Source organism: Pleurodeles waltl, chromosome 9 (genome assembly GCF_031143425.1).
Source record: "Pleurodeles waltl isolate 20211129_DDA chromosome 9, aPleWal1.hap1.20221129, whole genome shotgun sequence".
Lineage (NCBI taxonomy): Eukaryota > Metazoa > Chordata > Amphibia > Caudata > Salamandridae > Pleurodeles > Pleurodeles waltl.
This window is the reverse complement of record NC_090448.1, coordinates 1,035,357,528-1,035,429,616: the sequence shown is the minus strand read 5'-3', so window position 1 is coordinate 1,035,429,616 and position 72,089 is coordinate 1,035,357,528.

Genomic DNA, 72,089 nt, shown 5'->3' with positions numbered 1-72,089 from the left:
CCCCTTGACTCTAGAACAGCTTCAGGCAATAGGTTTATCCTTGAGGTGGTGGACCATGCCACTAGGTACCCTGAAGCAATCCCCTTAAGGATCACTACAGCTCCTGCAGAGGCAAAGGCCCTCCTCGGAACCTTTTCCAGAGTGGGATTCCCTAAGGAAGTGGTGTCAGGCAGAGGTAGTAACTTCATGTCTGCATACCTCAAAGCAATGTGGAAGGAGTGTGGTGTAACATACAAGTTCACTACTCCTTATCATCCACAAACAAATGGTCTGGTTGGGAGGTTTAATAAAACTCTCAAAGGTATGATAATGGGACTCCCTGAAAAACTCAGATGGAGATGGGATGTCCTGTTACCTTGCCTCCTTTTTGCTTACAGGGAGGTACCCCAAAAAAGGAGTGGGCTTTAGCCCCTTTCAACCCCTCTTTGGGCACCATGTGGGAGGTCCCCTTGCTCTTGTTAAGGAGGGTTGGGAACAACCTTTAAAAGTTCCTAAACAGGACATTGTGGATTATGTCCTTGGCCTAAGATCAAGAATGGCTGAGTACATGAAAAAGGCCAGTAAAAACCTTCAGGCCATCCAGGAGCTGCAAAAGCAATGGCATGACCAGAAGACTGTCCTGACCTCGTACCACCCAGGACAGAAGGTGTGGGTATTGGAGCCTGTGGCCCCAAGAGCGCTCCAGGACAAATGGAGTGGACCCCATCTAATTGTTGAGAAAAAGGGTGAGGTTAGCTACTTGGTAGACCTGGGCACTGCCAGGAGTCCCCTTAGGGTGCTCCATGTCAACCGCCTAAAACACCACTATGACAGGGCTGATCTCACCCTGCTCATAGCAACTGATGAGGGACAGGAATAAGAGAGTGACCCTCTCCCTGATCTCTTCTCCACCACTGAAACTGATGGCTTAATGGAGGGAGTAGTACTGGCAGATTGTCTTACTGCTGAGCAGAAAGATAACTGTGTAAATCTTTTGAGTCAGTTTTCTGAACTCTTCTAACTGATACCAGGAACCACTACTTGGTGTGAGCATACAATCAATACTGGAGACAGTGTACCTGTCAAAAGTAAGATTTATAGGCAGCCTGACCATGTCAAGGACTGCATTAAACAAGAGGTTCAGAAAATGTTAGACTAAGGAGTGATTGAGCCTTCTGAAAGCCCATGGGCTAGCCCAGTGGTGCTTGTCCCAAAACCTCACAGTAAGGATGGTAAAAGAGAGCTGAGGTTTTGTGTATACTATAGAGGACTCAACCAAGTAACCAAGACAGATGCTCACCCTATACCCAGGGTCGATGAGCTGAGTATCTAAGCACTATTGATTTAACTGCAAGGTATTGGCAGATTAAGTTATCAGAAGATGCATAACCTAAAACTGCATTCTCAACCATTGGAGGGCACTATCAATTCATGGTGATGCCCTTTGGTCTGAAGAATGCACCTGCCACTCTTCAAAGGTTGGTGAACAAAGTCCTCCAAGGTTTGGAAGCCTTTAGTGCAGCATATCTGGATGATATAGCTGTCTTTAGCTCCACCTGGGATGACCACTTGGTCCACCTCTAGAATGTTCTGGAGGCTCTGCAAAAAGCAGGCCTTACTATCAAGTCTTCAAAGTGCCAGATAGGGCAGGGGAAAGTGGTTTCTCTGGGATACCTGGTAGGTGGGGAACAGATTCAGACACTACATGGGAAAATCCAAACCATTTTGGATTGGACATCCGCTACCACACACACCCAGGAGAGATCATTCTTGGGCCTCACTGGGTACTACAGGAGGTTCATTAAGAACTAGGGCTCTATTGTAGCCCCTCTTAATTATCTCACATCCAAGAAAATGCCTAAAAAGGTTTTATGGACAGCCAGCTGTCAAAAAACATTTGAGGAACTCAAACAGGCCATCTGCTCTGCACCTGTTCTAAAAAGCCCTAACTACTCCAAGACATTCATAGTGAAAACTGGTGCTTCAAAGGTAGGGCTTGGGGCAGTTCTCTCACAACTTAATACAGAGGGCCAGGATGAACCAGTAGCTTTTATAAGCACAAGGCTGACCCCCAGAGAAAAGCATTGGTTAGCCATAGAGAGAAAGGCCTTTCTTGTGGTCTGGGCCCAAAAGAAGCTGAGAGGATACCTATTTGGTATTCACTTCTTTGTTCAGACAGACCACAAACCTCTCTTATGGTTAAAACAGGTGAAAGGAGAACACCCCAAATTATTGAGGTAGTCCATTTCTATATAATGGAAAATAGACCTGGGAGTAACCACTACAATACAGATGGACTCTCCAGATATTTTCACTTAGACAATGAAGACCCATTTGGGCAAGATTAGCCTTCTTGCCCTTTGTTTGGGGGTGGGGGGGTGTAGAAAAGTACCACCTTTTTTGGCATGGTTAGCCTCTTTCTCTGCCTGGTGTCAGTGTGTTTGACTGTGTTCACTAGCATCCTGCTAACCAGGACCCCAGTGATTATGCTCTCTCTCCCAAAACTCTGTATTTATCTCACAATTGGTATATTGGTGCCCCCATGTAAACCCCTAGTATATGGTACCTAGGTACAAAGAGCATTGGGGTTCCAGGGAATCCCTATTGGCTGCAGCTGTTATTCTGCTACCCTTAGGGAGCCCATGCAAAGGGTTCTGCAGGCCTGCCATTTCAGTCTGCGTGAATTGGGTGCATGCACCCATTTTTACTATAGGTCACTGTACCAGGTCACTATAAGTCACCCCTATGGTAGGCCCTCTCAGCCCAGGGGACAGGTTGCATGTACCTGTGTGTGAGGGCACCTTTGCATTAGCAGAGGGACTCCACAAACTCCAGACCCACTCTCCAAGACTTTGTGAGTGCGGAGAGGCCATTTTATGCATGTACTGGACATAGGTCACTACCTATGTCCAGCTATGTCCATCTACATAATGGTAACTCCAAACCTAGCCATGTTTGGTATCAAGCATGTTGGAATCATGCCCCAATACTTTTGCAAGTATTGGTGGTATGATTCCATGCACTCTGGAGTCTTTTTAGAGGACCCCCAGCATTGGAAATAGGTGTTACATCACTTGGGACAGGTATCCTCCACAAGCCACTGGTGTGCGTTGAAGGGCACATTCAGTGCATAAACCAGTCGACACTGGTTTAGGGTCCTCCAGTCCCTGCTCTGGTAGCAAACTGGACAACTCCCCTGTCCTTCACCACCCCAGGGGTGGTGCCCAGAGCTCAACCAGAGTGTCCCTGGGTTCTGCCATCTTGAATCCAAGGTTGGCAGGGTACTCTGGGAGCATCTGAGTGGCCTGGCCTGGCAAGTGAATGTCAGAGCCCCCTCCTGCTAGGTGGTCACCCAGCTTCGGGTCCAATGCCCCTTTCAGGGCTATTTAGGGTCTCTCCTTTGGGTGGTTCCTCAGATTCGGTTTGCAAGATTCAAGCAGGATTCCTCTGCATTCCTTACTTCAACTTCTGACCAAATAACTGCATCTGGACTCTACAGGACCCGATAATCTGCAACAAAGTCAAATACTTTGTCTGCAACATTGTTTCTCCGGCTCCTTCCAGCTTTTGCAACAATTCCCTGGTCATGCATCCTCTCAAGACAGCCTGTCTTCAGTCTGCACAGAAAAAAAGAAGGAATCTCCATTGGAATTAGGAAGTCACTCCCCTGCATCTGAAGGCACCAACAGCAAAGAAGTCTGGCTGCATGGATCATCTCTCCTGCTGAGCTGCATGAATCCTGCAACATGGGTGGTATTTGGAAGTGGTCCAGTCGGTCCTCTCTACCAACTGTCCAACTTGGGTGAGCCCTAGCCTACCCATGCAGGACAGTTCCCCCATGCATTGTGTCCTTTGCAGCTGCCCTGGCTTGCTGGCACTTCTTCCAAGGGGTCTTCACTCTTCTTGTAGCTCCAGCCCCCAGCACTCCTTACTGTGACACACAGCTCCCTGGTTGAATCTCCCGCGGCGTGAGAATTCTACTCGTAGAGCTGCGTGGGCTCCATTTGCACCTTCTGTGTCCCCATCCTGTGGGAATCCTGTGTGTGCTGCCTGTGCTTCAGTGGGCTCTCTGTGATGCTGAGGGTTTCCTCTGAATCCCTCTCCTGGGTTGAGTCTTCTTGGGCCTTGCTGATCCCCGCAGCACCACTTTCCACCAACCACGCATTTTGCCTGTGCCAAGGCTTGTTGGTGGAATCCAGAAACGCAAACCCGACTGCAATCTTCCTTCCAGCGGGAGACATCACCTGCATCTTCTAGGAACTTGTGTCCGAATCCAGGGCTGCAGTGCTGACTTTCTTCCTGCACCGACGACCAACTCATGCAATCGTCAGCTTGGTGGGTAGGGGTTCCTGCCCCTGCAGGACTCTGCTGTGTCTTCTGGTCCCCTCTTTCCACAGGTCTTCCTCTTCAGGAATCCACCATTGGTTTCTTCCAGTCATTTCTGGGTTTTGCAATCTTCTTCTTTTCTCCTACATGGGTATTCTGGGGAAAGATTCATAATTTACTCCTGTTTTCCTGGTTGCTGAGGGTGTTGTGGTACATACCTTTGTGCTTTCCCAGTACCCCCAGTGACCCTCTACACACTCCACTTACCTAGGTGGGGTGACACTCTCGCATTCTATTTTTTCAGTATATGGTTTGTGCTCCCCATGGGTCCACTATTATGTATTGTGTTTTACACTATTTGGACTGTTTTCTGACTATTCTTATGCCTATTTCTGACAACTAGTGTATTACTTACCTCCTAAGGGAGTATTGCCTCTATAGTAATGTTGGTGTTGTCTTACCACAATAAAGTACCTTTACTTTTGTAACACTGAGGGGCATATTTATACTCCGTTTGCGCCGGATTTGCGTCGTTATTTTTTACGCAAATTCGACGCAAAACTAACTCCATATTTATACTCTGGCGTTAGACGCGTCTAGCGCCAAAGTCCATGGAGTTTGCGTCACTTTTTAGCGTGGACACCTACTTTGCGTTAATGATATGCAAGGTAGGCGTTCCCGTCTAAAAAATTGACTCCGAGGCATGTGCGCCGTATTTACACTCCCGGGCAAAAATCACACCCGGGAGTGGGCGGATCTCAAAAAATGACATCCAGCCGCTTTTGCGTCGTTTTTTAGCGCCTGGTCAGGGCAGGCGTTAAGGGACCTCTGGGCTCGGAAGGAGACCAGAGGTGCCCTCCCATGCCCCCAGGGACCCCCCCTGTCACCCTCACCCACCCCAGGAGGACGGCTAAGGATGGAGGGACCCATCCCAGGGAACATAAGGTAAGTTCAGGTAAGTAATTATTATTTTTTTTTTTTGTGGCATAGGGGGGCCTGATTTGTGCCCCCCTACATGCCACTATGCCCAATGACCATTCCCAGGGGACAGAAGTCCCCTGGGCATGGCCATTGGGCAATGGGGCATGACTCCTGTCTTTGCTAAGACAGGAGTCATTTCAATGGGGTTTGGGAGTCGAAAAAAATGTCGCAAATCGGGTTGAGGCGATAATTTTGCCTCAGCCTGACTTGCCCCATTTTTTGGCGCCCAAGCTCCATATTCCCCTACGCCGGCGCTGCCTGGTGTACGTCATTTTTTTTTACGCACACCAGGCAGCACCGCCGGCTGACGCCGGCTAATGTCATTGAATAAATACGGCGCCCGCATGGTGCTTCAGAATGGCGTTAGCCGGCGTTAGATTTTTTGACGCACAACTGCGTTGGCGCAGTTGTGCATCGAAAAGTATAAATATGGCCCTGAGTGTATTCTTTGTGTGAGTGCTGTATGACTACATTGGTATTGCATGAGCTTTGCATGTCTCCTCGATAAGATTTGGCTGCTCATCCACAGCTACCTCTGGGGAGCCTGGTTTCTAGACACCGCCTACATTTCACTAATAGGGGATATCTGGACGTGGTATAGGGTTTAAGTACCTTAGGCACCCACCACTCACCAGGTCAGCTTCCTACACTGCACACATGAGACCTCATGACAAGTCTGGTGGTCCTATGACCACCTAACTTGCAGTGGTGCTCAAACCACCATCAACTGCAGCGGTCCAACAGGCACATTGGGACCATGGTGTAAGCACCACAGTCCGAAGGCTTGGCACTGCCAGGTTGCCGCCAGCCTATGGGCTGGCAGAGCCACTGGCCTTGATCCTCCAGGCCAGCATTGCAATGAGGGCTGCCCTCCAGATCTCCAGATTATTATCACTCTTTCCCAGTACCCTTTGCATGCAGTGCATCCACCATGCAAAGGCTGGTGGTAATGGGGTGTGGGGTGTCCCTGGGTGCCCTGGCACTGCCCATGCACTTAGCATGGGCAGTGCAGAGGCCCCCAAAAGCAGCCCAATTTATAGGCAGTGATAAGCACATCCCAACATTGGTGCAGGCTATATTACAAGCCAGGGTCAATGTTGTGATGAGTTTCGCACAGAGCTGGTATCCTGTGGCATGGTCTCCACCCACTGTCCCAGGCGAAATCTTTTAATGCCTACCATGGAAAGAAGACCGCACTGGCGGTCTTTCCAAAACAGGACTTTGGTGGGCAGCCTCCACCAGGGAATTTCATAATGGGCACCATTATGTTCACAGACATGCACCATGTGTTGTATTTGTTCAATTGTTTGCCCTGTCCTGTGTGTGTAATCTGGCGGTGTCTAGGTTGTTGTGGGTTCACCCTCTATGTGTTGTGTTTCACGGGTTGTGAGCTTCAGAGCAGATTTTTCTCTTGTGGCACAGTTCAGGTCAGCATATGTGTAGCTCAACACTGCACCAGGTTAGTTATGCAGGGAAGTGCCATGTTTACTGGGATACGGGACATCCCTGCAATCCCCCTGCAGATGCACTGATTTGTTCTTCCTGCACAGAGACATGCAATGTTGCTGAATGATGTAGGAGTGGCTGCCTTGAGGGGTTGAATTGTTTCTGTGCAGGGTCGTGTCCCTTTTTGCACATATACAAGTCATGTTAGCTAAGGTGGCATTTCAATTTGTGCCGCAAGATGTGACACACATATGTGCTGTCAATGCTACAAGAAGGTAGGGGAGCATTTTTGTGAGATACACCACCCTGAGCCCACTCAATGGTATTGACTCCCATCCTAGTCTCAAATGTATAAGTTATGTAGGTACAGGAAGTGTGACATAATGCAAGGAATGTTGTGATGGCACAGCCTCAGGCACAGTATATACACATCCCTTCCAGCCAATGTTCTGCATATTTACGTGGTGGAGTATAGCCCTGGTGATTAGTGTATATCCATATCGTGTATACGTTGGGGGAATGGCACAACCAAGGCATGTGTACATGTGTTGCTTGTATGGGAATGAAGCATTTGGATTCAGGGCACATGTGCCCCCATGCTCTCCTTCAGCAGGCATTGAGTGTGTCCCATCTACCTCCCCCTTCTGCCATATGTAAGATTCACATTATTTCCCCTATGCAACTTACACTGCATGTGTGGTGGTGGTTGGTAGTCTGCGCTGTCCTGTCCTTGGATTCCTGTGACCAGCTCTTCCTGGATGACCGCTGCAACCATCTCCTCCAGCTCATCCAGGTCCTACTGTGGCGCAGGGCTTTCACCTCCAGTCTGCAGTGCTACCTTTCTGTTGTTGGCCGATTTCTCTTTAGTTCTATGCTTGCAATCATGTCAGCACTTCTTGCACTTAGTGACAGTTTGCTTCACCTCTGCCACGCAGTTGGTTTTGTCCACTATTTGCTGCCATATGGCCTCTCTCTTACCAATTGGCAATTTGGAGGTGATGAAGAGCTGGTGTTGGTGCTCTGTCACCTCTCTGACAAGGATGTTGTTCTCCTCCTCACTGAAGCAACATGCGCTTTTTCTTCTCCTTCTCGAGGAACTTCTGTGGATCCTCCTGGCTGGTGCTTGGTGATTGAGGTCACCCTGGGGTCTCTCCTGGCCTGATTCTTCCATTTTCAGTTGCACTTACACCTATTCCTGCATGTGCATTTAAATTTGGCTCTAACGCGGGCCAAAAATGACAGTAACCCTTTTGAGACATATTTACATGCCACAAATCGGTTTGGCGCCACTTTTGCAGCATCAATATCATTTTTCTTTACGTCAAGGCGCAATGGTTAAATTCAATTTTTCACGCTCACCATTCCTTTGCACCGGCTTGCCCCATTCCATTAATTTGGCTGCCAGCTTGAGCTCAGGAATGGCGCTAGCAGGTGCTAAGATTTTTTATGCAAAACTGCATTAGCACAGTTTTGCGTCAAAAAGTATAAATATGCCCCTAAATTGCCACTGAGGTATTCACATAACTATAATGTCACTTTAAACCTATCTATCTATCTATCTATCTATCTATCTATCTATCTATCTATCTATCTATCTATCTATCTATCTATCTATCTATCTATCTATCTATCTATCCACCAATTTCTCTGGGCGGATTATTTGCACTCTGGTGGATCATCAGCACCTGGGCAATTATGCACACTTGGAGCAAACAATTCAACCTCGGGAAGATAATCTGACCTCGAGTCGTAGGAGTTAATTTTTCATACTGGTACACCTTTGTCATTGCCTACCATCTCCCTACCCAGCTCCATCTGATAATCCATAGCTCAACAGCCAATCCCAGTATTGCTGCACACATAAAAACAGAGCTGCCACAAACAAATCCTTTCATACCTTTCAACATGTTGCTGAATGTCTTTATTGGTTTGGACCTTGCCATGCGACAGCAGGATTTGAGGAGTAGGAGGAGAGGACAGAGGATTTTCAGACAAAGAATAAACCTCTTTGCGATTTCCAGCCAAGATGTCATTGCCAGGTACTATTTCCTCCTGATGTCATCTTGGAGATGGCTTGTGAGTGGGAGCAGGATCTTGACTTTGTTATCTGCCATTCTCATGCCATCCTAGTCTATATCAAAGTCCTAGCAGCTCTTAATTGTTTTTCTACAGAGTCATTCCAGAGGATCTCTGGTGACCTTGTGGGCATCTCTCAGGCAACCCAATCCCAATGCTTGCATCAGGATCTAAGATGTATCAATAAGAGAGTCCATGTCCACATACAAGTGTCCCATACACTGGCCAGAAGGCAAAGGAAAGCTAGGGATTTCTACCTCATGTCTCACTTCCCACGTGTGCTGGGTGCTATTGATTGCAATCATTTGCCCTTGGGCCCCTTCACCACAATGCACACATCTTCTGCAACAGACATCATTAGCACTCTATCAACACGCAGGGTGTCTGTGATGCCAGTGGTAGCTTTTTGATGTGCATGCGGTGTTCCTATTGCACAAAGAGAGAGATGAGAAATGAATCCTTCACATGTCCTCCCAACATCAAAACTGTATACACAAAGGTGTGGAGGAAATTAGATCACTCAAACACTTTGGTTGTGATCCTGTCAATGCTCAAGGTCTCATTTTGAGACTGTTGTGTTGATACTTGTGAAGTGGATTCTTACTTTTGGAATAGGTGGTCTTATACACTTAATAATGTCATGCTTCATTATAGACCACCTATCCACATCCTCGAAGGACAGGGCCACCAGGGGGAACTCAACCACACGGTAAATTACACCCAGAGGGAGTTCTCAGATAAAGTTTTCTGGATAATAATGGGATCCAGTTAAATTTAAAACTACCTAGCTGGCAACCAGTGTGATACACCTTTCATAGTGGTGTCTGGCGTTAAGGTTAAAAAAGATACGTCAACCATACCCGTGAGATCAATGACTTAAAACAAAGCCAACATGTTTTTGCCCTCACAAAGAGCCTTGCCATGTATGGCACATTCTTCAGGGTTAAGGATACCTAAACATACATGTGCTGTTCTACCACACTAGTGGAAAATAATATTTTATATTCACACACTCAAGGCCTACAAGAGTGACAATAGATGATTATGGATACCCTAAATTATAGGGATGGAGGCCTAAAGTCTGGGGCAGGGATGTCACACATTCATCAAAGGGTGCATCGTGTTTGAGCACCTACTCCATCCAGGCTAGTGGCTGGGAGCAGGATGGAATAGGTGCTTAAACATGATGCGCCCTTTGAGCACCTACTCCATCCAGACTAGTGGCTGGGAGCAGGATGGAGTAGGTGCTTAAACATGATGCGCCCTTTGATGAATGTGTGACTACAGGAGGCTTGAGGCCCTTGAAGCAGTTTTTATTGTGTGTAATGGAGAATGCCTCAGACATTGAGGTTTAATGTATCCCTATGAGGATGTGTCACTGCCTCATGTTAACTTAACAGGTTCTTTGCGAGATATATGATATGGAGTGGTTGCACTGTGGGTAATGGTACATCTTGGCCCATCACAGGTACAAAATCACACTACCCTGCAGCATGCAGTGAATAAACTCTATTGGCCATATTCTAGAACATGCCCCAGGTGCGCAACGGGAATGTGCTCCTGCTCTGCCCCAGGGCACTCCTGTACTACAGAAATGGCCACAGACACTTGTGATGCCCTTTCTGTAATCCAGATATCACTGGTATACATATAATATGCTGGCACTATCACCAGCGGAAGTTCACTCATTAGCATGTGGTGCATAGCCCCATGAAAAAGAGGGAATCCTTTGCCACTGTGCCCCAGGAAGTGCACTGGAGAGGAGAAAGCTGGTCCTATGGACCCTCCCAGACATACCCTTGCAGGCAGGTGTAGTCACTCACTGCACCTGCCTGCAAGGGCATCTTTAATCCCCCTCAAATGTGCATGCCGGTTGGTGCCTGCACAGTGCTACATAGAGCAGTTGCTTCAAGATAGCTTTGTTTCACACGTGACTGTGCTGCCTCCAGGGCAGCTTGAGTTTGCAGCTGCTCTGGGGCAGTGCATTCAATGCAATAGGTGGATTTTCTCTGTTTTGTTCATGGCACACCTTTTTTTAAGCTCCACCGTGGCACAAACAGAGAAAGTGTGTCCAATGTCTAATAATTGTGTGCAGCAGCACACATCTGTTCCTCTGGGCCAACAGAATGCAGAGACTACCTATCAAGCACCCCTTCAATTAGTATGTTCAAATCCGTTTAACAGAATGTGTGGGTGCCTTGTCCCCAGGTCCCTCAGCCACGTTGGATGAGGTGGGTACACCAGTGCAGCAGGATGGAGAGGATCCAGCTTGGAGGTGAGGCTGACTACAAATGACAATAAAATGGATGTCTGCCCCTCCATGTATTAAAGGGAGTTGAGAGTGCTCTTCCCTATTGATGAAGGACGAAATCCAAAAACACATATATGGGCCTGATTCGCAATGGGCCCCTGAACTTGGAATTCTCATTGCGGAGAATCAACCCGAGTGCAATAATTGAGGAGCCTCTACCACTAGTGCTGAGTCCATTTGCAGGGCCAGACTGACCATAGCGGGCATCATTATTTTCCCCAGGAGGCTGGAGGGGTGCTGGACAGTTTTGTTACTGGGGGCTGGTTCTGAAATGGTACTTCAATATCAACCCCCAGTAGCAAATACAGCAATCCTGCATAATCTACTCACTCGTGAATCAAGCTTTATGTGTCAAGGGATAAAGAGCACTACTTGCCCCAACCTTACTGAAACACTCAGTCGACTTTGCTGTAAGTGCCATATATTGACTGCATCTACCATAATGCAAAGGGGCAAATTGTGCTGGGTATGACGTAGTGTGTACCTATACACTCTTCCCTTCCTGAAATGTACTTCCTGCCCTTCTTTCACATGTTTTCATCTTGCACTTCTTAGACCTTGTTTTCCCTCCTGAGTGCAGACTATCCACCCCGAATGCGGAGTCTGAACCTGAGGTGTGGCGAGTACGCCTGAAATACGTATAATCCACACTTGGGGCAGGGATTCTGAATATGGGCCGGAACCCAATGTTATCTGCCACGAAATGACACAGATGAATTACAAGGGAGGAAGTTCATGACAGGAAGTTGCAGTCGTCCATTTATAGTCATTCTGAGTTATCCCCACTGCCACATAAGAGCTTCTGCCATCCTGCTGCTTTGTTTTAACAAAATGCCCCCAGCATGGCTGAGGGATCTGGTGAGAGGTCACCTTCCTTCAATGAAGCTAAATTGGACATTTTTGGTGGCGGTGTTTGAAAATTATCGAGAAGACAAGCTGAGCAATGCAGCATGTGCCCCATTCTGGACCAACACTGTGCAGAGCTGCAGTGCAGTGGAAGTGTGCCACCGTCAGGCCATGACAAGCTGCAAGCACTGGGAGGACCTGAAATGTTGGGGCCATCTCAAGGTCCAGAAATTACTGGAACAGTCCTCCCAGCCCCACATGCACAGGCCCTGCCTTACTGTACTGTAAGGAAGGGTCCTAAGGGTAGCCTAGCTGACCCTTTATGCTCAGCTAGAGGAGTTTGAGCAACAGAGACCTGGTAACTGAATGGCCTGCATTATGTGTCTGGTAGTACGATGTGAGCGATGATAGAGCTGTACCATCATGTGTCTCATGTCACTGTTCACATAATAAGAGCAATTGCTGCAGTAGTCATAAGGCCAATGCCTCATTGAAGCACATTGGACGCACTAACCAGAGTGCATCCTGAGAATTGTAGTGTTCTGAACACTACTGGGGAAATGAGCATCACACTTGCATTTGAATGGATAAATGCAATGCCAAAACAGTGACTGGTGAACCAAGGGACTTGTAACTGCTATGTACAATGGCAAAGGAATGGGCCAGGCAATGTCCAGTATGGGGACAAGAAGCTTTTGTGTGTGGGATGCTGCATCTTGCATGCCTTTGTGTGTCTCTCATTTCTCCTTTCATGTAATCTGAGCAATTGCTGCAGTAGTCGTAAGGCCAATGCCTCATTGGAGCACATTGGATGCACTAACTAGAGTGAATTCTGTGAGTTGTAGTGTTATGAACACTACCTGGTGAATGAGCCTCATACTTGCATTTGAATGAATAAATGCAATGCCAACACCATGACTGGTGAACCAGGGGCCTTATAACTGCTGTACGCAAGGGCAAAGGAATGGTCCAGGCAATGTCCAGTATGGGGACAAGAAGCTGTGTGTGGGATTCTGCATCTTGCATGCCTTTGTGTGTCTCTCATTTCTCCTTTCATGTAATCTGAGCAATTGCTGCAGTAGTCGTAAGGCCAATGCCTCATTGGAGCACATTGGATGCACTAACTAGAGAGAATTCTGTGAACTGTAGTGTTCTGAAAACTACTGGGAAAATGAGCCTCACACTTGCATTTGAATGAATAAATGCTATGCGAGCACCATGACTGATGAGCCAAGGGCCTTACAACTGATGTGTGCAATAACAAAGGAAAGGGCCATATAATGTCCAGTGTGGGGACAATACGTTTTTGGGTGTGGGATACTATGGCCCTCATTCCAAGTTTGGCGGGCGGCGGTTGCCGCCCGCCAAACTTGAACCGCCAATTGGCCGCGCCAAGGGAGCGCCCGCCGGCCCAGCGGGAAAGGGCCTGCAACACAGAAGCCGGCTCCGAATGGAGCCGGCGGTGTTGCAGGTGTGCGACGGGTGCAGTTGCACCCGTCGCGCTTTTCACTGTCTGCTAAGCAGACAGTGAAAAGCATACTGGGGCCCTGTTAGGGGGCCCCTGCACTGCCCATGCCAGTGGCATGGGCAGTGCAGGGGCCCCCAGGGGCCCCAGGACACCCGTTCCTGCCATGCTGTTTCTGGCGGTGAAAACCGCCAGAAACAGGCTGGCGGGAAGGGGGTCGGAATCCCCATGGCGGCACTGCTTGCAGTGCCACCATGGAGGATTCTCCCAGCCGGGGCTAATCCGGCGGGAAAACGCCGGACCCGGTTTACCGACCGCGGCTTTACAGCCGCGGTCGGAATGGGCACTGAAGCACCGCCAGCCTGTTGGCGGTGCTTCCGTTGCCCGCGGCCCTGGCGGTCTTTGACCGCCAGGGTCGGAATGAGGGCCTATATCTTGCATGTTTTCTGTGTGAGTGTTATCAGTGTAAAACGTTATTCCATGTGCCTTGGAGTAAAGGCTGACTTTGGGCTACTTGTCTCACACAAAATGGCACCAACATTACCAAGGGGGACCAAAGACACACATATTCCCAACAGTGGCTCGTATGTCTTATATAATGTCTAGCTAGTTGTACTAACTATGCACATGTGCCAAATAGTCTGCAGCCCCAGCAAGCAGTCTCGACATACCAAATGTGGCGCTTGCCATCTGGATTGTCTGATAGTGTTGGGGATACTGCAATACATAGATTCACAACTTGGCAAAGGTCATATCCAAGGTCTGGTTCGTATATGTACACCCAATCCAGCATTTGTGTGCAATCAGACCATGCTACATATCAGATGACATTTGATAGTCAGTGTAAGACTATCAAGACTGCACATTACAGGATGATCATAGATACATGCTTAGGTGTGGACATATCCATCCAGACTGTGTCCCATCTCCACAGACTGACATTGGAAGATGATTATGTAGTAGGGACAGGAAACACTGGGCCCAATTCACAAAGGTAAACTTAGATGTTGGATCTACTTTTAGAACAAACATCTATGTTAAGTTTTGCGAATTGAGCCCAATGACTGCAATCATGCTGAAGGTGAGGGTTGGTCACTACAGAAGTGTATACTTCCCACAGTTGTGACAGATGTTAATGTATGAGTTATGTCAGGACATCACAGTGATAGTACACATACATTTTAGCTCCAAGTCACATCCAATTGGTTAGCGAGATCAAAGGAGAACAAAATCAGCACTTGCTTCATGCACTTATGTGCTTTGTGATGAATTGTACAATTACATAATGTTCTTACTTCTATTGTAGTGGTCCGGGTTGGGGAGAGAGATGACCATGGGCAGAGTAGGGCATACTCGGGATTTGGCGGACACAGTTTCTTTCATCCACTGAAGAGGAGGAGGAGGAGGAGGGAGCTGGTACTTCCTCAGGCAGGGGTAGTGCACCCAGCGAAACAGATGCTACAACATCTACTACGGACAGGGTGGAGGCTGAGGACACTGTAGAGGAGGCACTGAACAGGACACCTCTGGTTAGGGGGAGGATTTTGACTCTCCCCCTGGCACACAAGAATAAGTCACAGCTGATGTGTCCCCGGAGCAGACCCAATTATCACCTGGGCCTGCCACCAACACCTCTCCACCTTTTGAGGCCTTCAGTCCATTGGGGCACACAGCTGCACCCCCTACCACTAGTCCCCTCCAAGTGCCTGCACAGTTGACCTGAGGAGCATCCCCATCCCCAACACCCTACGCCCCTCATGTGCGACCCAAACCACTCCTTGTATTGCCACCCCTGTGGATGCTTCCCAGGAAGTGAGGGTGGCATCTACAGAGGAAACAGATATGTCTTCTTGGATCCTAATGTCGAACCATGATGAACTATGTAGGTTCCGAGAGGAACATGCTCGAGACATGGACACTCTCAATGCCAGCGTTACTTCTGTTGGTGCAGCCATGTTGTCTGCCCTATTTCAGTCCATCCCATACAACACTCCATGTGTCTCCCTGTAAATCTACTCACATTGTTTCCCCTCGAACCCTCCATACCCCTTGTACTCCTAATGTGTCACAGTCCTGTGGGGTGTCTGGTCCTACACCAGCCAGCCAGGAGGAGGCCACACAGGCAGAGGATCTAATTGTCATTCAGAAGGAGGATGACTAGGATGACAAGTGACAGGACTATGTTTGGATATTGGACATCTTTTTATCCTTTGTATATAGACTGATTTCTCACACGTTTAATTTATTTTGTCCAATCCCATACAAGTCCCCTGCCCATTCTGCATGAAGACAAATATTTAATTTCCTTTCTCCCTTCCCAATGGACACTTATTTAATGGCATTATTTACTATGATTTATAATAAAAAATGTGTTAATCAAAACTCACTGTCTTGTGCAGTTCGTTCTATTTACTGGAATCAAAGTATGGAAGTAAAGGGCTGGAGTGTTTTAGCTATGCTTTCAATATGATCCCTTTGTACACTGATGGTTCTACTAATAAACATGTCTTACCCACGTTTAAGAACACATATATTGCCACAACCACATTAAGCTATCGACCATCCTCAACTATTACTCAACTCAATTTAAATGTGGAATGTCTTTTATTTACAATGGTTTGTGAAAACATATATTACAGTGCTCAGGAGGATCTGTCTTGTGACTTTTTTATTGTGGTGGTGAGGATCACTGTGAGTATGTGCATTTCCTGGGGTCCTGAGGTGCAGGTGGGTGTGGTCCTCTCCCTATACAGGTGGGGGAGGTGACTGGACAGGAAGTGGTGATGCCTGTACCGGTGGGGCAGTACCTGGACAAGGAGTAGGGGTGCCTGTACAGGTGAGAAAGGTGCCTGAGCAGCAGGTGGTGGTACCTGTACAGGTGGGGTAGGGAGGTGCCTGGACAGGTGGTAGTGATGCCTGTACAGGTGGGGGTGGTGCCTGGACAGGTGGTGGTGATGCCTGTACAGGTGGAGGAGGTGCCTGGACAGGGGGTAGTGGTGCCTGTAAGGTGGGGGAGCTGCCTGGACAGGGGGTGGTGGTGATGGTGTTTGACAGGTGGAGGAGCCTCTTGGACAGGGGGTGGTGGTGCCTGTGCGGGGGGCATGACTGTGCATTGGAGGGCATGTGCAAGGGGAGTGGTGCCTATGAATATTAGAGGGGGCCTGTGCAGGTGTTTTAGCAAGGAGCTGGGTGTGACATGGTGCAGGTAGATGTGTTGGCTCCCCTTCATGTGTTGGCTGTGAAGGCTGATTTGGTATAATTTGGAGTATGACCTCCATCATCTTCATAGCCAATGCATGGTGTCTTGAACTCCCTTCCATCTGTATGGCCATGATGTCATTTAACCTCTTTCCCATGTCTTGCGAAAACATATCCATCTTCTCCAATACCAGGGTCATTCTGTGGATAAACTGTGGGAGTTGTTGCATGACCTGTAGTGAGTCTGACATGTCAGAGTAGCCCCTCTGGCACAAATGTCCTGCCTCATGTCAGACTGCTGAAGAAATCCTCCTCCCACTCTCCAACATGAACTTCTGCCAGCCCTCTCCACCTGGGATGTCCTCGGATGCAACCTTCAAGTCCACCAGCGGGGGGATGGTGGCAGGTGGGAGGTTGTGAGGAGGAGATTTGTGCCTCAGGGCTACTTGGTCCTCACCAGGGCTGCCATGTCTGTCAGATAATATTAAAGAGAAGGCCAGGGAGGTACGGTCAGGATATGAGTGTGTAGGGGAAGCAACATGTCTGACATGGAAGTAAGGGCTGTGAATAGGTGAAGGTTGTGTTGAGGTATGTGAGGAATGGGCAATCCTGGGGCAATCCTTGGTGGTGGAGTATGAGGCACTATGCTTACCAGAGTAGGTCTAGCCTTAGATGGTCTGCTGTGTGGGCCTACAATAGTGGGCAGGGGATCGGCATCTACAACCATTAGAAAAGTGTCTAATCTTCATCCTTCTCTACTTCACTTCCTCGTTGTGTGCATTTCTGGCAGCGACAAGGCAGCTTGAAAGAGGAATAGGTTCTCCCCTTAGATTGCCCATCGCCCACCACTGGTGGATGGTCTTTCTTCCTGATGCAACTCATCGTCCTCAGCATCTCTAAGACAGAGGTTGCAACAGTCTAAGTATTTGCTTGGAATATCACATGGTGCCACACAAGGATTGAGTTAAATTATCTTTGCATCAGCAGATGTTACATATGTGACCTGGTTTGTGTACACCTACACATGACGGCTCACACTGTAGCATTGAGGTGTTCAATGCAGATGTACAATGCAAAAGCAAACTCACCAGTTAACCACGCATCTGTGTGGTATTGAGATACCCCTTGATGTCAGCTGCTGGACCTGGCTCCTCGAGTGTGTAGCAGAAGATATGGATCTTGATCCAGTAGCTTGTGAAGGAAGTGACAGCATAGTTAATGTTCTGTTTGATTTATATGTGAATATGCACACTTGACACAGACATAACTGATTATGTTTTGGACATTTTGCATACCAATTTCAGATGCAATGCAAAAGTGGCTATGCCTGCTAGTGTCCTTCCCTAAGGATTTGGTTATTGTGCATGGGTAGGGTATCAATGGTCTGCAGAACTATATGGCACACTTATCTGATGGACGGATGGAAGTGGGTTTGACTGCTGCAACCAAGATGTCTCCCAATCCCCTTGATGGTGTAATCTGCATCATTAAGGTAGTCCTGCCAGCAGATTAATCTAAAATACATGTCCATATCTAAGAGCAAAGGATAATGGTGATGATTCTGCATGTACATGTCATAGGTATAGACCAGTGATCTACAAGTTACAGGTGGGGCAGCCACATGTGTGCCTCCTGACCCTAACATACAGCCCCCTGTTCAACAGCAACACTGGTCAGCTGTTAATTCAACACAGCCTTCATATCAACCAGGTATCACACTTACAGGCAAACATGTATTTGGAGGACACTGAGAGCTAGAGGATGGAGAGAACAAGGGTGTTCCTGCACTGCCTACCTGTGGACACACCTTCAAGTTTATGGGCATCATGCATCATACGTATGATGTGTTCTCTTCAAATTTGTGAAGGGGTTTTCCACAACATGCAGAGCTGGGCCATCTTTGCACATCAGACATCCTGACAGTGCATTGCAGAGTACAAGTTTAATGTGCACAATTATCAACCAAGGTTGGGGTAACATGTATTCTATAAACGTCCCCCCCCGGCAACATTTACCATTGTGGACTTGGAGGTCAACCAGTTCTGTACATGGAAAACATCATGGTCTATTTTACCTGACACTGGAAACGGTTATATAGAACACACATCGTGAAGTCCTGTATTCAAGGGTTTACTCATATGTGATTTTGGAGGACGTGAAAAAACATTTGTCTAGGATCACTATATTTGGTTAATTGGAGATGTTGTGCTGATCCCCACCTTTACCTGTTTCACATTGTGCAGTTCAACGATTTGATGGACATGCTTCACCTCCTCTACACCCACATTACCAGTCACAACCCCCCTTCCCAATTGCAAGCCTGCTGGCATTGGAGTGCCCCTCATCCACATCATTACTATACCTTTTGGGCCCTGGGTTTTTGTCAGCGAATATCCATGTGATGGACTTACAAACCAGTGGTGACTGCTGCTCTCGGGAAGAGACTTGGGGACATAGTTATGAGCCCCTTGAGCTAACGTAGCATCAATTTTTGTGCAGCTCCAGCTGTGCACACTACTAAATCATATCTATGAGGCCATGCCAAGCCACTTTACATGGCTTTGAATGGCCTTCTAGCTATGGAGTAAGGCAAATCTGTGCAAATCACTGCCAAAGGCAAGCCCTTCTGTGTCCATCCGTGCCCGGGAGAGCCCAGGGCCCAGGAATGCTGCTGCTCCCTTCACTGAAAGGTTGGTCTACTCCTCTCAGCAATTGCTAGCCGACAAAAACACCCCTATTTGCTTAGCACCCTCAACTGCTCTTCCAGACCCTGTAATTTGGTCTTGCCACAGCTGTCCCTGAACCCCTTCACCCGTCCTGCCATCCCTCTCTGAGAGTAGCCCCAGTCATCTAGGCAGATCCTGTCGCTCCTTGCCCACACACGGTCTGCACATCTTTACTCTTTTAGATGACCACTACCCTGACATCCTATTTCTGACAGAAATGTGGCTTAAGGAAGACACCTCTTTTGAAACTCTCAAGGCACTTCCTCCTAACTATTCGATTGCCCACCTAGATAGATCTCAGACTAGAGGAGGTGGTATCGCCAACATCTATAAGAAAACAATTAAATGTATCACCTCCACCCTTGATATTCCAGGATGCGAAAGTATGGCCTTTTCGCTATATCTGTCTGCTACATTCACTTTTTCCGGGATTCTTATTTACCGCCCCACGGGCCCGTATGCGAGCTTCCTACAAGCTCTACCCGATTCTGTAGCAAGTCTTCTCTGTAAAACCCCTAACTTAACCATACTTGGAGATTTTAACACCCAGATCGATATTATGGACTGCCCCTCCGCAAAATTACTTTTTTCCTTGATGGCAGCATTAGACCTTACTCAGTACACTATTGGGCCTACTCACTATTAAGGCCATACCGTCAACCTTATATTTAGCAATCTCTCAGATCTTTCTTTCTACACTCCTCTGCCTCTTACTTGGACAGACCACTATCTTCTGTGATTTACACCTCTTCATGAGACTTCCTCAGGTCATCAAATTGTTACAAAAACTACCGGTCCTCAATGGTCAAGACTTGATTCTAAAGAATGGCATAACATTCTCTGTTTCTCATCCCCTAACTACAACGACTCCAATCTCACAAATGTAGAGTCTTTTAACAACTGGATTTCCACCTCTCTAGGTTCTATCTTGCCTATTAAGACGAGATTAAAAAAGCCTACACATAAGCTTAATTCCGGGTTTTCTCTTCAACTGTTAGAACAAAAAAAGAACTGTAAGAAGTTGGAAAGAATTTGGAGGAAAGACTATAGTATTCCATCCAAGAAAATCTATAGAGAAGCCATTAGAAATTACCATGACAACATTAAATTAGCCCAATCCCTATTTTATAGCACCAAAATAGAGCAATCGGCAAACTCCCAGAAAGAGAACTTTCATATTTTTAAAGAACTTACCCACTTACCCCCTGATGACTCATCAATAGAGGCCTCTACTGAACACAGTAATGAGTTGACAGTTTACTTTCAGGATAAAATCACTGATATATACTCCTCCTTTCCAACCACTACCAACCAGGAACCCATGAGTGAGCAGTGTGCTAACCCTCAGTAATCAGGGATTTCACTTGCAGCTTTCCAGCCCCTAACAGAACCTTGGTTATAGACCTTCCCCACAATATTAAGTCAGGATCCCCTCTTGATCCCGCCCCTCCCGCCATTATGGCGTTCGTCTCTGAAATTATTGTTCCACTATTGACAAGGACTCTCAATCATTCTATAACCTCAGGAACCCTGCCACAATTCCTTAAACATGCTATCATTAAACCACTTTTGAAAAAGACTAAACTCGACCCTACTGTGCTCAGTAACTACAGGCCCATCGCCCTTCTTCCAGTCTTAGCAAAAATCATGGAAAAGCACGTCAATAAGCAATTGACATGCTTTCTTGAGGATAATGAACTCCTAGACCCTACACAAATGGGATTTAGACCCCAATACAGTACTGAGTCGGCCCTCCTGTCAGTCACTGAGACCACTCGGCAACTTTTATATCAGCGTGACCTCAGTGAGGTCACGCAGCCATTATTCTATTGGATCTCAGTGCCGCTTTTGACACTGTGGATCACAACACCCTTTGCCATAGGCTGTCCAGTATAGGGATAGAAGGTGCAGCATTAGCTTGGTTCTCCTCTTTCCTTACAGGAAGAACCTTTCAAGTTTTAGATCGTTCTTTCTTGTCCGATATCTTTCCCTTGACTTGTAGAGTCTCTCAGTGCTCTTCTATTATTCCTCCTTAGCTAAAATAGACAAACCATATGACCTCTCTGCGATCACCTACGCTGACGATACTCAATTAATAGTATCTCTTTCCAATACTAAGGGTCCTTCTCTAACTAATCTCTAACTAATCTTTCCCTCTGCTTAGCAGACATAAGTAAATGGATGAATCTGTCTAAACTGAAACTTAATGATGGGAAATCAGAGGTGATGATCGTAGGCAACGGCGCTCCTTCTAACTTGTTGCCACTGTATCCAGAGGCTTTCAGCAATTTTCTTCCTCCTAAGGATCATATAAAGAGCCTTGGCTTTTGGCTGGACTGTCACCTAACAATGGAACAACAATCCAAAAAGATTTCTTCCTCCTGCTTTGGTCCCCTTAGAACCCTAAGGAAAATCTTCAAGCTGCTACCCCCTCTGGCCAGAAGAATTATTATTCTGGCCATGATACACTTACGACTTGACTACAGCAACTCTCTTTTCCTCAGCTCTCCTGATTATGTAGTGAAGAAACTCCAGGTCATACAGAATGCGGCTGCAAGACTACTTATGAATTTACTGAGACATCATTCAGCCAAGCCAGCCTTAGCCACGCTTCATTGGCTACCAATAAAACTGTGTATTCACTTTAAAGCCTTATGCAGGATGCACAAAGCCCTGCACAACAAGGGACCCCACTTTCTTAGACAAAGCATTTTCCTTCATGCCCCCACTAGAACGCTGAGATCCTCCACCACCCAGCTAGTGCACATAACACGGTTTAAGAGGTCTTCATGGGTAGGTAACTCCTCAATCAAGGCAGTGTGCCCTTGGAATTCCCTACCCCTAGAACTCCTGTTCTGTAAAAAATTTAAAACTGTCCTTTATCCGATCTAACTTTCTTTCCCTTGTCAGTCAATATTTTTTGGCATCAGAAGCTGTTATTTCCCTTTTTAGCGCTGGGAGGCCTTTGGGTAGCTACGCACTTTATAAATCTTAACTAAACTGTTGCCTTACTCTGCACATGGGTGGCATTCCATGAGCTTTGTGGTGGTTGTTCCCACACAACACCCATGGATTTTGACACTACCCCAGAGTGGCAGAACCATGTAAACATGGGTATGCACAAAAACCTTACACCTCATGAGGTGAGGTGTACTGACTTGTAACTTATGGACTTGCTGCCCTGACCTACTCCAAATTTACCTATATGTGGGCAATATGAACGCTTAGGTACGTACTGTACATATAGATTTTGAGTCAACCTTTCATTAGCCAACATGGTATGGTGTGGTATACTAATATGAACCATATGTGAGCATATGGAGATGAGTGACAACAGTAATAAGCATTTGGTAAAGTCATTTTTAAGTAAACTTATCAGGGTCCAACATCCGCCCAGTGTGTGGTGCCTGACCAGATGTCACACCCATACATGTAGCAAAGATCACTGCAGGCTATGTAATTCTGGACAACGTCACAGGGCCTACAATGATATCTGTGTTTTCATTAAACAATCTAGTTGATATGTGATACACAACATATCCTAGTTCATTTCACAGGGCTGGCACTGTTTATGGATTCCATGTAATGTACCTATGAGTTGACTGATCACAATGTAGGAGTTAGGGCCATCTCCCGCCCTTATTTATGTACCAGTTTGTGCGGATGGTATGGGTTGATGTGCTCCACAATGTTGCCTTCCTGATGGCACAGGGACCTCTGCTCCAGTGTGTGAGTATGCCCTGGCTGTATGTGGTGACAAAAGAGAAAGCTCATCAGGCTCAACAAAGCTATTTGAATTTGTGTAACCTGTCACATATGTACACAATTGCATCTACATGCCAACAGCAGTGGTAATTGAATGAGGGACATTGGGGGTCATTCTAAGTCTGGCGGGCGGCGGAGGCCGCCCGCCAGACTTCCCCCACCAAAATACCGCTCCGCGGTCGAAAGACCGCTGAGGGTATTTTGGGATTTGCCCTGGGCTGGCGGGCGACCGCCAAAAGGCCGCCCGCCAGCCCAGGGCAAATCAACCTTCCCACGAGGACGCCGGCTCAGAATTGAGCCGGCAGAGTGGGAAGGTGCGACGGGTGCAGTGGCAAAGCAGACACTGAAATACAGAGTGGGGCCCTCTTACGGGGGCCCCGCGGCACCCCCTACCGCCATCCTGTTCCTGGCGGGAGACCCGCCAGGAACAGGATGGCGGTAGGGGGTGTCAGAATCCCCATGGCGGCGGAGCGTGCTCCGCCGCCATGGAGGATTCTCAAGGGCAGCGGGAAACCGGCGGGAGACCGCCAGTTTTCCAAATCTGACCGCGGCCAAAGCGCCGCGGTCAGAATGCCCTGCGGGGCACCGCCGGCCTGTCGCGTGCTCTCGCCGACCCTGGCCCCGGCGGTCCCAGACCGCCGGGGTCAGAATCAGGGCCATTATCTATTGCCATTTGCCAGTGATAAGTGGATGAGGAAGCAGTGATGGGCCACTGTTTGGGACTGAGGAATTGCAAGTTGCCATTCCAGTCACAAAGGATTCTGGGACTTGTAGTGCAATGGACTAAATGAGACGCGTGAGGGTCTAACTCACAATGCAAATTGCACATACTTGGAACAACATTCATGGTCACCTTCGTAGATTATCACAGACTTTGCTTATTTAGTGTCATTGTTAGTATCATCACATACTATCTGGCACCACATTCAGGTCATCACTCACAGGCAGCCCATGGAGCAGGAGGGAGTATTTGGTGGAGAGAACGTCCCTCTCAAGTGAGGTGAGTTGGAGGCGGGTCTAGTTGATACACCAGGAAAAGCTCTAGCTACCTCTGTCCTGCTGTATTTCTCCTTCACCCTCCTCTTCTCATCCAGCTACTTCTTTTTTATATCAGTCACAATACGTATATCCTCCCCAATGCAGTGAAAGACGTGGCCAACTGCTGCCACAGTGGTGCCTTCCGTGAGAAACTGCTGTTCTAGGGTGGAGAGCATGCAGTCTTTTGTAGTTCCTCACTATGAATTTGAGCATCATGATGGTCTCCTCCTCTGTGTAATTTTTCTTCCTCCTGAGGGGTAACATGTCTTCAGAGCAGGCGGACGCAGTGTTGGTGTAAAAAAAACAGAGCCTTGGATGCGTGCTGCATTTATCTGGTTTTTGGTGCAGGGTTGCAGGTGGTTTTGAAAACGTGCAGGTGTATGTAATTACAATGATTACGGCCCAAGTGCAGATGATCTGCTTCTAGTGTAGATGATCCACCCGAGTGCGGATTATGCACCCTGAGTGCGGATGATCCACCCGAGTCCAGACGTAAAGATACTAATTTCAATATACCTTTGTGAATACTGAAAAGTCATAAACTTAGACTTTTGGTCTACACAAAAAGGCTATGCTTATCTCCGTGATTCGGGCCCCTATGTACAACCAATGCTTATCTATAAATCACCTATGGGTGCCCTGTTTATTTCAATGCAGAATTACTATGAAACTCAACCATGCAGAGGACTAATGACCAGATATACTAGCCTTTCTTATAGTTACAAACACTCTAAATCACTCTCTGCAAATGCATAAAGGTGGGTTTCAATGCATCACTCCCATTTTAGAAGTAGTTTTATAAGCTCCAAAAGTAGGATTACAACCTCATACAGATTTGGTATTTGGAAGAGGCGTCATTTGGGAATGACATTCAAATACTGACTCTGAATCCTATGTATCAATGGTTTGCATCTGTAATTCCACCAAGTTGGCATGGTAACTAATTTGCAAAAGGGAAGATGCCCCCTTTGTATCCCACCCCCTTGTGAACCACAGAAAATATTTCTGGGGAAGTCCACAAAAATATAAACTTCCTTTTTTTATGATTTTAAGGAGATAGTGTTGCTTAAAACATCTTTATTTGCAATTATTTTATTACAGACATGGGGTTTTGTTGGTCCTTGAAAGCCGCCATCCCCTCTGATTGAATCCAAACAGTTTGAGTCACAATTTATGACTTACCTAATGGATTCTAATTAGGTAAGAGGGATTGGAAACCACTCTGATTCAGAATTTTATGTCCCTACTTATTAGTACCTAATTTGGATCGCAAAATCATTGGTCGCAAAAATATTTATGTGAAAATTGCAACCAGTTTTTGCTATCAACATGACATATCTGACCATAAATCACATAAGGCGGCAACCCCATATAGGACTGTATCGTTCAGCTTAATTTCATTGAGGACCATGGGCCAGATGTAGCATTTTCTGATTTTGCGAATCGGAAATTGCGAGTCGGTGTGACTCGCAATTTCCGATTCGCAAAATCGGATGCAGTACGGTGTCTCAGACACTGACTGCGAGTCGCTACGGGGTCGCAAAGACCCACCTCATTAATATTAAACGTTTTGTGTATATAAATGCATGCCTACCATAACAGAGTCATAGACTATGTTGTATTGCTCAAGGTAGTTGAGATTGGGATGCACTTAGCATTAAGATAAAATGCTTCGTGCAAGAGGAGGTTGTGATGAGGCTATGGGACGTACATCGTGGCAACCTGACAATGCACAACTAAATGTACACATCTGTATCTTTCTATGATGGTGGTGACCGTCTGCATCCCTTTTATGATGTGCTGAGAACAGGAGACTCACTTCACAGAGAGATCAATGTGGTGTCACCCAATATGGATCTTCCACGGTATTGCCAAAGAGTTCTGGAAGCTTAAGATAACTATGATATATTCATATTACAGAGACGTCCTGCACACTCATTCCTCATGTATAGAAGTGTATAGATGTATTCACATCATCTCGGTTTATATTTGGCCTGTCTGTGGACTTGAAATACCTTTCATGCTTACTGCTTTTCGGGGTGAAGACAGGAGTAGCAGCAAAGACAACAAGTGTCTTGAGGCTAGATTGGAGAAGAGGATTACTGATTCGATACATTGGGGGTTACTACAACTTTGGAGGAGGTGTTAATCCGTCCCAAAAGTGACGGTAAAGTGACGGATATACCACCAGCTGTATTACGAGTCCATTATATCCTATGGAACTTGTAATACGGCTGGTGGTATATCCGTCACTTTACCGTCACTTTTGGGACGGATTAACACCTCCTCCAAAGTTGTAATAACCCCCATTATCATTTTTGCCCCTCAGTCAATTAGGGAAACGAATTTCGGAGACCATCAACTATGTTACAACTCTGGAATCTTGTAGTAGCCGATATGGGGAATAGGGAGCACGGTTTCTTCTTCATGGATTTAAGTGTTTTAGTGAAACAAGTGCCACCTCCAGTAAATAGTGGTGCTTTCTGGATGTGCATATGTCTTATTAGACATAATAGCTGCCTCTTTCACTTCTCGTGTACACCTTCGACAGCCCTACGTTAAATGCCAATGGCATTATCCTGTTGAAAAGTGTTGTCTTAATGTCAAGAAATGCTGCACACTGAGATTATGCCAATAGGTGCCAAACAGTGGCCCCAAACATCACCAGTTCGCTAGTTTGAAGGTTCGGTGATTTCGTGAGTTGGGCTTACTGGGGAAGGCTCTGAGTTGGTTGGAATATTTTTGTCAAAGAGGACTGAAGTTTTTCATCATTTTCCTTTTTAATCTGTTCCTCGTTATCTGTGTTTTAGCATACCTGATGGCAGCATTTTCTAAAATATATGTGATGCGTTTAGCTAACCTCAACCCCTCTTTCAGGCTTAAACTCTATTTGTACGCCAATAACACCCAGATTATACCGCAGTTTAAGAGTCGTAATTTGACCACACAAATCCTGTCTCATATCGTATATCTGGAAACACACTCTACTCGGTCACCTGCTTGGTAGCCTCAATGCCTAGGACCCTGATTACTAGGCCCAGGGCTCATAAATTGGGCATCTAGCCTATAAGCCTCACATAAATAAATGTATGTCGACATGTTTTGTCCTTTTGGAGATGCTGAGGAATGTTTCTCCCCCTTTTGTCCCAAGTTCCTTTCTGAGAACTCTGGTGAAGACACATTACCAGTTGTTTGGATTACTGTAAAACTCTTTTTCTGGGCCTTCTTACCAATTTTCTTCCGAAGTCTGCAATTGATACTGTACTTTCGAAAGGAATGCATATATGCGCAGGGCAGATCTGCACCATGGCGTACTTGCACTTAAGATTTAATGGGGTTTTCCCTTATTTTGTACAGCAGCCTTGACCCCAGATTGCTGCATCAGCATCTTTAGTGCACTGCACCGTTCCACTTTCTGACTCCTAGGCCCATATTTATGCTTTTTTGCGCACCAGTTGCGTTATTTTTTTAGGCAAAAGCGTTGCAAACAAAAAATTAAAGTATATTTTGCATGTTTGCCCTGCATTTGCGTCAAAAAATGACGCAAATGCAGTGCTAAAAAGGTATAAATATGGGCCATAGATTCCTTGTGGTTCAAAGCGCTGCTCTTACAGCTAAATATAACAACTTTGCAAGGGGGAAGTGGTGCTATGGCACATATTGGCAAGCACTGGAACTTCAACTCCCTGAGACTGGTGTTGTTGGTGTTAAATTTGTGGTTCTACTTGTTTGAACAATCAACTTGGAATGCATTTTTAAAACAATTTATGGGTATTGCGATATATGAATTGATTTGGGGAACATCAAATGTGTCTATATTGACTTGTTTTAATTACTAATTGAACATGTGTACCTTATATGCCTTTTAATCTTTCGGCATGTTTTCTTTTAACCTATCTCTACTCTATTCAAATAGTTTTATTGTTTAATGAGTATAAGGTTTGCAATGATTTTATTTAATCGTGCCAAAAGAATATAAATCTTGAAATCTCCATTTGATAAAAAACACTGCAGCCATGCTTATCTAAGGACTGAAAAGATCAGCTAGGAAGCCACAGAAGTACGCTGTCTTACACTGGCTCTCTGTGGCCAACCTGTGCACTTTTAAAGTTCTCTACTACTGCCACAAAGCTGTTCCGAAAGTATGTATATAAAACTACCAAACTGGATTATTAAGAAAAATATATCCCCATCCAAATTTTCGATCCTCAGAGGCCCTGTTGGTCAATGTTGGATATTCCACAGAAAGAAGGAAAGAGGAGATGGTGTATTTTAAACTGTCACTGCTCAATCTATCGGCTGCGTCACCTCAAAGCCTTGAAAGTGCATTTGTTCCTGTTGCAAATGTCTTTCCCAATTTTTTAGGCACCCCTAAGGTAGGCCCTAGGTAGCCCTATGGGCAGGGTTCAGTGTATGTTAAATGTAGGACATGTATTAATGTGTTATAGAAGTCCTGACAGTGAAATACTTCCAAATTCGATTTTTACTGTTGCGAGGCCAATCTCTCTCATAGGTTAACATGTGGGCTGCCCTTAAATAACTTTCAAGTGCAGTTGCCCATTGGGAGCAGATAGAGATCTGTAGTTTGGGGTCTCTGAACTCACAATTTAAAAATACATCTTTTGGTGAAGTTGGTTTTGAAATTGCCAGTTTGAAAATGCCACTTTTAAAAAGTGGGCATTTCCTTGCTTAAACTATTCTGTGACTCTGCCTGCTTGTGTATTCCCTGTCTGGGTCAGATTAACAGTTGGGCTGTTTGTGATTCTCCACTGGACAGTGACACAAAGGGAGCTGGGATGTAGCCTGCATACCCTGATGGGTCATCTGGGCCAGAGTGGATAGAGGAGCTGACACTTATACCTGAATAGGCTGCACCTGCCTCACACAATGGAGTCTCCAACCCCCTGGTGTGAGTCTGGCATGAGGCCCGGGCAAGGCAGGATCCTGTGAACAACAGATACTTTCCTTGGAAGTTTGCCTACTTCAAATGCAGAAATGAGTATAAGTAGTGGACCCAAAACCCCAGATTTTCAGATTACTTCTGGAACCAAGAGGAACCTCTGCCAAAGAGAAGAGCAGAAGAGCTGGAGGAGGAGTACTGCCCCTTTGCCTGTGACTGTGCTTTGCTGGGTTGGCCTGCAGTTGCTGCTTCTGCCTGAAAGAGGACAAAGACTGCTCTTTGTGGTATATTCTGATTGTGAGTGTCTCCAAGGGCTTGAACTGAGCTTGCCTCCTGTTTTGAAGTCTCAGAACCATCAAAGACTTCCTCTGTCAGCATCTGGACTCTCTGCTGAGACTCCTGCCCTGCCAAGTGGTGCCCTATCCAGTCTCTGGTCCCTTGAAAGATGAAATTTGTAGAACAAGAACTGAAATCCATGTACAGGAAGCTGTGCAAGGAAAATGTTGATACAAGGCTGCTGTAAAAACAAGTGCCACCCGCCTCGTGGCTGAAATCGATGCACTACCTGCATCATGGGTAGAAAATCAACACATCACCTGCATCACAGTTAGAGAAACAACGTAACACCTGCTTGCGGCTGCTGAAAACAACGCAAAACACACTCAGCATGGTTTTTCCATGACCATGCGGCTAGATTTCACGCGCACAATCGCTGGGAGTCAAAATGAATGTGAACCTTCCCGGATCTGAGATGCCCCACTGGAAATCAACACATCGCTCTATTACGGGAGAGAAAAACAGTGCTTTGCCTACCTGACCAGAGAAGAAACGACGCACGGCCTCACTTGCGAATAAGAAATCTAGGCATCGCTGATGTTTCCAATGCACGCTTGCCCGTACCTCTTTATTTTGGATGCAAACCAGGTACATTGTGTAACAACAACGTTTCCATTATTTCAATCGAGTAAGATTCTATTATTTTGAAAAATTATGTCTTGACTTGTGTATGTTGGATTTTTGTCCTTTTGGTCTAGATGAATATTAGCTATTTTTCTAAACTATTGTGGTGTCCATTTTGTAGTGTTTTCACTGTATTAATGTGTGTTTTGGTACAAATTCTTTACACATTGCCTTTGAGATAAGCCTGATTGCTTGTTCCAAGCTGCCAAGGGGGAGAGCAAGGGTTATCCTAAGTGTGTATCTACATTGCCCTGACTAGAGTGAGGGTCCCTGCTTTCACAGAGTTCAAACTGACTGCCAACCATAGACCCCATTTCTAACAACATCCCATTTATGCCTCATGGGCTCTGACAGGCCCATTATCATGACGTTCGGGGTATGGTTGAACCTCTCAACCAACCTGTTTCCTTGAGGGTGGTAGGGAGTGGTGAACTTGCAAGTCACCCACCCTCCTTCCACAGCGACTTCATAAAGTTAGATATGAAGTTGTGACCCTGGACAGACACCACCTCCTTGGGGAACCCCATGTGGGTAAAAATTCCCATCAGTGCCTGGCCCACGACAGGGGCTGTCACTGAACCCAGAGGGTTGGCCTCCAGGTACCGCGTGGCATGGACCACTAAGACCAGGATAAACCTGTTCCCATGGCTGTCTTGGGACCCAGAGGCCCAACAATATTAATTCCCACCTGCTCAAAAGGGGTGCTGACTGCAGGGAATGTTTGGAGGAGATCCTTGCATCACCCCGACTCTTGCCACTTGCCTGACAAGTCTGGCAAGACCTACAATATGCATCTGAGCGCCTGTGCATTTGGGCCAGTAAAAGTGAGTGACAATCCTCTCAAATAATCTGTCCTGCCCCAAATGTCCCGCCAAAGGCACATCATGAGCCAGCCCCAGTAAAAAGGTTCTGAAGCGCTCAGGTACCACCAGCACATGGGCTGCCCCAGGCTCAGCAACCTTAGGCCCATCATACAGGAGGGCACCCTCCCAGTAAATCCAGTGTAATTCAGACTCCTTGCCAGATGCCTGGTCCGAAGCCTGCCGCCGTAGACCCTCAAGAGAAAAGCAGGAGCTCTATGCTCACAAAACTCTTTCCTAGTGCACCCCCTTTTTGCTTCCATTGGGTCAGCTCGGCAACCTCCCTCAGTTCAGCCACCTGTTCCTCTCTGGGGTGTCCCCCTCAGGTTCAGCCTCCTCTTGGAGCATGGGAACTTCTGGGGTTGGTTTTCCACACCCATTGACCTTCCTCTTCCCGGCAGGCACCTGGACCATTCTTTTAGGCTCCAGGGCCCCTTGATCACCCTGATGGGCTGCCATAGGCCAGGTGGTGACACATGGCCTCCCAGGCAGCCCCAACATCTCCAAGTGTGACTGGTGTTCCACCTTACTCTAGGGGAAATTGCCTAGCTGACAATCAACAGGCATGCTGGGACTCACAGCTATCCAAAGGAACCTGAGACCCCCTCCCACTCAAAGGGGACCTGCACCATCTTACACAGGTGCTCTCAGTTGTCTACAGCAACTTCTTGGTTAAACAAATTGGGAACCACTTGCTCTTCAGACACCAGGTGACATCTCACAGTAGTCACACTGGATCCTGTGTCTCTCAGAGCCTCCACCCTGTGCATTGATGGTACCCACTGCCTGTACTTCTTAGTGTTCTCATGCACGAGGGTCCTCTGGACCATCTCACTGTCCCCTAGTGAGACAAGGGTCATCTCAGCTGGCTCCCACCCTTCTCCTGAAACCAACTCCTCCCCAAGCGCTACACTAGCCAAATCCCGTGACTGAGCACCAGTGGGTGCCCCTGTCCACTTGGGACATTTGTGGTACCCCCTCATGTGACCCACCTTATCACATGCAAAACATTTGCAGGGACTCTTCTCTGCAGGTTTCCATGTAGAGACCCATGGCTTCTTTTCAAGTGGGGTTAGGGGATCCTTACCGTGGAAACTAGGTTCTGGCCCTTTAGAGAACTCCCCCTGTTATTCCTTAACCCCCCCCCCTACTTCTTCTGATGGGGACCCTGCCCAACCTTGGCTGTATATCCCCCATACCTCTTTTGGACCATGGTGCTCTCCACCTGGTCCACTTCCTAGACAAACTTTCTGGGGTCAGTCATCTTGCTGTCAATTAGGTGCTGGCACAGCTCTGGAAAACACAGACTATACAAATGCTCATATGCAATTACATTGTACAACCCCTCATAAGTTTTTACCTTACTGTCCTTCACCCAACCCTCCAGTGCCCTGTAAAAAAAGCACATTCTAACCAAATTTGGGAATCCCCCTTCTTGTAGGACCTGAACTTCTAGTTGTAGTGCTGGGGAGTGAGACCATATCTAGTGAGTAAGGCGTCCTTCATGATAGAATAGGCGAGTCCCTGAGGATACCCTAGGGCTGTCAAAGTGTCCCTCCCCTCTACCTCGAAGTACTTCTACAGGCCCGCTATCAGTGTACCTCAGGGACTTGGTTCATGTGAAGAGCTGACTAATACCCCTTAAACCACTAGTGTATGTCATCCTCCCGCTTGTAATCTTTTACCCGGTCGTTGGGGATGTGTACTCTTTTTTCAGGTTTGCTGGGGTACTGCTGCCAGGATCTGTGCTGGACCTGCCCTTCAGATCCAGATCTTTGAGCTCAATTCTTGTGCGGAGATCAGTTTCTTTTCTTCCATGGCAGGTCTGTCTTTTTCCTCTTCCTTTTTGATTCTAGTCAGCTGCAGCTCCCTCTCATGCTGGAGTATAAACTTCTCCCTCTCCAATTGATGCCTCCTAATTTCCCTCCAGTTCCTCCTGGGTCAGGACTTTGGATGAAACACTGCTGCCTGTCCTGGAGGCGCTCCCTCTAGTCAGGTCAGGGTTATTCAACACAACATCATGTCAGCTCTGCACCTCCTCATCCACAACAACATCCTCCTCTGCTGTGTGTTCCTCAGCCTCTTTTGCTGCCAACCAGACACTCAGTGCCTTTTGCAACTCCTCCTTCCTAGTGGAGCTTTTAATTGGACATCCTAATTCCCTACAAAACTGCTTGAGCTGAGCCGCAGTGTACTCCTCCAGCCTCACATTTGTAGAAGCTGCTGACGGCTCCCCAGACATGCTTGTGGGTAAGGTTCAACAAAAGGTGAAAAGTTCCAGAAGTCAAGGAAAATTCAAGAAAAAGGAAAAACAAAATATCCAGGAGAAAAAAAACTGAATGTGTTTGTGTAAATGGTCTTCAATAAAACAGTAGTGCACACAAATATCTGTACGTCAAGTACAAATACAAGTTCTATCTCACAGCTGATCACCAATGTTAGAAATGGGGTCTCTGGTTGGCAGTCCTTGCTGTGGAGCAGGGGAGATAAGGGAGTGCCAGTGCAAAGTGTTTGGTCCTTATGCTCCGGCAGGCTCGATGTCTGGTGAGCCATCCCGTGGTGGGTTGCAGTCATGCCATGGGGCTGCATGTGCTGCGGTGAAGTCGGGTGTCACGGATGTCAGTGACATGGCACTTGGGACTCAGGAAGTCACGGGACGTCAGCGGGGCTGCAGTGATGTCAGGCCTGCGATGCCAGCTAGGGTTGTTGCACTCCAATGGCGACCTCAGCATTGGTTGCAGGCAATGTCGCAGGGTCAGGCATGGGCTTCAGTCCGGGTGTCGTCCGGTGCAGATGCACTTGCTTTTTCTTGATTTTCCATCAGCATTCACTCCCAAGTGCCCAGAAACTGGAATAGGCACCAACTGGTTAGTTAGGGTCTACAGCAAGAGAACCCAGAGGCTGGTTCGTGAAGTCATTCTTGTACCTGAGACTTTTTAATAGGAGGCAAGCTCAGTCCAAGCAGTTGGAGAAACTTCACAAGCAGGATACACAGCAGAGTCCAGTCTTTGTCCTCTCTATGGCAGAAGCATCAACTGCAGGCCAACCCAGCAAAGCACACACATCAAAGAGGCAGTACTCCTCCTCCAGCTCTTCTTCTTTGCAAAGGTTCCTTTTGATCCAAACGTGTTCTAAAAGACCAGGGTTTTGGGTCCACTGCTTATACCCATTTCTGCCTTTGAAGTAGGCTGACCTCAAAGGAAATTTTCTGTTGTTGACAAGATTCTGCCTTGCCCAGGACAGGCCGCACATATACATCAGGGAGTCTGAGACTGCACTGTGCGAGGATAGGCACATCCCTTTCAGGTGCATGTCTCAGCTCCTCCCTCCCCACTCTAGCCCAGGAGACCCATCAGGATATGCAGAACACTCCCCAGCTCCCTTTGTGCCACTGTCTAGAGCGAATTCACAAACATCCCAACTGTCAGTTTGACCCAGACATGGATTCTACAAGCAGGCAGAGGCACATAATGGTTAAGCAAGAAAATGTCCACTTTCTAAAATTGGCATTTTCACACTGACAATCTAAATCCCAACTTAACCAACAGATGTATTTTTAAATTCAGAGACTTAAACTCCAAAACTTATCTGCTCCTAATGGGAGACTGCACTTTAAAGATATTTGAAGGCAGTCCCCATGTAACCCTATGGGAGAGCTAGGCCTTTTAATAGTGACAAACGAATATGACAGTATTTCACTATTATGACATGTAAAACATACCAGTACATGTCCTACTTTTTAAACATGCTGCACCTTGACGATGGGTTAACTAGGGCCTGCCTTAGGGGTGCCTTAAGTGTACAAAAAGAGAAGGTTTGGGCCTGGCAAGTGGGTACACTTGCCAGGTCGAATTGGCAGTTTCAAACTGCACACACAGACACTGCAGTGGCAGGTTTAAGCCATGTTTACAGCGCTACTTGTGGGTGGACCAATCAGTGCTGCAGGCCCACAAGCAGTATTTGGTTTACAGGCCCTGGGCATCTCTAATGCACTTTACCAGGGACTTACTAGCAAACCAAATATGCCAATCATGGAAAAGCCAATCACCAGTACAAGTTACATACAAAGCACTTGCACCTTAGCACTGGTCAGAAGTGGTAAAAGTACCCAGACCATGTGGTCACCCTTGCAATACTGTTCGCTTCCTGGACCTTAACCCCTCCTTTTGGGTGTGGGTGCTGGTGACTCTGGACAGACCACCGGGTGCTGTGGGTGCCCCACCCTCCTGTCCTCTTGTCTGCCATTGCCTCCGGACAGCTGGTTTGCCAAATGTTGTACCCTGATTACTACACCTGTTCAAACTCATGACAGACTGACCCCCTCTTGCTTCCTCCTAAACTCACTCTCCTACTTAATGGGGCTTATGCACCGACCGAAAAGAGATTCCTCTGTGCTCCCTCTGGCTGACAGGACTACTTGAGAGTTCGCATGTCTGCTCAAAAACTGCTGGCCCAAGCCCCACATCTGGAGACAACCTGAATGTCATCCTGGTTGCCATAGGTTCCACGTGATAGGCTCTAGAGAACAACATTGTCTCCTTAGTGGTGGATCTTGGTCTACTAAGGGATGACCACCGGCAGATGGCTGACTTGGTACACAGAGTGGAAACTGCTGTTTTGGATATGGCACTAGTAACAAAAGAGCATGCATCCACACTCTCCACCATGTCTGAACACATGAAAGTCCTTGAAAACAGGAATGATGATCAGGATGGCAGAGCCAGATGTAACAATATTAGACATGTAGTACTATCAAAGAATATTGAATCGAGCTCTGTGGTTCCCTTCCTTGAGGATTGGTTAGAAGAGGTGGTGCCTGCAAGGACCTATCCAACTTCTATGCCCTTGAAAGAGGCACAGTTTGAAGGACCAGCCCCCTGAACAAGGTGCACCACCATGGCCAGTAGTGGTACACCTCCTGCACTTTTGAGACTGGGATTTCCTGCTTTGACAAGAGCGCACTACAGGCCCTTTATTATTGGAGAATGCAAAGGTCTCAATTTTCCCCCGACTACACAGCAGTTGTACAACAGCATAGGGCCGATTTCTTTGCTGTGGAAAACAGCATACAAGAACTCTCTATCGCTTTTGTTCTCCTGTTTCTAGCCCGACTGCAGGTGCAACTTGATTACAAGTCTAGGGGCTGTATTTATAGGCCCCTTGCCCCACACGAGCGTCACTTTTTGTGATGCTCCTGTGGCGCTAAGCACTGCACCTTTTTTTATAAAGTGGTGTTAATACAGCCCCTTCCCAGGCAGCACTGTGTGTGGAAGGGGCGTGCAAAGGGTATTGCTGTGGGCGAGCCACAGCAACACCCATTACATTTGACACAACCTCAAATTTATGAAATTTCGTAAACCTGAGGCAGTGCCACAAATCTAACGCCACCCTCAGGGGTGGCGTTAGCAGGACACAACAAGGAGGAATACTTTCATTCCTCCTTGTTTTTTGCTTTTTACTGTATGTGCTGCATTCTGCAGCACACATAGAAAGAGCAAAATGCCAGGAAAAATTGTTTACGTGTGGAAAGGTGTCCCTTCCTGCACATAAACAATCCTTTGAACATGAAGCTTTGGCACTTCTGTGTGTGTTGCATTGTGCAGCACACACAGAAGTGCCAAAGCGCCATTAGTGATTGTTTATGTGCAGGAAGGGACACCTTCCCGCACATAAAGAATCACACTACTTGACGCAGACATCCTTGCACGATGGTGCAAGGATGCTTGCATTGGCTCTGGCAGCTAGATTTAGTGCCAGCGCAGAGGGAATTGCAGGGGTTTGCCGTATGCAGTTAAATACAGCGCATCCCTATGTTGCTGAAGTGACACAACATGGTGCTATCAATTTTGGCGCAGCACAGCGATGCCCCACTTTTCAATAAATCTGTCCCTATGTTTTTTAATACTCTCACTGAGGCCTGGAAATGACTTGACATTTACAAAGCCAGTGATCATCCGGAACAGCTACATAACATCTCTGTGCCATAGAGGCACAAAGATACTCAGTCAAAGAGGTGCAGGGGCACCTGCCTCACGCATAGTCAGGCACAGGCTGTTAGAGATCAGACTGTGGCTGTGGTTGCATTGGTTGAGCATGCAACTGAGAGTAGGGGGATTAGAGATTCCTCTGCCGATGAATCTAGATATGGTACTGAGAGCGTCTCAGACTCTGACTTAAGTATTTTCCTCCCTAAGATTAGCCTAAGATTAGCTAATGATATTATTCACCAGTTTTGACTCTTGCCTTGAGCTCCTAGAGGGAAACACGTTATTTAAGACAGTTTGCTTGCACATCGGATATAGAGGGCCTAGGCAGCCATTCATACTTTCTATACTTTGAGGTGTACCTTTCCTTCATTTTCTGATTTGGATACTTCGGTGTGCTGCATAGGGGTGGGCAAGGTCCTGCTCCGAGAAGAAGACCTTAATACCTGAGCAATGGGCACAAAATCCAAATGTTTATTAAAAGGCATACAGCCCAGATCTCTTTTCTCAGAGAACCTCAGCTCATTAAAATGGAAAGACAGGCACTACAGAAGCGCTGGCGGACACAAATGTATCCTATTACTCATTTGGCATTTGATAGGGGAGGTGCTAGTTTGAGAGCTTCCTGGGGCTCTTTTCTTGTCCCAAAGTGGGGTCATTGTCCAGATGGTTGGTACATAATACTAGGGGACAAATATGATGGTAAACATATAGCTTTCCGTAAAGTTATGCCCCAAATCCAGTCCCTCAACGTTTTGTCAGCCCTGGCACCTCACTTCACAGCAGTGCTACACTATTCACTACTCATGGTGTGGGGCCTCAACTGTATTGCAGACACCAGTTTGGATAGATCACACCCCCACCTACTTCCCTGATACACAAAAGTGCTTGCTTTGTTTGCTGTTTGATTACAGAAGGGGGGTTCATTGACTCCTTGATGGCTCACAACACTATGGGTACTGCTTACTCCTAATATTCTGGCATGAATAGTTTGCATGTCTGTCTGTCTGTCTTGACACATTTCCATGATCTGCAAAAATACATGAATGAGTGACTCAAACTGATTATCTTGTAAAACTCACCATAATCCGCTAAACATGGGGTATTGCTAGACCATGCATCCATTAACATTACTGCCCTTGACGACCCTGGACGACCCTGTCCTTAAATATAACCTACGCCACGCAATCTATAACTATTTTAATGAAAATAAGGACATAGTTTCCTCCCTGCTGGAAGAGTGGGAGTCATTTAAATTGTTTATGTTTGGTCATTGCATTGCCAAAATGACGGGAGTCCATACTGAATTACATGCTGAGCATACTCACCTTAATTACCTCTTAATAGTCCTGGAATTGCCTAGCACTGGGGCCCCAGCACCTCCAGATTGCCTAAGAATTGAAAGGGGAAAACATTTGGAATTATTACTGCGGCTAAAATGTTAATATTATCACGCTTATATCAGCAATGTTCATGATGAGTGTGACAAGATTGGGAGATTGTTGGCTTGGCTGGCTAATCCTGACAAACGAAGCTCCCAGATCATCTAGATGCATGATGCTAGCAAGCAACTAGTGTATACGTAATCTGGCATTTCTGTATTTGTTTGGCTTAGAACACCCCAATCTGTGTACGGTAGAGAACCGCCAACACCCAGCCCATTCACAATGATGTCATGGCTGCTGAGATGAATAGGCTACCTACCTCCTGAAGATTCTACCCTAAGAATATTGCCAATTTACATATGTAGTCCTGCTGTTGTACTAAGTGCACTCAAGGGATTGTTTGTTTTTGCAATAATGGTCTGGCATCCTCTTATGATTTCCGCAGCGAGGGTGACATGTTTTCCTCACTTGCTATCTTTTTTTGGATGCTCCTTTTATGGGCATCTATGTTTACTATAACATGTGCATTTCTTTAATAATATTTTCCTGACCACTGCTTATGTTGCAGAATAATCAGTAACCTATGTGTTCTATGTGACGACTGGGTAATAGTTCTGACAACTGCTTGGGTAGCAGGGTATTACTGACATGTTGTGTTTGGTCTAGTGATGTTGTGTACAATAATTTATTTTTTTATATAACTTGGTGTTGTGTTTCCTTTGTGGTGGGGATAGTGCATCACATGTGTTGTGTGTGTTGTACAAACGATTTACACATTGCCTCTGGAATAGGCCTGACTACTCATGCCAAGCTCCCAAGGGTGTGAGCAGGGGTTATCTTGGGTGTGTAACTCCCTCGTCCTGACTATTGTGGGTGGGTTCTGCCTGGCTTAGGTGCATACCCGAGCAAACCAGAAACTCAATTTCTAACAACTGCCAATCTGGCAGTTGCTTTATAGAGCTGGCCCGCTGCTTGCTGTTTCTGTCCTGGAAGTGAAAGTCCTGATCTTGGCTTTCTACATCTTGCTTCCAAAGGTTCTCCAAGGGCTTGGGCTGAGCTTGCCTTCTGTTAAGAAGACTCAGTGACATCAAATACTTCCCCTGCAGTGCCTGGGCTCTCTTGCTGAGAGTCCTGGCTTGCCAAGTGGTGCCAAAGCCAGTTCCTGGGGCCTTGGAAGTGAGCTCTGGTGCAACATGGAAGAAACTTGTACATCTACTTCCAGAACGACTTCGGAACCAGTGTCGTTCTCTGACCCCACGCCACTACCTGCACTGACCACGACCTACAATTGAGGCTCAATGCTGCTGCAGTGACTTCAAAGTCCTGCAGCAGTGAAGAGCAGCGTTGCATAAACATTTTTAAACGACAGATCCTAACACCATGCTTGCACCGTAATTCCAAAATGGCGCTACCCGTTGTTAGTATCTGGGCAGCGTAAAAGAAACAAAAATGATGCTAGCGTGTGCAATGCATCGTAAATCAAACTGATGCTAATGCTGCAAAAGTGATGCTGCCTGATTAGCAGCATGTAATCTGAGTCTAGCTAGCCTAGGATCACTTTTGTGCCTAAAAGCGTCAGAAAAACACCTGCAAAGTGCCACTTCACAAAACAAATACAAACAGGAGACACTGCAGAAGCAGAAATGGAGACCCCTGAAGACCAGACACCCCAGGACAACTCCAACAACCCCAGTACCAGCCAAGATGTCCAGATAGATTTCCAGGAGAAGAGGAAAAGGATGTGGAGGTTCAGAGAGGAGGATAACAACATCTTGATCCGTGAGGTGATGCAGCATCAACAACAACTATTTGTTGACTTCAAATTTCAATTAGGGAAGAAGGAGGTCAAATGACAGTCCCTAGTGGACAAAGTCAACAGTGTGGCAGAGGTCAAGAGGACAGTCATCAACTGTAAGAAGCGCTGGCATGATTGCAAGCGTAGAACAAAGGAGAAACTGGCCATCAACCGCAGGCAGCTTTGCAGACCAGAAGTGGAAGTCCAGCACCCCAGGAGGAGATAGATGACCTGGAGGAGATGGTGGCAGTTGTCTTCCTTGAGGAGATTTTACCAGAGTCCAAGGAAACCATAGTGTAGCATATGAGGAACTACAACAACCACAGGGTAAGTCACAGTGGGGGCAATGTGGTCACTATGCAATGTCAAAAGGGGGTGGCAGCCATGTCCCTGCACCAGAATGCATGGTTTGCCAGCTATAGTGTAGTATGCTGGTGCAATTATGGTTAAACAGCAAAGATATGTAATGTGCACTTTCCTCACACAATTAGCACAATCCAGGCCTCAACCTTCCCATTGCTTTCTTCATTATGTAAAGAGTAGCATCATTCCATGTTACCTCACTTTGGGCCTCATTTACAAGGCTCTAGTGGCATGCTGCACCAACAGAGTGTCAATTTTAATTGAAGCTCCGGAGGCACGGTGTGCCAGCCCATATGTACAAGGCCATGCAAAGTCACCTTGCATTGCTTTTCCAGGCCTTGCAAATATGAACAGCTTTTATGCATCACACTGCAGGAAATGGCCATTCCATGGGTGTTCCTTGGAGTGTTCACATGCAACAGCCATGGAACCCAAAGGAATTTCACACAGTCACAGATTTACAAGTCTTGGAATGTGTCACATTCCTATGCCACCCCAGGGGTGATATAAGAATGATGCAGTGGGGGGAAATATCTTCACGTCATCCTGTTTGTACTACTTTCTATGTGTGCTGCATTGTGCAGCACACATAGGAAGAGGAAAACACCTCTTGTGATTGTGTCTGGTGCAGGAAAGTATCCCTTACTGTACAATAAACATTCATCCCCACAAGGTAGGCATCCTTGCACCATGGTGCAAGGGTGGCTGCATTGGTACTATCGCAATTTGTATACCAGCACTGGGAGTGAGGAATGTAATGTGCCTTAGCCTGCATTTCTTTCCTTTCCTGGTGAAGCAGGCCGGTGCAGCAAGGTACTTGCTGAGCAGACCTGAGCCACCTGTCACATAAATGAGGTCCTTTGTGCATCATGTACAAGGAAGAGAGGCAGTGCAGTCAGCCAACTTCCTGTGCAGTGCTGTGCCACGTAGAAAGTGCAGAGATGCATGGTATGTGCTGAAACTTAAGGCATTCCTGCACTTTCCTGAGCAATGCTGCACAAACTGCTGCCTAGCTCCAATGTAGGCATCCTTTCACTATGTATCTACTTGGTCTCACTTGGGCCTATGCACACTAATCTAGAATGGAAATCTTCTGAATGGAATGGCTGTGTCACAGGACAAACAACACATCTGAGAGGGAACAGGTGTGGGTGATGGGAGGCATCCACACCTAGGGACATGGCAAGAGACATGTCTATTGTACCGTGCATGAAAATAAATTGCACCCGGCTGACATGGTGGGCAGGGGAGTGCACACAGGTGACATCTGCCATGGAAGGGACCATAGGAGCTCATCACAAAATAGCAATTGGAGGGTGGGCAATATGAAAAATGTACAACAATGGACCATGTGTGTCCAAACTAATGATTATGTGTGGGCATGGTAGGACACTGCTAATGCTCTGCATGGTAGGTGCTGACTCTTCATGGCAACACTACATTTGGTCTAAGTGGGGAGTCTGTACATACTGGTGAGGTGGAAAAGGACATGTGTACTGCATGGTACCTACAAAAATACACATGCTCCACTGGGTCTGATTGTGCAACACTTGTGGCGCACCTGGAAAGGGATGGCAGAGAAAACCCATTGGGGGAGTACAACCTACATGTCATGTGGACTGGGGGGAGCCTGTGGCACATGTCAGGAAGGAGAATGAGACAATGGCCCTCATTACAACCCTGGGGGTAAAAGCTGCTTACCCCCATGCAGAAGACCACCAACACACGCCGCAGCCGCGGAATCCCGCCACAGCTATTATGACCCACAGCTCGGAATCTGCCAAAACTCAGACACCCACAGAAGTCCGCCACACCAAAGGTCAGTGATAAACTGGCGAAAACAAAACCTCCACCGTCAAGCCAACAGAAATACGCCCACACTATCATGACCCATGAATCCACACAGCGGTCTTTCAACCGCGGTATTCCATTGGCAGTACACACCGCCGCGCTCAAAATACACACACATTTACAAAACACTACCACATTGGACAAATCAAAATACACACACCTGATACACATACACACACCACTCCCACACACCCAATACAATATAAAACACACACCCACATCACCCACAAACCCTTACGACAACAAATCACAAACGAAGGCCAGAGAGTGACACCACCATCAACAACACTAGCATCCACAGGCACACAACACCATCACCCACATAACTACCACGCACCGCACACTACACACCACTAAATATCATCACACTTATCACCCCACACCACCCCACACATCACCTACACCACCCCATGGCACGGCAAAGACACCCCAGGTTCTCGGAGGAGGAGCTCAGGGTCATGGTGGAGGAAATCGTCCGGGTAGAGCCACAGCTATTCGGATCACAGGTGCAGCACACCTCAATTGCAAGAAAGATGGAGCTATGGCGAAGAATAGTGGACAGGGTCAACGCAGTGGGACAGCACCCAAGAAATCGGGAGGACATCAGGAAGAGGTGGAACATCCTACGGGGGAAGGTGCGTTCCGTGGTCTCAAGACACCACCTGGCGGTTCAGTGGACTGGCGGCGGACCCCCACCTCCTCCCCCACAACTAACAACATGGGAGGAGTAGATCTTGGCGTGTCTGCATCCTGAGGGCCTCGCAGGAGTAGGTGGAGGAATGGACTCTGGTAAGTCAAATCTTAATTATTACATCCCCCACCCTACCTGCATGCCAGCACATACCCGCACCCTCACCCTCACCCCCATCACTCTAACTCCTCACAAATGTCCCAACATCACAAACCACACCCCCTAACACCAGGCCCTGCATGCAACAACAAAGCATGGACACCCATCACTAAAGCATGGCCACTGCACATACCCATACACCCCCCTAAAACACCATCACAGAAGGTCCCACACAGGAATGCAAGCACTGGGGTACACGGTCACCCACCCATTGCACACCATGACACACACAGATGTAATAACCATTCTTTTATACCCCTGCAGGACCCCTACCCAACGTCACCGGACAGGAGTGTCCGCACATGTCCACACAACCAACAGAAGAGGCCCACAGTGATGACAGCACCTCTGTCCAACTGGATCTAGATGACCAGCCCGGCCCATCGGGGACCTCTGGACAGTTGGTTCCCCTCACACAGTCACAGGCCACCACAGACCTTCCCCCCTCTGGAAACACCAGCACAGCACCCACCCAGCGGGCCCATACCTCCGTCCCCAGGACACGTCAATCAGCTGTGTGTCCACCACTACAGGGAACCTAGGCTAACCCACCACCCCAACAACAACAGAGACCTGGGGGCAGTGGTAGTGGGCACACGGTCCAAGGGACGGAGGCCCAGGAACACAAGGGAACTGGGAGGGCTGCTGTGTGACAGGGGGCGGACAGGCCCAGGGAACCCACTCTCCACAAGGCCCTCTCCTCCATCATGGGAGCCTACCACCACTCCCAGGAAACGATGGCAACTGTACTGGCCAAGTTTCAGGAGACCCAGCGCCTGCAGGAAGAACAGTATATGGGCTTCAGGGAGGAACTCAGAACCATCAATTCCACCCTGGGCACCATCATAGGGGTGCTGAAGGAAGTACTCAACACCAGGAGGGACACTGTGGCACTACAAGGGGCCCCTGACACTAGCTTGGACGATGAACTGCCCACCACCTCCGCCGGCCCTAGTGGACAGGACGCCACAGGACCACCAAACCAGCACCCCACCCCCTGCAGAGGGAGAACCACCTCGCAAACAATCTCTGAGATCCAGGACAAAGAGAGAGAATGATGCCAAGACCCCCTCCAAGAAATTAGACCACCCTGATTGTCATCCTACTGTCTGACTTTGTCACCCTGTCCATCCTTAAACTGCCCCAGCTCCACTTCCTATGCCCATATGGGCAATGCACATGTGAGACTAATAGACTGGACTCTGCCATGGACATTCCTCCGCCATCACCCTTCACCATTTTTCTACCCCCTCCAATTTTGAGCACTTAAATAAACACCCTTAAAGCACAAAACAATCTGGAGTCAGTCTGTGATTTCAGAATACTGTATTAGCAATTACTGTGGCAAAAAGCTCTTTCACTTGTAATGTCAACATACCTATGTCACACAGCTCTAGTCCTAGAGGAATCAAAGCAGATGTCACACTGTGGGACCCAGATCTGTGAAATCGTAAGGGAAAGTGACAACTCAGTGACCATACACTGGGTGAAAACGACAGACAGTAGAGAGGTAGTCTTGTTTAAGTACATGTAGTAGTCAGGTTTGTATTCTTACCTGTGTCTCACTGGAAATATTGCTGGATCACTGAGTCCCTGTTGTCCATGTCTTCTTCTTCTGCTTCCTCGTTTTCACTGTCCACAGGCTCCACAGCTGCAACAACACCGCCATCTGGACCCTCCTCCTGCAGAAAAGGCACCTGGCGTCGCAAAGCCAAGTTGTGAAGCATACAGCAGGCCACGATGATCTGGCACACCTTCTTTGGTGAGTAGAATAGGGATCCACCTGTCATATGGAGGCACTTGAACCTGGCCTTCAGGAGGCCGAAGGTCCGCTTGATCACCCTCCTAGTTCGCCCATGGGCCTCACAGTAGCGTTCCTCTGCCCTTGTCCTGGGATTCCTCACTGGGGTCAGTAGCCATGACAGGTTGGGGTAACCAGAGTCACCTGCAAATGGCGAGGGACAACTGTTAGACACACACTAACCTGGAGGGATAGCCCCAGACCCAGACAACCATTCCCACTTGACTAGATTCCATGTGCTCACCTAATAGCCACACACGGTGCCTCTGGAGTTGACCTATCACATAAGGGATGCTGCTATTCCGCAGGATGTAGGCGTCATGCACTGAGCCATGGAACATGGCATTCACATGGGAGATGTACTGGTCTGCCAAACATACCATCTGTACATTCATCAAAGATAACTCTTCCGGTTTCTGTACAGCTGTTCACTCCTGTGGGGGGGTACCAAAGCCACATGTGTACCATCAATGGCACCTATGATGTTGGGGATATGTCCCAGGGCATAGAAATCACCTTTCACTGTAGGCAAATCCTCCACCTGATGGAAAACGATGTAGTTCCGCATGTGTTTCAGCAGGGCAGACAACACTCTGGACAACACGTTGGAAAACATAGGCTGTGACATCCCTGATGCTATGGCCACTGTTGTTTGAAATGACCCACTTGCAAGGAAATGGAGCACTGACAGCACCTGTACTTGAGGGGGATTCCTGTGGGATGGTGGATAGCTGACATCAGGTCTGGCTCCAACTGGGTATACAGTTCCTGGATTGTGGCACGGTCAAGCCTGTATGTGATTATCACATGTCTTTCCTCCATTGTCGACAGGTCCACCAACGTTCGGTACACCGGAGCATGCCGCCTTCTCCTCACATGTCCCAGCAGACGGTGCCTATGAAGGACAACAGCGAGCACAGAGTCAAACAACTCAGAGGTACGTACCCACAGCATACACAGAACACCATTCAGAATCTAAAGAGTGGCCTGTATGTGTGTTGAGTCTAGGCCTAGGAATGTGTGACGCAGTTGAAATTGTATGCATGTGGGCCCCTGAAATGGCGGCTGCCTGACCTGTAAAGTGGGACAATGGGATGTGAGGTAACTGCGCTGGCGTTGTACACCGTCGCGGTAGGCTGCATTGTTTAACATTGGACGCTATGGGTCCCAGGAGCTAATGACAATGTACGTCGGCGGTGACGGTACGCACCGTTGCGGACGTGACCGACAATTTCTATCTGTTCACTCACTCGATACCTGATCTTCGACAGGAGATGACCTACACTGCAAGTGCTGCTGTGACCTTGGTCTGGAAGAGACAATGGGTTGAGTGTCTGGGGAAAGGGGCCCTGCCTTCACATCGGAGGAGTTGGAGAAACTCGTGGATGGCGTCCTCCCCCAGTACAAGCTACTCTACGGTCCTCCAGACAAACAGGTAAGTACACTGGGAGCATGCTGTATGGGCTATGCCTGTGTGGAGAGGGGCGGATGTAAGAAGGAAGGGGGGAGAGTGCGGCGTGCATGAAATGAAAGTGAGTGCATGTGGCACATGGCAAGGGTAGGGATGGGGGCCAATCACTTTGATGGTGCAGTTGGTAATAACTTTCTCTTCCCCCTGTACAAATCATGTAGGTCAGCGCCCACCAGAAAAAAGATATTTGGCGTGCCATCGCCAAGGACGTCCGGACCCTGGGGTTCTACCACAAACGGAGCACCCACTGCCGGAAAAGATGGGAGGACATTCGCCGCTGGAGCAAGAAGACGCCGTTCCTCAGCTGGGGATGGCCTCCCAACGTGGGAGGGGTGCCCATCGCACCATGACACCCTGATGTTCAGGATCCTGGCAGTGGCGTACCTGGAGTTGGATGGGCGCTTGAGGGCATCACAGCAGCCACAACGGGGTGAGTACTCTCGCATTCTGCTGATTTAGCACGCAGTGGAGGTGTCTGTGTTGGGGAGGTGGGCTGTGGATTCCCCTAGGCCAGGGCGAGTTCCGTAGGCAAGGTCCCTCCGTGAGGCAGGCCCTGTGGCACCCCACCGCACCTCTGTAGAGTGCCAACCTCACCTAGTCATGCCCCTCTGTCATCCATGTGTGCAGATGTCGTCCATCGCCTTGTAGGCCATTTCCCTGGAACTGAACAGTAGAGCCCAAGAGTGCAGCGTAGTGCAGGCACCTTGCTGCCTCCGTGTCCCTGACCCTCGCCCACACTGCTGTTCACGTGTTCGAAGCCCATCCCTGGTGTCTAGTGGGCTCAAGGTAAGCTTCGCTAGACTTTTGCTTTGTCCATTTCTCTGTTTTCGTGCTCTGTTTATTTTGTGCCGTATCCCCCTGTTCCGCTCCGCTCATTGTGCCTGTATTTTGCCCCTTGTACTGTTCTGTGCCATTTCCTCTGTTTTTGCCCCATATGTTGCCCCTGTCCTTTGGTGCCGTTTTTCCTCCGTTTCTGTGCCCATATCTTGCCCCTTGTTTTATTGTGCCATTTTGCCTCTGTCTCTGTTCCTCTCTCTGTGCCCTTTATTAGCCGTATCTTGCTCCTTGTGCGCTCCCCCGCTCCGGCTCCCTCTGAGCCGCTCTCCACTCCCCTGCCGCTGCACCCCTGCTACCCCGCCCCCCTCGTGCCCCCATTCGCCACTCCCTCCCGCCTCCCAGCTGCTCCTCCCTCCCTCCTCCCTTCTTAATGGCGGTCGCTGCGCTTTGAGGGTGAGCGACCTCTGACCTACCTTTGGCCAGTAGCTCGCTCCCCCACGATCGCAGCACCACCTTGCTGCCTCCGTGTCCCTGACCCCCGCCCACGCTGCTGTTCGCATGTTTGAGGCCCATCCCTGGTGTCTAGTGGGCTCCAGGTAAGCTTCGCTAGACTTTTGCTTTGTCCATTTCTCTGTTTTCCTGCTCTGTTTCTTTTGCGCCGTATCCCCCTGTTCCGCTCCGCCCGTTGTGCCTGTTTTTTGCCCCTCGTACTGTTCTGTGCAATTTCCTCTGTTTTTGCCCCGTACGTTGCCCCTGTCCTTTGGTGCCGTTATTTCCTCAGTTTCTGTGCCCGTATCTTGCCCCTTGTTTTATTGTACCTTTTTGCCTCTGTCTCTGTTCCTCTCTCTGTGCCTGTTTTTGCCGTATCTTGCCCCTTATGCACTTCACCGCTCCGGCTCCCTCTGAGCCGCTCTCCACTCCCCTGCCACTGCGTCCCTGCGGCCCGCCCCCCTCGCACCCCCATTCGCAACTCCCTCCTGCCTCCCAACTGCTCCTCCCTCCCTCCTCCCTTCTTAATGGCGGTCGCTGCGTGTCCGCGCCAGAGGCGCGCCAGTGGCAAGTCCATCTGCGCCAGTCTGCGCCTGGACCGCACCCATTGCCACCCCCCCGGCCCTTGGGACCACCGCACCCCCAGACACCGCTATACGACCAACGACCTCAACGCCCTCAACCCTGGCCACAACATGGACTGCTTCCAATCCGCCCCAAGGAACACCTTTGGTCCCTTCTCCTGCCTCTCCTGCAAATTCACCTGTGACAAAACAACTAAACCCCCCAGAGCCGGAACCAACTACCTCCACTGCATATTCCTCAACACCCGCTCCGCGCGCAAGCACGCCATCGCACCCTCGGACCTGCTCAACACCACCGCCCCAGATATAGCCTTCCTGACCGAAACCTGGTGGAACGACTCCACGGCACCCGACATCGCCATAGCCATCCCCGACGGCTACAAGATCACCCCCAGACACCGCTATACGACCAACGACCTCAACGCCCTCAACCCTGGCCACAACATGGACTGCTTCCAATCCGCCCCAAGGAACACCTTTGGTCCCTTCTCCTGCCTCTCCTGCAAATTCACCTGTGACAAAACAACTAAACCCCCCAGAGCCGGAACCAACTACCTCCACTGCATATTCCTCAACACCCGCTCCGCGCGCAAGCACGCCATCGCACCCTCGGACCTGCTCAACACCACCGCCCCAGATATAGCCTTCCTGACCGAAACCTGGTGGAACGACTCCACGGCACCCGACATCGCCATAGCCATCCCCGACGGCTACAAGATCACCCGAAGAGACCGCACCAACGGCATCAGAGGAGGAATAGCCATTGCCCACAAATCCATCCTCAAAGTTTCCACTTACAATGACAACATCCTCAAGATCGCCGGGCACCTACATTTCCAGGTCCACACCGACCCCAACACCACCCTCAGAGGAACGCTCATATACAGACCACCTGGCCCACGAGCACCCTTCAACTACACCATCGCTGAACTCGCCAGCACCCACGTACTCCCCTCCATGGACTACATCCTCCTCAGAGACCTCAACTACCACCTAGAATACAACAAAGACCCCAACTCCACCACGCTGATAGACAACCTCGCCAACCTCAGACTCCGACAACTTGTCACCACACCCACCCACATCGCAGGACACACACTTGACCCAATCTTCACCACAAGCGCCCACATCACCTTCAACCACACCACCGAACTCTACTGGACCGACCACCACTGCATCCACTTCACCTTCAAGAAACAAACCAAGCACCACTGCCCCCAACAACCACCTCGCCGCCGCTGGAGCAAAATCACCAAAGAACAACTAACCTACACCCTCAACCAGAACCCACCGACCGACCCAGACACCGCCACCCTCGACCTCAAACAGTGGATCACTTTCTGCACCAACTCCCTAGCACCTCTCAAGAACCCACCCAACAACCAAGCCCGCAAAAAAAGCACCTGGTTCACCGACGAGGTCCAAGCCTTCAAACCCGACTGCTGGAAATTAAAAAAGAAATGGCTCCAAGAGCGCACCCCCGACAACCACTCAGCCCTCAAGGATGCCTCCCGCAGACACCACCAACTCAACAGAACAACCTAGAGATCCTCCTTCAAAGACCGCCTGGATAACAACGCACACAACAGCAAAGAGCTCTTCAACATTGTGAAAGAACTCTCCAATCCCAGCACCAACGTCAATGACATCCCACCATCCCAAGAACTCTGCGACTCCCTATCCACCTACTTCCTCCAGAAAATCACCGACATCCACAACAGCTTTTCTACCACCACGACGCCAGACACCATCCCCGCCAGCCCCACCTACACCAACCTCCTGACCTCCTGGGCAAACGTCAACGACACAGAGACACTCAAGGTCATGAACTCCATCCACTCAGGATCACCGTCTGACCCATGCCCACACCACGTATACAACAAAACCGACAAAACCATCGCCCCCAACCATCAATATCTGCTTCTAAACAGCAATCTTCCCGGAAAGTTGGAAACATGCCAAAATCCACGCCCTCCTGAAGAAGCCCAAACCCGACACCCTCGATCTCAAGAACTTCCGCCCCATCTCCCTGCTCCCCTTCCTGGCAAAGGTCATCTAATAAATCACCAACACGCAACTGTCTCGCCACCTCGAAGAAAACAACATCCTGGACCCCTCCCAATCAGGGTTCAGATGAAACCACAGCACTGAGACCGCCCTCCTAGCCGCCACAGACGACATCAGATGCCAACTGGACAATGGAGAATCATCAGCCCTCATCCTCCTGGACCTCTCTGCCGCATTCGACCACACCCTGATAGCCCGCCTCTTTAAAGCCAGAATACAAGACAAAGCCCTCGAGTGGATCGCTTCCTTCCTCCACGGCCGAACCCAAAGTGTACGCCTCCCCCCCTTCCAATCCACAGCCACCGACGTCATCTGCTGCGTACCCCAGGGTTCATTCCTCACCCCTACACTGTTCAATATCTACATGACCCCCCTCGCACAAACGGCCCGCCAATACGACCTCAACATCATCTCCTAATCCGACGACACACAGCTCATCCTCTCCCTCACCAAAGACCCGTACACTGCCAAAACCAACCTCCACAAGGGCATGAAGGCCATCGCCGAATGGATGGGGAACAGCCGGCTGAAACTGAACTCGGACAAGATGGAAGTCCTCATCCTTGGAACCACCCCCTCAGCCTGGAACAACTCATGGTGGCCGACCACACTAGGAACCCCTTCAACCCCCACCAACGATGCACGGAATCTAGGATTCATCCTCGATTCCTCCCTCTCCATGGCCAAACAGGTCAACGCAGTCTCCTCCTCCTGCTACAACACCCTCCACATTCTCCGCAGGATATACAAGTGGATCCCGACTGAAACAAGAAGAACCGTGACACAAGCCTTCGTCAGCAGCAAGCTAGACTACGGCAACGCACTCTACACAGGCATCCCTGCCAAACACCTACGATGCTTCCAGCGCATCCAAAATGCCTCAGCCCGACTGATCCTCAACGTACCCCGCCACAACCACATCTCCCACCATCTGAGAGATCTCCACTGGCTCCCTGTGGACAAGAGGATCACTTTTAAACTACTCATCCATGCACACAAGGCCCTCACAACACTGGACTTGCCTACCTAAACAGCAGACTCAACTTCTACACCCCCGCCCGCCAGCTCCGCTCCACGAACCTCACCCTGGCCGCCGTCCCCCGCATCCAGTGAAAGACCTCCGGCGGCAGATCCTTCTCCTACCTCGCCGCCAAGACTTGGACCTCCCTCCCTCCCAACCTACGCCAGGACCTCCCTGCATTCAGAAGGCTCCTCAAAACATGGCTCTTCGATCAGTGAACAGCACCCCCCCCTCTCCTCCCCCCTGCGCCTTGAAACCCTCAGGGGTATGTAGTGCGCTTTATAAATCTTATGATTGATTGATTGATCTGTGTCTGTCGTGTCCGCCAACGGTAGCGGTAATGCATGCACTCAACATGTCTTTCTTCTGTTGCCCCCCCTTTTTGTGGTCTCCCTGTTCTTGTGTGCATTAGCATCATCAGGTGGAGGAGCAGTGGCACCGGAGCACGAGGGGGCTGCATCCCACATGTCCATGGAGGGCCACACTACGGAATCGGACTTCACCAGTAGGATGGAGGGCGAGGGGAGCTCCATGGCAGGGACAGGAGCTGAGACCAGCGACACGGACTCGTCCTCTGATGGGAGCTCCCTTGTGGTGGCGGCAACATCTGTGCCCCCCCATCTACAGGTACAGCCGCCACCCCCCCTACCAGCACCGCCCTCCCAGCAGCCCCTCAGCCTTTGCTCCATGCCTGCTCACCCAGGAGGGTGGGCATCACCTTCGCCCCAGGAACCTCAGCCCCTGCCCCAGTCACCCCTGCTGCCCTCAGTGAGGAGGCCATTGACCTCCTCAGGTCCCTCACTGTTGGGCAGTCTACCATTTTGAATGCCATCCAGGGTGTAGAAAGGCAGTTGCAACAAACCAATGCATTCCTGGAGGGCATTCATTCTGGTCAGGCGGCCCTTCAGTGAGCTTTTCAGACTCTGGCCTCAGCACTGATGGCAACCATTGTCCCTGTGTCTAGCCTCCCCCCTCCAACTTCCTCCACCCAGGCCCAATCCCCTGTACCTCAGCCTATCCCAAGCACACCTACAGAACAGCATGCACACATGTCAACACACAAGGGAAGCTCAGGCATACATAAGCACAACACATCCCACAGGCACTCACGCAAGCATCACACACATGCAGACACACCAACATACACTGCCTCCACTGTGTCCCCCTCCTCCTCATCTCCCTCCTCCCTCTCAGACTCGTCTACACTCACACCTGCATGCACTACCTCTACAGCCACTACTACCATCATCAGCACAACCACCACCACACCCCGCTCACGTGCAGTCACCACCCCCACTACCATTCACACGTCCCCTGTGTCCTCTCCCAGTGTGTCTGTGATGCCACCTCCCAAGATACACAAATGCAGCCACACACCCACCCAACAGCCATCCACCTCACGACAGCCTCCAGCGCATGCACCTTCACCCAAAGTCAGCAAACAAACCACTCCCAACCCCCCCCCAGTTACCCGTCCCAGTGTTTCCCAAAAACTTTTCCTGTCCAACCTTGACCTCTTTCCCACACCTCCCCCACCCCGTCCGTCTCCTAGGTCCTGAACTAGCACCTCAGCCACAACATCTCCGGGACCAGTGGTGCCTGTAGTCACTGGAATCTGCAGTGCACCGGCCAACAGGGCAACCAGTGTGACACGGAGCCACAGCACAGACAGTCCCCCACCTGTCAAGCATCAGAAGCTGGCCAGTGCCCGGCGGGAGAGGGGGAAGACTCCAGCCACCAAAGCCGCTCCCATGGGTACAGGTCGGAGTGTGGAGTCAGCTGGGACACCTTCCAAGGTGGGGAAGGGGCACAAGAAAGTCAGCAAGTCTGGGAAGAGCAGCACGGCGGAGAAGACCGCCAGCAAAAGCCCAGCTGCCCAGAAGGCCACCGCCAGCACAATCCCAGCTGCCCAGGAGGCCACCGCCAGCAAAAGCCCCGCTGGGCCATGAAGGACCGCCAGCAGCTGAGTCACTGCAATGGAGACCGCCGCTCCAAGCACTGTTGAACAGGGCACCGCCACCTCAAGAACCGCTGAACAGGACACCACTGTCTCATGCACTGCTGAACAGGGCACCGCCACCTCAAGAACCGCTGAACAGGGCACCGCCGTCTCATGCACCGCTGGCCCATGAGCGCCAAGGGCAATGACGCTACTGAGTCCGTCACGGGCAGGATGAAGCACTCTGGGCACCATGCCCCCTCCAGAACCAGTGGAGAGATCCATCCACTACCTCTGTCCTTAGCAGGATGATGCACTCTGGGCACCAGGCCCCCGCCATAACCAGTGGAGAGATCCATCCACTACCTCTGTCCTTAGCAGGATGAAGCACTCTGGGCGCCATGACCCCTCCATAACCAGTGGAGAGATCCATCCACTACCTCTGTCCTTAGCAGGATGAAGCACTCTGGGCACCATGCCCCCTCCAGAACCAGTGGAGAGATCCATCCACTACCTCTGTCCTTAGCAGGATGAAGCACTCTGGGCACCATGCCCCCTCCAGAACCAGTGGAGACTGTTATCCACTTGAGAGACTGTGGCTTTGCACTCCCCAGGATAAGGCAGTGGGCAACCCACCCACTGTATCGACTAGAGAGACTGTGGCTTTGTACTCCCCAGGATTGAACAGTGGGCAACCCACCCACTGTAGAGACTAGAGTGACTGTGGCTTTGCACTCCCCAGGATAAGGCAGTGTGCAAACCACCCACTGTATAGACTAGAGAGACTGTGGCTTTGCACTCCCCAGGATGGAACAGTGGGCAACCCACCCACTGTAGAGACTTGAGAGACTGTGGCTTTGCACTCCCCAGGATTGAACAGTGGGCCTGTGGCCATCTCGTGGATTTGGCATCGTGCACTCAACTGTCTGAGGTGCCCCCCCTTTCCCTCCCCTGAGGTGCCTGTTTTCTTGCTCTCTGATGCCCCTGCAGTGTTCTCTCCATCATGGTTGTGGATCTTGTGTGGGCCTCGCCCATACCGTGTGGGCCCAGTGTTCCACGGACTTAATTGATTTTAATACAATACAATGGTTACACTCATTATCTGTTGTCTTTGCATTCTTCAGGGGGGGTGGGGGTTACTGTGATGTATCGATATGCATTAGCGTGTGTGTTGTAGTGGATGAGGGTGGGGGTGGGGTGTTGCATGTTGCGTGTGTGTGTCACTCTCTTCCCCCCCCTCTGTCGTAGGTGCAGTACTCACCGTGGTCTTCGCAGCCGGCGGTCGTGCTCCTGGTAGAGGAGCAGGAAGACTATCGCACAGAGAATTTGGAGTTCTGGGTCCATGGTGTCCTGGTTCCTCGTGGGGTGTGTAGAGGTGAGCATTTTCCCTTCGGAATCCTGTTTCCGCCGTGTTTTTATCCACGGTGAATCCACCCCGGAAAAGGTGGCGGATTGGTGGGTTGTGATAGTGTGGGCGGTACATTGTCCTCCGCCTGTCTGTTGGCGGTGACCGCCGCGCTGTTTGTTTGTACCGCCGTGGCGGTCAGAGTGTTTCCGCCACGGTCATAATTGCAAAATATTTACCGCCGGCCTGTTGGCGGTCTTACCGCCGCTTTAACACCGTCCGCCAGGGTTGTAATGACCAACAATGCCTTTTGGCGCTACATGTACAACTTGGTGGAGGTCCACAGGGATTTGACAAACGAATACCAATAAACACCTAACTACCACAAATCATGTCATCCATGGAGGAACTTAGACTGGAGTGGGTGGGCCCACTGATGTGCACTACACTACTACAATGTGGGTTTTGGCCCCAACAAACGCTGTCTGTAAAAAAACAGCATTTAGTCCCACTAGATATGGAAATACATATTTTACCTGGTGTAGCCATGTGAGAATGAATGTATGAGTTGGAAAGGATCATTGTGTACCACTTACCTTAATACCTGGACTCAAAAGTGGGTAATCTGAGGAGGTTTGAGCAAATACAATGGTGTGGGCCTGGATCATATGATGTGGGACACTCTGCAGATCAACAATTTACATCAGTGTGTAATGGGGTAATGTAAGTGAGCCAAATTACACAGTAGTGCAAAAGCCCATTCCCTCAGAGCTGGCTCTCACTGCCTGTGAGAACAATCCCCTAGCAATGCAAATCTAGTAAAACCGTGTATCAATACCTATGGCCAACATGTCTACTACACATCACTGTCCAACTCGGGGCTCTATGTATGAGGAAATGATGCAATATGGTGCTGCAAACCAGCTCCCTGTGCTGTGCTGTGCTGCGCTGCATCATTTAGAAAGTGCATGGATATGTGGTAGTTACCAAAATGCAATACATACTTGTACTTTCCTCCATGATGGTGTACTGTCTGTTTCCTAGCACCAAAACAGGCACCTATGCACCATCGTGTAGGGTTGTCTGCATTGCAGGAATGAGTGCCCAAGTAATAAAAGAGACATGTACTTCAACTAAAACAATCACTAATGTAGACTTCTACTTACAAAGTGTCATACTGGATGCTGCAAACATTGAAATATGAAATAATGTGGACCAAAATGTCTAATCTCTCTGTTGCAAGACTGCAATGCCATCCCTTTGGTTGGGTTGGAATCTGATGCATTTTCAGATATCTAAATCTGGGAATGTGTCAAATTCCTATAGGTTCCATGGGTGTTGTGGGAGAACACTCACAGCAACATCCAAGGAACTCACCTTGAATGCAGTGTAATGAGTGAAAGGGGTACACAATTACAGGGCCATAACAAGTGACACAAGTTGGCGTGGTCTTGTAAATTATGGGCCTGCACATTGTGCCAATGGAGCATCAATATCAATGACACCCCAGTTACGCAGTGTGCTGCTAGGGCCTTTAAAAAGTGCCCTTTAAAGTGCTCCCTTGGAAACCTTGATTGTAAACCTGATCATTCAGCTAAGCATTTAGCAGATATAAACATTAACTGACCTCTATTTCATTGCAGAGGATGACACCATACCTCCTGGCGAGCTGCCTGTCCTGGACTTCTCCAATGATGCGAATGACCATCTGCAAACCATACATCTGGATACCCTCCAGGAAATGCAGGGTGCCATCCAGACACCATCTTCAGTTACTGCAAGGCTAGACTGCATTGTGGGGTCTCCCGATGATCCAGCCAACATTTATCACTTGCCAGTTCAAACAAAGCCCTGTACTCCCAGGTCCCACCACTTCCATTCCAAATGCTGGCTGATATGGTGCAGGTGGGGATGGAGGCTCTGGTAGGTACCCTAGAGACAGTGCTGAGGTGCCTCATTACAAATGAGGACAACTCATCTTCCATACGAGGCACTGACTCTCCGCCCCCTGGCCTCCAGCAGTCCCTGGCAGACACCACTGGTGCCAAGCGCAAGTGCCACCGGCGATGTTGACAGCAGCTGTGGGCAATACAAAATGTCTTGGAGTCCTTGGAGTGGAAGTAGGACCCCCTCATTGCCACCTTGGGTACCCTATACCGTGACGCTGCTGTAGTGTTGGAGACCATGAAGGGCCTCCTTGGTGCTATCCAGAAACATGTGTTTCTAGGTCTTTGCTCTGTGTCAAAGATCATCCCAGCGTCAAAACACCAGCCACCGTCCTCAATTGGAATCTCCCACTGTTGGCCTCTCACATATGTGGACCGTCATTGTGGCCATTCTTCTGTAATGGCAATGTGGTCTTCCTCCTTACTAAAGCATTCCTCTTCAACACATGTCCATGATGTGTCAACCCCATGACGCTGTCTGGACATCCATTGGCCCTATACACCTATTAGGGGTGTTTTCATATAAACTGGTCCTGTCAACCTACAAACTATTTGCACACACAAATAAAATCACTTAGTCAAACCTGTCTGTCACATTTGTATTTGAGTCAGGACTAAGTTGATCATGGTGCATTGTGGGAGGCAAGTACACTGACTGCTTACCAAGGGATATGTGAGGACTGCAGCACAAGACAAAGCCACGCAAACTGAGTGAACATACGTGGGGAATATGATAAATATACTGAGAAAAAACAGTTCATGAGAGTCAAAAGCATGTATTGCAACAGGTATCATGCAGCCATTGTTACAGCTGATGTCTGTCTGTATGGTGGAAATAATTTTCTAGTAATATGGATTGCTGTGTTGCCTGTGAATACTGTAGTTGTGTTTCCCACACTCCTCTCTTTCCATATGTCCAATGTCTGTATAGAAAGTGTACATGGATGAAAGTACATGCATTACAAGGATCAGACCACTCATAGGCCACATTTCCTATGTTTTGTGGAAACAACACCTTCAGATGGTTCCCCCAGCTGCCAACTATGTATTGGCACCTGAGTCCATTACTTAGTTTACCCCCAGGGATGCCATGGACTAGCCATGGGATGTGGTCTGCGCACCCACATTCAGGACAGCGCAGACATCGGACAATATGTGCTGCATCCCAAAGTGCAGACAGCAGGCTGTCAAGCAAAAGGGGGGGTTACACTGTCTGGTGCAGGCAAGTGTTTGGGGCTTCATCTACAAGCAAATGGTGCAGCAAGGTGCACAAGGGGCATATATTGCAGTTCTACAAGCAATCATTCGCTCTTGCCTAGATTGCTGCAATTTTTGCCTCTTCTTTATCTTACTAATCATGTTCAGGACATACAGAGTTCAGTGGCTCATGTTCTTCCTGATCTTCCCCAGTTCTGATTGTACTCAGGCCATTTTGTCAAGCCCCTCGTTATCCTTATTGCCAAACATGTCTGCTTAAAATTCTCTTCATCTGTCATTAGGCTAAAAACAATTCAGCATGATATTCGCTGACGCAGTTGTGTGTACCTTATGTTCCATCTAGAATGAAGAGATCCTCCTCTGATGAGCATTTGGTGCACCCTAAAATTCACAAATTTTATTAAAGTGGATGCTACGAGGCACATTTATCAAGGCTTTGCACCAGTGCAAAGTCACAAAAACTGATGCAAACTGGATTGATAATTTGTAAACTATTTACTTTCCAGTTGTCAAACATACTGCAAATAGCACTTTGCACTACTTTGTGTTACTTTTTGTCAGTGGGGCTTTCCATGGGAGGTACACATTCATTCTCATGCAACCACCCATGAGTTTTGAATCAAAGCCCTCTAGATTAACAATGGTAAACAGAGTTTTGCATAAAAAATAACGCCTCCTCAGGGCAGGATTTAAAAAAGAGAAATGTTTTTTTTTTTCCTATCGTTTTAAACATTATCGTACATCACACATCCAATGTGGAACAGTTTTAAAATTAGTGTTTATGGATCAGGCAAGCTACTGAACTCTATTCAAGGATGTGAGAGCACAAGGATGTGAGAGCTGAGAGGGGCATGGCAACGAGCAGCAGCCAGAGCTCGGTCGTTGGCCATTTGCTGAATAGAGTCCACCAAAAGCCTGCTGACCACGAGGAGCTCAAGGAGTAATGAGCGGCTGAAGGTCCTAGCCATGTTTGAGTCTCAGCCGCTAGCCGAGAGATAGGGCATGGGTCCCGCACAGACATAGGACGCAGGACCACTGCAAGAGATGCCAGGAGATGCCACATGGGACTGCAAAAAGACACGACAGAGAGCATGTCTGCGAGTGTGAGTGCTCAGGCAACCCAACACATGAAGTCCAATTACTGTCATATTGCCCTTTTGACACTATTGTTTGGCATGCCATCCTACCTCTATAACTTGCCCAATATGGCTTGATCTCACCTCACTCTCCACACTGCATCCCAGCATCCGGTGAGGTTGACCAACGCGAGTGCCAGAAGTGAAGCAGAGTGTGGAGGAGATAGTGAAGTGGGGTAAGGTTGTGGGACCACAACAAATTGCTGGTGGGCCTGAGGGGGGGTATTAGTCCAGTGCAACTTGTGTCCATCAACATCAGATTGTATACCAGCTCTGCTCACCCTGTTTATCCTGCACTCTATTTCACCCACTTCAGCGTGCACACCTATACAGCTGCTATCTGCGATACAGACCAATTTTCTGGATTTGTGCCACTGTATTGTACTCTTTGGGCAGGTTCTGTTCAGCTCTATTTTGCTGGATCTCCCAGTGGAAGCACACAGTATTTACACATACAAGGGTAGCGCTTTCTCTCTCAGTGACAGTGAGTCTCATTTTTGTCTACTGAATCTACTAGAGGTGTTTGCCTGTTTTGCATATTTCCTCAGGCTTGGATATATGCGGCATATGTGAACTGGGTGACACAGTGGATTGGCCAGGTCAGGTGTGCTGTACACATTTATGCTCCTTTAGTTGGTGCTGCCCGATTCTGCCGATAAGCCAGTCTACACTGGTTCAGGGACCCCCAGTCCCTGCTCTGGCATGAAATTGGACAAAGGAAAGGGGAGTGACCACTCCCCTGTCCATCACCACCCCAGGGGTGGTGCCCAGAGCTCCTCCAGTGTGTCCCAGACTTCAGCTGTTGGAAAATGAGCTATTGGAAAGGGCAGGTAAGTACCTACACTTAGCAACAGGCCACTAACCTCCACTTAGGTCCAGTTAGGTCTCAGTAAATTAAACCCAGCTCAACCCTTGGTAGCTTGGCAACGAGCAACAAGACTTAACTTCGGAGACAGAGTGTAAAGCATTCAAATATCACAAAACAGTAATTAAATAAAACACAGGAAACATTTAAAAAAATCCAAAACCTAGTTATAAAAATAGATTATATTTCTATCTTTAAAATGACTCAAAAATGAATAAAATCGGATCTGGGGAACTGAAGATATGAATTTTTCTAAAGAATAATTGTTTTCTAGCGCCTAGAAACAAAAAGCGATAATCTGGTCATTTGGTCGCACCTCGACCGGGGCAAAGTCAAAGTTTAAGGCCAACAGCGATGGAGCCCGGCTCGGCTATAGCCCGCGGGAGGCCCCGTTCAAAAGTTTACCTTAGGGTTTAGTCCTTTTTCTGAAGATTTTCTTCAGCTGGACGAACCTGCCAGTCCAATCCGACCTCCTTGAACTCTTCTCCGGATACGTGTCACAGGAGCCCTCGTGGAGATTTTTACCTTTGGACTTAGTCGTTTTTTTCGAGGTGAAAATACTTCGACCGGGGCAAACCTGGATCTTGAGCTGAGGTCCTTGGAGCCCCCCCTCGGATACGCTGGCTGGGAGGTCCCGGTCAACTTCCTACGTTCGGACTTAGTCTCTTTTTTGGAGATTTTCTTAACTGGGACTAACCTGCAAGTCAGGCCGGGTCGCGGTTGAGGCAAGCAGGTCAATCCCTCTATGGAGATTTTTTTCAAAAGTTCTCCAAACTTTGCCAAACTTCTGGATCTTCTTCCAGATGTTCCTTTAAGGTTCTTCTGGGGTCCACAGCTCACCCCAAGGTTCCAGAAGCTCTGAGATGATCCTTGGGGGTGTGGACTACAACTCCCAGAATGCACCTGACACAAACTCCTTTTTGGCCACTGGGCAGTAGTCAGCTGGTTGGTTTCTTCAGGAGTTGGTGCAGGGGACTCTGGTTAGCAATTTTTCACCTGCAGCAAACAGGGAGTCCCTCCTTGAACCAGTTGAAGCCAGGCAAAGTCCTTCTTGGGGTGAAGCCCAAGTGTGCAGCTGGTGCAGTCCTTCAGAGTGCAGGGCCCAGGTGCAGCCAGGGTTCCAGCAGGGCAGTCCTTCTTCGTCTGTAGTTCTTCCCGGTAGGGATCTGGTAGGGAATTGAGGTGTGGGTGCAGGTCTGCCAGTTTTATCGCTGCTCCTGGGTGAAAAGCAGGGGGTCCTGGTTCTCCAATCAGGTGCAGGGTCCTTCCCCCTGTGATGACCACTTCCTGGTAAGTGTGGCAAAAAACAATCCCAGGGAGCAACATTCCTCAAAAATCCATCATGGCTGAAAGTGATTTTTGGAGGTTACATCTGGCTGAGCCCACCCACCGGTGTGTCTAAAAATCCTAAACACACCCCTCTCCTGCACTCTCCTAATCTTATCAAGGGGGCACCTAATTGTCCTGGTTTGCAGGATGTGGGGGTGTTGCTGGGTTGCTCCCAATGTCTGCCTTTGAAGACCAGTTTGGCAGCCCTCCCCCTTCTTGCCTCACCATCTGCTGAGGGGAGATCTCCTCCCACAGGCACATCTCTTTGTGTGAAGCCAGGCCACTTCACACCCCATCAAGGCAGCCTGGCCTGGCTGCCAGAGGCTTGCCAATCAGAGCACTGCAGCAACAACACTGAAGCTGGCAACTTTTCAGGTTAAGTTTAAAACTCTTTACCTGAACAAGTTATATTAAATCCCACAACGGGAAGTTGTGGGATTTATTATAACAATTAATTTGATACCAAACTCTTGGTGTCTGTTACTTAAGGGGACTTTTTAAATTTAAATAAAGTCTCCCCATTCTAGCCTATAGGGGCCATTCACTACAATGAGGGAAAAACAAATGTGGCTGTTTTACCTCACCATGGCCTATAAAACTATTTTTGTAAGGTCCCTGCTTATAGTTACATGGCACCCAGCCCTAGGGGCACATAGGGCACACCTTAAGGGTGACTTATATGTAAAAATAAGGTAGTTTAAGACTTTGGAACTACTTTTAATTCCAAAGTCGAATTTGCATGTAGCTTTAATTTAAAAGCAGCCAGCAAGGCAGGCTTGCCTTTAAAATGACACTGGGTTCCTAAACCTACATGCCCTACCATATACTAGGGACTTATAGATAGGTAGGTTGACTTAGCCAATTATAATTAGCCTAATTTGCATACTGAGTTTACACAGAGCACAGGCCCTGGGACTGGTTAGCAGTACCCAGGGCACCATCAGAGTGAGGAAAACACCAGCAAAAAAGGGAAAATGGGGGCAAAAAGTTAGGGAGCCTCTGCAATCAGCCCTGTTCTCTCATGTTAGCCATCTTGTTTTCCAAGGTGTGGGGACACTCTGGAGGCCTCTGAGTGGTCAGTGCCAGCAGGTGATGTCAGAGATCCCTCCTGATAGGTCCATACCTAATAAGGTAGTCAGTCCTCCTCACAGGGCTATTTAGGGTATCTCCTGTGGGTTCTCTTCAGATTCTACTTGCAAATTTCCAGAGGAATCCTCTGCAACTACTACTTCATCCTATGACCTCAGATCAACCGCAGACTGCTACAGGAACCGCTGTAACAGCAACAAATTATCCAGAAGGGCTACTTTTCCTCTGCAACTTCAGCTCCAACCCGCAACTGCAACAGTTTCCATGGTGTGCACACTCTGAGGACTCCCTGTCTTCACCCTGCACCAGAAGCACCAAAGAAATCTCCTGTGGAGTGATGGAGTCACTTCCCTGCTCAAGAAGTCACCTTCTAAGTCAATGACCGGTTCTCTTGGACTCCTCTCCTGGTGTACTCCTTGGAACAAAGTTGTTGGACCCCTTCGACACAAACTGTCCTGAGGTCCTGCTGTCCCAATTTGGAGGAGGTGCACCGCATCTTCTTCACATCCTGAGGCTTCTGTGCACTATTTGCAAAATTCCTTCATGCACAGCCTGGCCCAGGTGGTTCTCTGGTGATGTGGGACCTTCTTTTGTAGTGCTGCACCAACCGCATTTTGCACCTCCTTTGTCCCCATGTCCTGGGACTCCCGTGGGTGCTGTCTGATCTTCTGAGGGCTCTCTAAGGTGCTGAGAGCCCCCTCTTCCTCCTCACACAGAGTTGAGGCCCCTAGGTCCCTCCTGGGTCCAGACAGCACCACTTCGATGCAAACTGTGACTTTGCCAGAACCAAGTCTTGTTAGACGAATCCAGCACCAAAACTCGCCTGCATCCAACATCTCTTCGTAGGACATCCATTGCATCATGAAGGAACCCGCTTTCATCTCCCTTGGGTGCATTTCTTTTGCACCCACTTCTGGGGTGCAACCCTCTTCTGGGGCTCCTGTCCTTCCTAGAATTTCTTCCGACTTCTGGACTTGGTCTCCTTCCTTTGCAGGTCTTCAGGTCCAGAAATCCACCATTTGCTGTTTGCAGTCTTGCTTGGTTCTTGTAATAACTTGTAGTGTGTCCTAAGGATCTTGCAGTACTTTACTCCTAATTTCTTGGGCTCTGGGGTGGAGTAATTTACTTACCTTTACTGTATTCTTACTCTCCCAGTGATTCTCTACACACTACACATGTCTAGGAGAGAATTCATGATTCGCATTTCACTTTCTTAGTATATGGTGTGTGTTGCCCCTAGACCTATTTTCTCCCATTACATTTTATAGCATTTCCTATTGTTTGCACTATCCTATGTCTAATTACTTACCTCATTTTGGTGTCTAGTGTATATTTGTGTATAATACTTACCTCCAGAAGGACCATTGCCTCTAAGATATTTTTGGCCTGTGTCACCCAACTAAACTACCTTTATTTTTGGTAACACTGAGTATTGTCTTTACTTGTGTATAAGTACTGTGTAACTATAAGTGGTATTGTAGGAGCTTTGCATGTCTCATAGCTAAGTCTAAGCTGCTCTGCTCTAGCTACCTCTATCAGCCTAAACTGCTAGAACACAGCTACATTTCACTAATAAGAGATAACAGGACCTGGTGTAAAGTGTAAGTACCCAAGGTACCCACTACAAACCAGGCCAGCCTCCTACACTGGTAGTGTGGTGTTTTTAGAAAAAGGATTGTCCTGAAGAAACTAGATTTTGGGCATGTAATTCCTTTTCTTCCTAATGTAAAACCAAAAATATAGAAAGCCACCTCTGGCAATAGAAGCTCTTAGTAGCATCTTTCCAAATCACACTGTTTCTGGCTTCTATTGGAAAATATCTAAGGATCTCTCTCATGTTTCTAGTTCCTCACCTCTTGTGCCTTCAGCTATGCCTTCTTTACCCTGGCCCATTTTAGCTCTGAGGGGGTTAGCAACTCTTGTGGGACTTTGATGCTTATTGGAGCCCATGAGGGCTTGGTCCACATTCCCTTGGTACTGCCCTTGGAGGAGTTGTCAGCAGTTGCTCCCCTAGTTCTCACTCCGGGGGGCGACCCTCTGGATAATGATATTGAAAAATGCTCCCCAGATTCCCCACAGGAAGGGGGCCTCTGTGGGAGTTTATGTGCTGAATCAATGAATGACAAGAAGGTGGTGTTTGGGGAGGACTTCATACTGCCTGGAAATGACTTTGACTCTCAAGCAGGGGAAGGACAGGTCCCTCTATCTGTGGCTCTCCTGTGAAAGCATTGGGAGAAGGGAGTCAATCCAATCCATCTTCACGACCTCCGTCCCATCTTTATCTCCACTCTATTGCAGCTCACCTTCCCTGGGGAGGGCCCTTCTCTGAATTAGATCACAATGTTTTCTTCCATGCACTCAATTGAATATAAATAATGGTGCAGGTGGTGCTTCATTTGATAGTTTGTATTCTATTGAAAATGTTAAGTTCTATTTTGCCCTTATAAGAATGAACTGTGTTAAGTACTGACTATGGCCCATATTTATACTTTTTGACGCAAACCAGCGCCGGCGCTGGTTTGTGTCAAAAATGTTATCGCCGGCTAACGCCATTCCTACGCGCCATGTGGGCGCCTTATTTAAGGAATGACGTTAGCCGGTGCCGCGGACTGGTCAGAGTAAAATAAAATGACTCAAACCAGGCAGGGCCGGCGTAGGGGAAAATGGGGGTTGTGCGTCAAAAAATGGTGCAAGTCAGGTTTGAGGCAAAAATCATGCCACAAACCGGACTTGCGCCATTTTTTGACGCACAACCCCCATTGAAATGACTTATGTCCCCTGGGTATGGCCATTGGGCACAGTGGCATGTAAGGGGGCCCAAATTAGGCCCCCCTATGCCACTTGAAAAAAATAAAAATACTTACCTCAACTTACCTGTACTTACCTGGGATGGGTCCCCGATCCATGAGTGTCCCCCAGGGGTGGGCGAAGGTGGCAGGGGGTGTCCCTGGGGGCAGGGAAGGGCACCTCTGGACTCCTTCCATGGTCAGAGACCATGGAAGTGAGCCCACAGGCCCCTTAATGCCTGCCCTCACCCAGGTGTTAAAAAACAGCGCACATCAGGCTGTGTGCTGTTTTTTAAGGCCCGCCCCCTCCTATGCGTCAAAATGACGCAGGAGTATAAATAAGGCCTGAAGTCATTTTTTGGGCGGGAACACCTACCTTGCATGTCATTAACGCAAGGCAGTTTCCAGCATCCAAAAAAGGGCGCACACTGCGGAATTTTGACATCCGCGCGCTCGGGCATCAAAGTTTAAATATGGTGCACGGTTTGCGCCAAATGTGCATCAAATATTTTGATGCACATTCGGGGCAAAAAGAGTATAAATATGCTCCTATGATGTCTGCTATTCTTTTGAGGGTGCAACATGCAAATAGGTTAGGGCTCTCCAGTTCAAAATTTGCTGCATGCAGTACTAATGATCACATGATGTTCTTGTGAAAGTCAACAAAGGTAGTGCCTTATGGAGAGGTAAAGGATGTCTCTGTACAAGTTAGCATACCTCTGTAATATGTGAAGCCCCCAAAACATGATTGCATACTCAATAAGAAAGAGTTGAGCATTAGTATGCTACTTGGAAACTATAATCAGAACCCTCATTCACCATCAAAAAAAGGCACACAAAATACTGGAAAGGAGAATGGAAAACTGCCTCAGCCAGGAGTCAGGTCTGCAATCAATAGAATGTCCATTGCATTACATAGCTTTGATCCGGTGCAAAGTAGTTCAATGATGGATTTTAAGGTTGAGGTTCCGCCTACTTCTAAGAGACAGAAGGGTTCTATAAAGAAAAGGAAACATGAAAACATAAGAAGAGTCTCTAAGTGGGAGGTAACACTTTGAATTTCCCTCTAAAGCAGATTGTTCCGAATGTTTGGCACCCCCTAATCTGAATAGGAGAAGAAATGGCTTCCATAATCTTGCTGGATGTAGAGGGAAGGAAGCATTCTGAGGTTGTTAGAAGCTCTGTCTACGGAGGAAAGTTCCCTCTAGGAAGGGTAAATAAGGGGTATCAAGTGCCTAATCCATTAAACATGAGAAATTAAGGTTCTGGCTCTATAACAGCTTCTGCTACTAACTGTCATCTTTCGCTCAGTTATTGGTCACAAAAATTTGTGCTGAGGGCCATGGAACCTGCCCTCCACAGGTTACCCCCAAAGGAAGCACATAAAGAAGAGCCCTATTTTAACCTCTCTGGATTTTATTTTGATATTTGGTAATGGGTCTCACCTGATGAATATAATTTATATCCTGAATTCTTTTGTGTAAATTGAAGCACTAATGTTGGTGAAAAGCAGTGATATCAAAAATATGTCTATTCACTCATTTGCACTCCCCCCTACTTTAGAGTTACATTGGCTGATTGGCTGTTGCAAACTTGGCTGTGCAAAATTGTGACTTCTGTCTAAAAAGAGTGCTTGATGTTCTCCCTGTTGTTAGGCACTTGGCAATCTGGGCTCAGCTTTAAAAAGCTGTCAAACGTAAATCAGCCAATAATGGTGGCTTTGGTGGGGACTGCTAATTACTGAATACAGGGGGACCTTAAAGATATACGTGGTCATTATGACATTGGCAGTGAGTGATAAAGTGACCTAAATACCACTAACAGGCTGGCGGTAATTACTGCCAAATTAAGACCATGGCGGTGAGAGCTCCCATAGACAGCCAATGTACCACACCATACGCCAGTGCGTTAACAACACTGACCACGGCGGTAGCCATCAACAGCCAGGCGGAAGACAACGTACCACCCACCATATCATGACACTGCAATCCACTGCTGTTTCCGGGTCAGAACCAACACCATCAAAAGCCTGGCGGAAACACTGCACAGAAGACCAAAGACTCACCATCAGAGACACATAGAAGAACAACGTCGCCTAGAACCGGAACTGCAAGTCTTCCCGATGCTCTTCTATGCCATGCTCCACCTGGAACACCAACGCCGACAAAAATGATGACAGTGAGTACAGCCGCCTAACACACAAGGGAGGGAGGGAGGTAAAGGAGAGTGACACAAGCACAACACACACCAGACACACACACACAATACACACACACAATACACACAACCAGCTGCAGATGAAAAACAATGGCACAGGACACATCATAATAATGCAAGGACTAGAGTTTGGAAGTACTGAAAATATGTTAGCAAGGCAAAACCCACCACATTAACCAGATATGAACAATTGTCCACAAAGGGCCAATGCTCAGTCCAAAGTACTAAGGGCTCACATGGCCACAGGGCACAGTCTAAGGGCCAACTCATTTCCTGATGACATCCTCACAAAATTGTGCAGGGGCATCATTATAGTAGTGGGAAGGCACCTCAGGGGGAAGGGCAGTGGGGGACACATCAGCCGAATTCGGGAACTTGCCCACTGGTTCTGGAGGGGGCTCCATGTCCATTTCCCAATGCTAGGGAGTGCAAGGTCACAGTCTCTGAGGTGGGGGACTTGCCCACTGCTTCTGGAGGGGGCTCCATGTCCATTTCCCAATGTTGCGGAGTGCAAGGTCACAGTCTCTGAGGTGGGGGATTTGCCAACTGTTTGTGGAGGGGGCTCCATGTCCATTTCCCAATGCTGGGGAGTGCAAGCTTACAGTCTCTGAGGTAGGGGACTTGCCCCCTGCTTATGGAGGGAGCTCATGTCCATTTCCCAATGCTGGTGAGTTCAAGGTCACAGTCTCTGAGGTGGGGGACTTGCTCACTGCTTCTGGAGGGTGGCCTACATGTCCGCTGCTGGAGGTGAGGGCTGCATCATCTCAGCTGGAGGTGAGTGCTCCGTGGACACTGGCGGTGGTGGTGGTGGTACCCTGTTACCCTCTGCTGGAGGTGAGGACTGCTGTGTCGCAGCTGTGGAAGGTGCCTCCTGGGCAGCCTCCGCTGGAGGTGAGGGCTGCTGTGTCTCAGCTGTGAAAGATGCATCTTGGGCAGCCTCAATTGGAGGCAAAGGCTGCTGATTCGCAGATGGAGGTGAGGGCTTCTTCACTTGCATAGCAGGAGGTGAGGGTTTCTTCCCTCCCCTGGCTGTTGGAGTGGGATCCTTCCCCTTCCAGCCTGTTCGAGTGAGATCCTTCCCATTCCTGGCTGGTGGAGTGGGATCCTTTCCCTTCCTGGCTGGTGGAGTGGGATCCTTCCCCTTCATGGCTTGTGGAGTGGTATCCTTCATTGTCTTGCCTCCAAGACTACAAGGTGCCTCCACTGTCACCGTGGACTGTTTGGCTGAGGTGCTGGGGGGGTCGCTGGGACCCTGCTCTTACGGGCAGGATGGGGGTGGAGGGGGAAGGAAGAGGTCAAGTTGGGCAAGGAAAAGTTTCTTAGTGACGGTGGGGTGGGATGAGGGAGGAGGGATGGGAGTGGAGGTTGAGAGAATGGTTGTTGGAGGAGTACTTCTGCTGGACTTGGGTGCAGGTGCATGGGCAGTGTGCTGATGTGAGGTGGATAGGTGTTGGGTGTCTGAGAGCATGCCTTGTTATTCTTTAGGAAGGGGGCAGACAGAGTGGGAGAAGACACAGGGGACGCATGGATGGATGTTGTGGAGGTGTCTGCAAGTGAGGTGTGTGCGCTGCTTAGTGTTGTGATGCCGGTGGTCTATGTTGAAGCAGTACATGCAGGTTTGAGTGTGAACGTGACTATGAGGGAGGTGGAGGAGGAGGAGGAGGGGGAGACAGTGGAGGCAGTGGATGTGGTTGTGTGTGCAACCGTCTTGTGTTTGCATGAGTGTTGGTGGACTGAAGTGTGGTGCCTGTGTTTGACTGTGCCACTCTTGTGTGTTTTCTTGTGTGCATGCTCGTCTGTATGTGTGCATGGGATGGATTGAGGTTGAGGAGACTGGGACCGGGAAGTGGTAATTGAAGGGGGGACAGTAGGAACAGGGACAATGTTTGCCATCAGAGAGGAGGCCAGAGCCTGAATTGATCTCTGTTGGGCCCCCAGTCCACTGTGGATGCCCTCCAGGAATGCACTGCATCACTGCATCTGGGATGCCAACCCCTGGATGGCATTCACAATGGTTGACTGCCCTACAGAGATGGATCTCAGGAGGTCAATAGGCTCCTCACTCAGGGCAGCAGAGCTTACTGGGGAAGGGCCTGAGGTGCCTGGGGCGAAGGAGATGCCCACCCTCCTGGGGGAGCAGGCACGGGCAACTCGCAGAGACGCAAGGGTGGGTGGTGCTGGTACTGGGGTTGTGGCTGTACCTGCAGCTGGGGTGTTCACAGAGGTGCCGCCACCACCGGGGAGCTTCCATTGGAGGAGGTATCTGAGTCAGTGTTGTCACTTCCTGCCTCTGCTGTGGTGCTCCCCTCGCCCTCCATCCCACTGGTTTCCTCGGCGTCGGTGGACTCTGCCTCCTGGGTCCTGTGGAATGCAGCTCCCTCTGTCGCCGGTGCTCCTGCTCCTCCGCCAAATGATGATAATGCATACATGGACAGGATGACAGAAGAAAAAAGGGGGGGAGAGACAGTAAGGGAACACTGGGTCAATTAGTGCACCAGCACCACAGTTGGCATACACAGCACAGTCACACACAGGGATCAGGATTGAGCACTATGCAGTGCACTGCCATTGATTAGGGTAGATGCCACAGAAAGATGAGGGCCAAACAAGGCCAACTGCACCCCTCCTGGGACCCACAAAGCCCTGACTGACATGGAATGCAAACAAGCTAGGTTACCTGCATTTGTCATACACACATTACCCTTGAGCTGGATCACAGTGCAATGTCTGGCCTGGCATTTAGGGGCACCCACTAACTCACACCCACCACCCGATCCCATGCCACCTACCAATTATTGTAGTAATGCCCACTGTACTCATCCCCTTGTGGCTGCTGTGATGGCCTCAAGCACCCATCCAGCTCTGGGTAGGCCACCACCAGTATGCGGGCCTGCAGGGGGGTCAGGAGGCACACACATCCCCATGCATCGTGCCCAGGGTACACTCATATGTTGGTCTGGAGGCCCATCCAGAAGTCCATACTGGGGTAGGACCCCACCCACTAGTCGCTCCAACTCCTCCGAAGTGAAGGCAGTGGCCCGTTCCCCGGTCACACAGGCCATGGTAGGTTCCAGACATGTCACAGCAGCACACGCAGTGTAGGTGTCATCCTGTGGAAAGTCAGCAAACAACTGATGACTTGGATAGAAAATGGCAGTCACTTCCTTGGTGGTGTACACTGTCACTGCCAGCGCTGATCCCCATTGACCACTGTAATCCATAGAGCCCCATACTAGCCAATGAGGAATTGCATGGTGGTGCAAGACCGCCATCAACCACGACGCCCAACGTCGGTGGAGTTACCTCACTTCCACCTGTCCCAAGTAACAGGACAAGTGGTCGCCCTTTCATGGTGATGGACAATGATCAGATAAACCATAACTGTGTCATTGCCTAAAATAGCACAAACATTGCCATTTCCGGTGTCCTATCACATTGATGCTGTATGTGCACTGAGGTGGTGGTTCCATTGTTCATACTGTGACAGCCTACTCACTCTTGTGTCCCTTAGATACCTACTGCTGCGGATAATTAGGAGGAGGAGACAAACCCCCATGTACAGACCCCTTGTGGACTTGGCTACGCTGGAGGACAGGCACATTATATTCACAGATAGATCACAGAGCTGTGTGCCTAATTGGAACCTCTTCTGATATCAGCCATCCTTCATCTCACTGGGATCCCCCCTCTTGTGCAAGTGCTGTCAGTGCTCCATTTTCTCGCAACTGGTTCTTTCCAAGTGACAGTGGGCTTGGCAGCAGTAATGTCAGAGCCAATGTTCTTAATCGTGCTGGCAAGGGTCTGTCTGCTCTGGTGAAGCACATGTGCAGCTACATTCTTTTCCCCCAGGTGGAAGATTTGGCCACTGTTAAGGTAGGATTATATGCAATGGGGCATGTCTCCAATATTATTGGGGCGATTAACTGTACACATATGGCGTTTGTCCCCCCTGCCAGAATGAACAGGTGTTCAGGAATCGTAAGAGTTTCCACTCAATAAATGTGCAAATGGTGTGCCTGGTGGACCAGTACATCCCTCACGCCATTGCCAAGTATCCTGGGTCGGTGCATGACGCATTTGTCCTGAGGAATAGCAGCATCCCAAATGTGATGGCCCAACTATAGAGGCACAGGGTGTGGCTAATAGATGAGCCAGATTCCCCACCCACTGTATGTCAGTGTATGCCTTCAGGTGTTACCTCCATAGGATTGTGTAAGGCTAACGTTTGTCTCTCACTATTTGCAGGTGACTCTGGCTACCTAAACATATTGTGGCTCCTGACCCCTGTGAGGAGTGCCAGGACAGGTGCTGAGAACTGTTATAATGAGTCACATGGGTGAACCAGAAGAATAATTGAAAGGACCTTCAGCCTCCTGAAGGCCAGGTTCAGGTGCTTCGGTCTGACAGGTAGATCCCTGTGCTACTCACCCGGGAAGGTCTTCCAGATAGTAGTAGTATGCTGCATGCTGCACAACCTTGCCCTCAGACGGCATGCACTTTTTCTGCAGGAGGAGGAGACTGGAGATGCCCCTGTGGTAGCAGTGGACCGTGAGGACAGTGAAGATGAGGAGGCAGAGGATGAGGATGTGGACAACAGAACATCAGTTATACTTCAACACTTCCAATGACACACAGGTGAAAGAGTGGAACTGATTGTTGCTCTGAATATTGATTTCATCTGTGTGACTGTGGTATGATGGCATTTGCTTCCTTTGCATCTAAAGCTACTGTCACCGATGGCTTGTCGTTTAACAAATGTTGGATGATATGACAACAGTGTCCTGATGTGATTACTACAGACAGTTACAGGTCATTAATTGTATGCTATCACAGTGTCCATATCATTTGCACCAGACGTGACTGTTCCTCTAAATGCACATTTTCAACACATAAAATACTACCAG